At 30.8% G+C, this 72,089-nt stretch overlaps 6 protein-coding genes and 1 pseudogene across 8 annotated transcripts; 5 read left to right on the forward strand and 2 right to left on the reverse strand.

Moving 5' to 3' along the window:
- Positions 1-8,389: 8,389 nt before the first annotated feature.
- Positions 8,390-9,801, forward strand: LOC114410085 (NAC domain-containing protein 104-like). Of its 2 annotated transcripts, XM_028373859.1 has the most exons (4): positions 8,390-8,614; positions 8,951-9,222; positions 9,318-9,495; positions 9,635-9,801. In XM_028373859.1, the coding sequence occupies exons 1-3, from the start codon at positions 8,452-8,454 to the stop codon at positions 9,486-9,488; spliced, it is 606 nt and encodes a 201-aa protein (XP_028229660.1). In that variant the 5' UTR covers positions 8,390-8,451; the 3' UTR covers positions 9,489-9,495; positions 9,635-9,801. The 2 variants fall into 2 exon arrangements, with proteins under 2 accessions (XP_028229660.1, XP_028229659.1); XM_028373858.1 differs by lacking the exon at positions 9,635-9,801 and having other exon boundaries at positions 9,318-9,601.
- Positions 9,802-14,921: 5,120 nt separating this feature from the next.
- LOC114410086 (2-oxoisovalerate dehydrogenase subunit alpha 2, mitochondrial-like) lies at positions 14,922-19,853 on the forward strand. The gene is made up of 9 exons (XM_028373860.1): positions 14,922-15,228; positions 16,629-16,766; positions 16,886-17,068; positions 17,261-17,418; positions 17,547-17,646; positions 18,010-18,121; positions 18,217-18,356; positions 18,485-18,670; positions 19,611-19,853. Exons 1-9 carry the CDS (start codon positions 14,989-14,991, stop codon positions 19,776-19,778), a joined length of 1,425 nt encoding a protein of 474 aa, XP_028229661.1. The 5' UTR covers positions 14,922-14,988; the 3' UTR covers positions 19,779-19,853.
- Positions 19,854-23,673: 3,820 nt separating this feature from the next.
- Positions 23,674-27,600, forward strand: LOC114410087 (cation/H(+) antiporter 15-like). The gene is made up of 3 exons (XM_028373861.1): positions 23,674-24,323; positions 24,912-25,910; positions 26,094-27,600. Exons 1-3 carry the CDS (start codon positions 24,111-24,113, stop codon positions 27,363-27,365), a joined length of 2,484 nt encoding a protein of 827 aa, XP_028229662.1. The 5' UTR covers positions 23,674-24,110; the 3' UTR covers positions 27,366-27,600.
- A 7,486-nt stretch (positions 27,601-35,086) lies between these two features.
- On the forward strand, positions 35,087-37,078 carry LOC114410088 (U-box domain-containing protein 26-like). Its single transcript, XM_028373862.1, has one exon. The coding sequence runs from the start codon at positions 35,672-35,674 to the stop codon at positions 36,851-36,853; it is 1,182 nt and encodes a 393-aa protein (XP_028229663.1). The 5' UTR covers positions 35,087-35,671; the 3' UTR covers positions 36,854-37,078.
- A 5,427-nt stretch (positions 37,079-42,505) lies between these two features.
- LOC114410089 (ras-related protein RABC1-like) lies at positions 42,506-52,550 on the reverse strand. Its single transcript, XM_028373863.1, has 7 exons — positions 52,320-52,550; positions 52,006-52,147; positions 51,534-51,602; positions 51,344-51,409; positions 48,982-49,103; positions 43,454-43,582; positions 42,506-42,912 (listed from the first exon to the last, which is right to left on the reverse strand). The coding sequence occupies exons 2-7, from the start codon at positions 52,136-52,138 to the stop codon at positions 42,808-42,810; spliced, it is 624 nt and encodes a 207-aa protein (XP_028229664.1). The 5' UTR covers positions 52,139-52,147; positions 52,320-52,550; the 3' UTR covers positions 42,506-42,807.
- A 7,625-nt stretch (positions 52,551-60,175) lies between these two features.
- LOC114408222 lies at positions 60,176-61,437 on the forward strand (annotated as a pseudogene).
- Positions 61,438-64,939: 3,502 nt separating this feature from the next.
- Positions 64,940-66,542, reverse strand: LOC114410092 (probable gamma-secretase subunit PEN-2). Of its 2 annotated transcripts, none has more exons than XM_028373865.1 (3): positions 66,392-66,542; positions 65,995-66,281; positions 64,940-65,282 (listed from the first exon to the last, which is right to left on the reverse strand). In XM_028373865.1, exons 2-3 carry the CDS (start codon positions 66,251-66,253, stop codon positions 65,122-65,124), a joined length of 420 nt encoding a protein of 139 aa, XP_028229666.1. In that variant the 5' UTR covers positions 66,254-66,281; positions 66,392-66,542; the 3' UTR covers positions 64,940-65,121. The 2 variants fall into 2 exon arrangements, with proteins under 2 accessions (XP_028229666.1, XP_028229667.1); XM_028373866.1 differs by having other exon boundaries at positions 66,388-66,538.
- Between the last annotated feature and the right edge of the window lie 5,547 nt (positions 66,543-72,089).

Genomic DNA, 72,089 nt, shown 5'->3' on the forward strand with positions numbered 1-72,089 from the left:
ACAAAGACCATATTTGTGCAAATACACTTATCTCTCGTACCCAATCTTTTTGCAAGTTATCTTAGTGGAATTCTCTCCCTGTTTTGATCTCTACCGAATTCAATAGAAAAAGATATGGATTGTCAAACTATAGATCGATTCACATAGTTTGTTTCTGCATGGGTTTGGTTTAACCCCCATATATGCCTTAATTTGTTGTTGGTTCTTCTTTTATTAATGATATTCTCTGGCTTGCTTTGCTCTTAGGTTAGTAGCAGCCTTGGTGCCAACCTAGTTAGGACATATCTTGGTTGCTGCTAGTTAGCTTGGCTTGCTTCTTTTGTTTAAAATAATAATAATTCATCTTAATTCATCTTCTTTGATACTAACTGATCTTACAAGAAAGTTTGGAGTGTATTGCGATACTTATAATCAAGGATTAGGATGTGTTCTAATTCAAGATAAAAGAGTAGTTGCTTATCTTATGCATCTTGACTATTGAGACCTCATCATGAAACGAATTATCCAACTGATCATGATTTAAAATTAATTAATTTGTAAGTGTTTGCATTGAAAATATGGAGTCACTATCTATATATGTGGAGCAAGATTTGAGGTGCCTAGTGATCACAAGAGCTTCAAGAACTTGTTTGATCAAAAGGAGTTGAACATAGGATAGACAAGGTGGATGAAATTTCTTAAAGATTACCATTACATCTCTATTATTTCCAAACAAGAACTTGTTTGTTCAAAAAGAGTTGATCACAAGATTTTAATTTACAATATAGTAGCAGTTCCTACATTAATATTTTTATTTTCAGTATTAGCATTCAGTGTGCCATTAATAGTAGAAAAAAATAAATTACATCTCTATTATTTCCAAACAAGTACATATAATTAAACTCACATATTACTTTATTTTATTGTTGATGAAACATGATTCTTGGAATAAATGTCAGCAGGTGCATTGACTAGAATTGTTTAAGTCTCAGCCTCATTGTCTACAACAGATGGAAGTTGCTTAATTATATTTACTAGAAAAAAATAATAGAACTAAATAAAGAACTTAAAAGGAAAATTTTCTTTAAAAATAGCAACTACATAAAATATTTTATTTTGAAGTACTAAATTCAACATAGGTTAATATTTGGAGAACCAAAATCATATTTAATCCTAAATTTTATTTTAACTTCTCAAATATTTTTTAATTGAAACTCCACCATAGGCTCCTAATAGACAATGTATTGTATTTCTACTCTTATTATAAAGGCATGCGTAGTCCAAAGAAACATCCAACTAAAAAAAGGAGTAAGGAGAGAAAACAACATAAATAAAAACCGCTCTTACAAGTAGTGTGTCAATCTCAGTCTTCAAAGAACATATCTCTTTTTGCCGGCCAGTGTTGATTTTCTACCTGAAATTGCCAATGACCTAACCCTAAGCCATTCAACCCCTTTTATATCAAATCGAAAACATGGACAAAATAGACAAATTAAATTATGCTTTTTTAAAGGACACACGATAGATAAAATGGGTCATGACTTGGTCATCTTTTTCACAAGGGCCATGGCCGTATGCCTTCAAAAACTTTATTTTCTTGTCATTTTTCATCCAACCCCTGTTCATTCCTCCATTTTGCCATAAACATTGAAATCGAATGAAGATACGCTGAAAACGATCGATAAACTATAGGTTTTTACAGAAAATCTCTTCAATAAATACATAAAAACTGATTTTATCTGTTGAGTATAGTCTTTGCGTTTTTTCCCATTGTTTATGATATCATGAACTAAATTACTTAACTAGTTTTGAAATAAGTTGAAGACTTTAATAGAGGTCATGACATGAACTTAAGATTTTTTTATCTTATTAACTAATCATAAATTATAATATATTGGTATGGTTTTTAAGGTATTTATTATAAAAATTAATAACTTTATCATGATAATTTGTGGTAAAATGATAATATAAAAGACATTTAGTCTATACATCATTTTTTCAAACATAAAACTTGAATTCAATATATATCTTTCTTAAAAGGGTATCAAACATTTACCATCTAAATCAAATGGTCATTCTTTCACGAATTTAACTATATAGTTATTTATACCCATTTGAATTGGATTCCCTGATCTATGCAAGAGTTTATTTGACAAAAAAAAAGAAAAAACTGATTAAAGAACAAACATATTTTATTAATTAAATTATGAATTTTTTGTATACACTAACATTTTAGTCCATTCAAATTTACAAGTCGAATACTATTTTCTTATATACAATCATTTAATTATATAAATTAAATAATTTTTTTATTATATTTTTATTGAATCAAATTAATATAAAATATTATATAACATTTTATTTGATTTAAATTTGAAGATGACAGTATAAAAAATATTTTAAAAACAAAAGAATTAGGTAGAAATTAATTTTAAATAAGATTTAATTTGAATTAGAGGATAATAATAATAATTTAATTTTTATTATAAAATAATAGTAATTGTTATAATTTAAAATAAAATATGATTTGATTTAAATTTAAATTTTTAGTTAACAATATACTCATAATAAAAATAATTATAAAATCTTAAAAATAGAATCTCACTTTCATAAGATGTATGTGAAGATAATTAACTATAATAAAACACAATTTTATCTTCGAAAAATTATTATAGTTTAAAATTAATTAAAAGCCTATGCTTAAATATTTTTTTCCTGAATTTTTTTTAATTTCTCATTTGATTTCTAGTATTTTTTTCTTATTTTTTATTCCAATATTTTTCTATTTCGTATTTTATCTCCTATAGGCAATATTCGTAGTGAATAATGGTCCAAAAGTTTAATAGTTGACTAATAATAATTAAAAAAATATCATTTTAGTTTTTAATATAATAATTAAGTATTATTTAAACAAAGATATTATAATATTATTAATTTAAAATATTAAAAAACATAAATGTTATTTTCTTATAATATATATAACTGTTTTATTTTCATCCTTTTAAATTCTTTTTGTTATTTGTGTTTCTATTAATTTCTTTTTGTTTTATTTTAGTTTTTAACATGAAGAAGTCACACTTGATTGATGAAATGACGATAAAAAAGTAGATAATAAATTTAAATTTTCTTAAATAATAGATATCATAATGAAAAAGTTTTCCCTATAACACCAAGGAGTCATTTGATTGATGACATGACAATAAAAAAAGTAGATAATAAACTTGAAGTTTCTTAAATGATAGATATCTTAACAAAAAAAAGTTTTTCCCTATGTATTGAAAAGATATAGGTTATGTTTAGCAAAACATTTCAGTTAGTTTCTGATTTTTTATTAGCTAAAAAGTTTTTTCTTGTTCGATAAATAAATTTTTTTAATAGTTTCTAACGTTTTTTGAACTGATACTTAAGGTAATGTTTTCTAAAACATTAATTTTTTAATTTTTTATATTTTCTTTCATTTTTATTTTCAATACATTTATTAAATTTTCTTATTACCTTTTTTTAATAAATCATGATTTTATTATTTTTATCTCACTTTATATTTTTTAGTTATTTCAACTATTAATTTTATTGAACACTTATAATTTGATAAGCTAATTTTTTAACTTTCAGTTACTAGTTTTTTAGCTTCCAGCTCTTTAGTAGTTTTGTCAAATATAGTCATAGTAGCTTATAAGACATATATAGTAGTTTGGTCATATTCTTTCTCTCCTTCATTTGCTTCCTTAATTTCTCTACTTTGGTATCAAGTCCATTCTCCAATAAAAGATTTTAGTTTTGTTAGCAGAAAGAAAGAAGCAGGCAGAAATAACATAAAGAAATAAAAATAACATGTTGTACTTCTCAAATATCATAATTAACAAGGAATAAAGGTGAGACTTAGCTACCAAAGTCACTCAGCTGCTAAAGTTGAGAAGGGCACCGCTAGTCGCATACAATATCCAAAAAGGAACCATTAATACTCACAAAATGCACAAGCAAGCCCAATAATATTTCAGATGGACGACAATTACCATCCCCAACTACAAAGCACACTCATTCAAATGTTTTCCCTAAAACCCTTCAATGGTTTACAATTAACCTAACTCAAGAGGAAAGGCAATCATCAAACTAATCAGAAAAAAAACAACAATAATAATAGAAAATGATTGCTATATAAATTTATAAATAGACCATCTAATAAAGAAAACATTTTAACAAAGGGGAAAAATTATAATGACAATAGACACAGAAAGATTTCAAGAACTGACCTTGATAAACCTGTATTTAGGCTCATACTTTTTAGCATTCTCAACTGAATCATAGATCAAACCAAACCCAATGGACTTGCCACCACCAAAATGAGGTTGAAACTTGAAGACAAATACAATCTTGGTGTCTTTCATGTCATACATTCTTCCCAACTTCTCCTTCATTTAGCCTTCATGCAAAACACAACAAATTAAACAGGTAACACAATTTTCAACCAATAACAATTTTAAAACAACATCCATTTGCTTAAGTAAAAAACAATAGTAGCTTCACAAATTCAGCAATCACAAAAAATCATAAAAGAAATTGGAAACATTATCCCTCCCTGTATGAAGGACATCAACGGCCTGCATCACACAAATAAAAGGTTAGCGCGTCGATAAAACCCCAACAATATTTGTTGATAGGGATCAAGTGGTTCACGTTCATAATGACACAAATTAGCTAGCCATGCGATTAAATTAAATATTTTGATGAAAACAACAACAAAATTGGGTCTCAAATGAGTGGCATTGCTTTCAGAATCGAAACGATAGAGGGAACTCTACAAAATCAAAGGACGAAACAAGAAAAACAAATAAATTGCTTTTTGGAGAGAAGCCTGTTTGTCATAAACTTCTTGGTTCTGATGGTGACTACCTTGTCCGCCATGTTGTTTAGCGCTGACTATAAAAGCACCATGACGACAACTACAACAGAGGTAAAGGGAACGGGAGAGCAAGAGAGGTAAGGGCAAGGCACAAGGGGGGTTCTAGGGTAAGGGCAAGGCACGTGAGATCTCCAATGAACTCAATACTGAGGTTGTTGACACATTTCTCAACACAGTGGTGGAGGAGTATGGTTCACAGATCGACGTGGACAGCAACACGAGGGTTTCTAACAACACTACGGTGATGAACAGACCACGATGACGATGAAACCACCACCATGACACAAGCAATAGAGCTAAAAGGATAACACAAGCAACAGAGGTAAAGGGACGACAGTGTTTGAGACTAGCTAAGGCGCTCGAGTGGACTCGACACTCATCACTTTCAATTTTTACATTGAATACGATGACGGTTATCCAAAACCGTCTTTAAAGATGACCTATCTATGACGGTTTTGATCAAAACTGTTGTCGTATTGAAAGTGCTTAGGACGATTTTACATAAAAATGTCTTTAAGGCATCAAATAATTTAGAATATTGTCACCGTCCATTTGTTAATGATAGTTTTTATATAACGGTCGTTGTTCCAACATTGTAAAATACTTTATTTCTAGTAGTGATTCAAATCAAGCACCACTAAAACTCGTTAAATAAATGAGTTAAACCTAAGTCATATATAATTTGACTAGTTGGATCATGAATCAAATTAAAAATTAAAGTCCAATCAAATCAGTTTTTCTTGGATGAATTTTAACAACTCTATTAATTTTAAGTTTTATAAAACGGTGTACCTGGTGTCCTGTTTCCCATCAGATTTGTTGGGTTTTGACAACTACAGTAAAGGATAAAAATATAGATTTTAACAACATTTTATATAACTTATTTTTTTCACATTATTTATTAAATATATAATATTCCTCTCTTTTCTTTAATCTTTTCCTTAAATTGTAACTTTTGTCGCACAAAGTAAATGATGAGGAACATCATCCACAGTAAAATGACAACGTGAGCTTAAATATATCTCATGTTGCGTGGAAGAAAAAGCACGTATATATATCTGGCATGTCAAAAGCCAACACAGTGTTATAACTGTATAATGTTACTGTAGACGTGTTTTTGCCCCCACGTCGAAAGGTTCTTTCACACAATCAAACAAAACTCCACTAATATTCTCCACTTTCTATGGTTTTCAATTCCTGTCCATGCATGGTTTGAAGGGCCACGAGATGGGGATAAGGTTAAGTGCCAATGCCGCAATGATATAATAAAAAGCTAGCACACACAGTAAAACACTTGTCTTTGGATCAAACTTAGTGCCGGCTAGCTAAAAGTGACATGCCAACTACTTCAAGATCGACGAGGGAAGCACATAGACTTTAACTTTTTTGTGAAGCTAGCGTTAATGATGGCTTATGATACTAAGCCACCAAGTTATTTGTCGGCTATTATTGGTTTGTTGTTTACGTAAATACAACCAAGTCCCCACTAACGCTGGTTAATTGTGTTTATTTTTTTAATATTTGTCATATTGATGAGTACTATAGAATAGCTTTATTATATTGCTATTACTAAAATAAGACAGTTTTGTAAGAGATGAAGTTCGTCGAAGTCTCGAAGACTGACCCTTGAGTACACAACACTGGCTTAGTGTGCAGCTGGCACATTTAACGCAAACCATGAAATGCTTCTTTCTAGTCATAATTAAGTATAGGAAAATAGGAAAGAATGACATATAATTGAACATTGTATTGATTGAATCATTGGATTAATATAGTGGTGTAAAATTCTGTTGCATTTATATATGTATTTAGTGGAATATCACATGTTAATTTTTTTTTCAGTGTGTAAAATTTTGGTTGGGAATACATGAAAAAAAAAAGTATTGTATTGATTGTCTTAATATTAACTTGAATCCTAACCTATTAATTTGAAGATGAACAATGTCACGAATTTAAGAAATAATTACTTGATGTCAATCATTCACTAAATAATATATAATTAAGTGTTATCAAACTTTTTCTTATGAAAATGGATGGAAACTATATAAAATAAGGTGGTGGGAAACTGTGTAACTTCTAATTCTCTTTGGGTACACATGAGCACATCGATATCCTCGTATAATGGCATTTATAGAACCTCAATTATGTTTACCGTCCAACTCTTCAAACGCTGCATATGATTAAAATCACAAATGGATTATTCGCATGCCTATGGAATTAATGATTTTTAGGGTGTCAATTTGTACGTCAGCTATCAGTAGCAGCCTTATATATAGTTTTAACTTTCATGTGAGGCTAACAATAATGAAAGGTACATGTGAACATATATGGCGCAAGGATGAGCAATTAACGCTTTCATTTTGACGCGTGTTGCAAAAGAGAACCTTTTTTCTCTTGTCAAAGTGGCTCGTCGTATCCACACACTAGTAAAATTATTTTGACCAGATCCGAGACAGATGTCACTGACAGAGATATATTTCTATATGATTACTTTTTTACGTGGGTTTTTCTTACAGATGACAATTTTTTATATGTAAGATGACAATTGAATTTAGGTTTATACGAATAGATATTGATTAAAGACAAAATGACAGAAATTGATTACGAGGAAGACTGTTAGAAGTTTTAGTTTTATTTCTACGAACAAAAGATCCATATAAATTATTGGTTATTTTCTTTAAAGAATTAGTTTTTAGCTAAACTTATTAATATTGCTGTGTGATACTGTAATCCATATAAACGATGTCACCTAATAAAATAAGGCTAGCTGTTGTATGCATATCAATGTAAATAAACTACTGTGACAAATAAGTACAAATATTGGAATGTTATAGTATTAATTACTCAGACCCCCTCATTCTTAGTTTTTCATACAATAAAGTTATACAGAGAGAAATTAGGCAACACTCTTTATACGCAACACTTTTATAATATGGAGAGACTTTAAAAAATATATAATAAAAAGAATAATGTTGTAAATTAAGAATAACATTGCTCATAAAAAAACTCTAACTAATTAAGAAGATGAACAAAATCCCTTATGTGATGTTGGTGCGAAATATTACATCATATCGGCATATCCCTTAAGTGAATCTGCATGCAACTGCAATAATTAAATGGTGGGAAACCGTATTGTGCCATCATTGTCATCAATGTCGTGGATTATGCCAGTAAGGTTAAGAAAAGAATCGATAATTAAATAAACGTGGAAAAGTTTAATGAACCATGCACATAAAGCTTAAGGTAGGTCGTCTCAGGTGCCTTTAATCCTTATCCTTCCTAATTAACTAACTATGTACTAATAATACAATAATTTAATATTGTTAACTTAAATGATCAATATTGTGGCTAGCTTCTTTTGTTAGCTTCCTTGGCCGGCTTTCCCCTTCTTTGGCCCTACTTTCTTATGATGGTATTACACGTACCGCCGCCGTTCTTACAGCAACTCACTCCTTTTTTGAATAATAATCAATCCACCAAATTCTCTCTCTTTCTTTCTATTATATATAGTGACAAGTTATAACTAAATTGTAGTGCCAAAGTCCGTAACTAATTCAATAACATAGAAGAATATGGAAGATGGAAGCGTCAACCTTCCTCCTGGGTTTTTCTTCTCTCCTACTGATGAAGAACTTGTTCTTCACTTTCTCTATTGCAAGGCTTCTCTCATTCCATGCCATCCTAACATCATCCCCGATCTCCATCCGTCTCAGCTTGCTCCTTGGGAATTAAATGGTATGCTTAATCAATTAAGTTTCTTCTCTCAATTATTACAATCATTGTTTAATTTTTTAAAAATTAATATACATTGATCATACATTATATGTCTTTGTTTAGTGACATAACTATACAAGAGAAAATAGATAATGCATATAAAATAATTTTATTTAGTGACATAACTATACATTGATCATTAATTATAATAAATAATTATCTTTTATAATAACTATGTTAATAGTCACACCGAATTATTTTGTAATTGGTTAGAGTAAAATTAATGACTTTACATTATGAAGTGCATAATCATTAACCTTACTATAAAATGAGGGGGTATATATTTAATATTTACAGGTAAGGCGTTGTTAAGTGGAAATCAGTACTATTTCTTTACCAAAGTGAATGAAAACAGAGCCAGAGAAAATGGGTATTGGAAGGACACAGGTGTCACGGAACCTATATTGTCAACCTTTGATAAGAAAGTGGGAATGAAGAAGTACTTGGGGTTCCACATAGGTGAAGCTCCACAAGGTACTGAAACCAGTTGGGTAATGCAAGAATATTATATATGTTCCTCTGGGTTTGACACTGCCTCATATCGAAGTGCTAGGAGAAGAAGAAAACATGTGAGTGACTTTATTTAATTAATTTGTAAAGCCAATTATATATGGTTGGCAGAGAATATTGATGAGTTCTATTTAATTGATATTGTCTCTGACAGGATCAAAGTTGGAGCAAGTGGGTTTTGTGCAAAGTCTATGAGAAGATCAGGTCTCAACAAGGTGTAAACTGCTATAGCGATGATGATGACAGTGGATCAGAGCTTTCTTGGCTAGACGAAGTTTATCTGTCGTTGGATGATGATCTGGAAGAAATTGGCATGCCTATTTAGATTGAATGTATACTACCCAATGCTAATATATATATATATATATATATATATATATATATATGGACTTGTATATTAATTACTATGTCTCAATTAAATACGTGCATTGTTTGAAACGAACGTGTTCAATGTGTCTCTTTTACATGCAGATTGATGGCAAAAATTAATGCCAGCGTGAGTGGGACTAATCTTGAATATCTTGAAGGTCTGAATCTTGTAGAGCTAGAAGGAGATACTTGCTCGATCCTCTTAAGTAATACTTTTATGTTGAGTATTATGATAAAAAAAAATAATTGAGATAAAAAATTTATCTAAATATGCATGAAGATTTTTAATGAAAATTAATCATTATTAAAATAAATAAATATTCCATATAAATAGTATGATAAAAAAAAAATTGGACAAATCTTTGATAGCTTAAGATATGTTTTGTGCATAAAATTAAAAATTTGGTTTAGAATTAATTGTAGTTTTAGTTCCTATTCGGCTATTCCGTAAAAATTAAAAACTGTTTAGAATTATAATTCTCTTGTTTGGGTTGTGCAAAGAAGTAAAACACTTAAGTATTTAAGTTTCAATTTTTTTATACCTTTAATCATCGGTAGAAATATGTTGAGTTTGAGTAAAACAATTGATTCGTGGTGGTAAAAAGTGATGAGATAAAGTGGGCAATGATGGAGTGACAACAAAAGCAGTGAATGAGGTAGTAGTATTTGAGGGGTGATGTGAGCGTGATCAATGATATAGTAGTACTATTGATAGTAACAATAATAATGATATATATTAATGATAGTAATAATAATAACAACAACTCATATATATATATATATATATATGATGTTAATATTATTTGATAATGGAAACATTAATAATTATAGTATCTTGAATATAGGATAATACTCATGGGACACTTGTGATATTTATCTTTAATTTTAAATTATTCTTTTTATTTTTTTTTATCTTAATTAATAGTAGCATCTTGAGTATGCATTTCTCTTAAATACTCAAAGGATACTTATGGCATGTAAAAGAAATGCTACATAAAATATATTTAATAATAACTAAATAAATTTAATTAAATATGAATTTATTTAACACAAAAAATTCACGATCCAAGTAACTTGTTACTTATTATAGTTTTTTTTTAAGCTTGACCTAACTTTTTTTAAGGTCTGATTTCACCAGATAACTTAAAGAATATTTTATATTAAAGCTTAACCCTTTTAACTATTGATTAATTAGGATTTTTTGGGCCCGTCATTAACACTCTATTCCAGAACTTGGGTCCATCATCGCATCTAGTCTAGCCTTATAAAAATGTAGTCTTGATCCCAAGGTTCCATTTTTAAATCTTTGTAGTTTATAGAATTATTAAAGGCTTAAGCTTTATGGCTACAAATCACAAGATGGAACATCTAACTTGCCTGAAGCACTTGGGTTGGGGTAGGAATAGAAATGAACCCGATTAGGTACTATTGGATCCTCACGTACCCGTCCTACTGATATCACAGAGGGCACAGCAGTGCCATTGGCGAGCTGAAGTGAAAATATCAAAATAATGACCAGTGACAACATTGCTTCTTCTTCCTCTTCTTCTGTTTTTTTTTTCCTGAAGTGGGCAACATTGTCTTAATGCTGGGTTGATGTGGTCGTGGCATCCATAAATAAATTATAAACAGGGCTGTAAAAAATAATTGATTCAACTAAACCATAATCCAAATGAAATTATATTTAAAAGTTTTAAACAATGAAAATTAATTTTAAAAAATAAATAGTATAAACTAATTTTTAAGTCAAACTAATTTCCTCCTCAATAAATGGTTTGTTTACCTGTTTTTAAAATCAAATTTAGTAAAAAAATAATTTTAAACTTATTTATTTCTACTCAAATTAATTTTAATATTTTTTTGCAAAGTTTTATTTGTTAAATTATTTTTAAATTAATTTCAAACCATTTTTAAAATAAAATTTGAATTTAAAATTCTTAAAATGGATTTAGGCTTCACAACCAACTTTAGACCAAATTGAAATGTCATAAAGTAAAGCATCCACTAAGAATGTATTTGGAGGAGAAGATAGAAATAAAATCGAGGAGGAATTATGTATTTATTTAGTGAGATTTGTTTTTTTTATACTCTAATTTATTCTATTTCTATCTTTTTTATTTTTATCTTCTAAACTAGACACACCAAAAGAGAACTAACAAAATCATTTTATTTATTTTATAATTTGATACAAAATTCACTTTGTCATTTTATTAATCTAACTTAAAATTTCATAGTACCATTAAATGCGAGTCATATTTATTATGTATCACTACTTACAATTCAATAGATTTCCTCAAATTTCAACTAACAAGAAAAATATGTTAAAAGAAGTGTATTGGATTATGCTTTTGAAGGATTTTTAAAGATTTTTTTTATATAAAAAGTGGAGGTATTCAATAAAGACTTTTAAATACATACATCTCATGGTATTCAATTAGGATTATTATAATTTTTTTAAGGAGTACAACAAAATCCAATGGTATTTAGTTAAGATTTTTTACATCTTAAAAAAATTCTCTTATATTAAAAATATAAAGATTTTGATGAATTCTTTTTTAGTATAGATTTTGATGGATTTCATGTGACTTTTTAATAGAAAATATATATCAAATGATCCTAAAAAAAACTCGAGATTTTCTTGGATTCTTTTTTCTTTTTCTCTTATTACTTATAATTCTTTCTCTCTTTGTTGAAGATAATGTAGACATTCATCTATAAAAACATTTCATAACTTTTCATAACTTTTAATACCTTGATAATCTTCAACAATTGCATGTTAATACACCACTATCATGTATAGACAGGTTCTCATTTCTCTTGTTTCTCCCTAACAACTTTTTACTATTAAAATACAAATACAATCATTTGTTATGTATTATGAACACTCAAACATTTTGACCCATGGGGACTCTATCTTTTTTTATTTGTGGTTGTTTATGGCATTCCTTGTGGCTTTATTCAAGTTTTCATTATTAATACAAATACAATCATTCTTAGCTATATACTCAAATAGGAATTTACTTGACAATAGAAAGACTTGCAAACTTAGATACATTTTTCTAACATATATACAACCTGTTTGAAGATTTTGTTGAAGAGGAACAACATCATTTTTAACAATGATAGGTCAAGTTATTTGGAACTCATCTAATATATTAAAATTTGTTCATTAAAGTAACTATTGTACAAAGCCGAGACTCAACTAGGAACCTTCTATTCCTTATGGTACATCTATCATGTGCCTTCCCTCATAACTTATGGTGTTGTTTTTATTTTGATAACCAATACTATATTTTACTTTGCCTTTCAAAACAAAAAACAATAATTTGTTATGAAAAAAAAATCTTGCAATAACAAAAACCTAATTTGCTAACCTTAATTGTCAATTGAATAAAATTTATTGCGTTAAAAAATTGAATCAAATATGATAAAAAAAAAGGATTACGTGACTCACTTATTTATTTTTCATGAAAAAATTGAAGACTGTGAAAGTTCCTTAGATTTTTATGAGTGGAAGAAGATTTTGTATATTATCAATTATTTTTTTATAGACTCTTTTAATTTGGAATGTTTTTAAAAATTCATGGAGTCCATTAAAATATTGTAAATCTATAAAGTCATTCCAAATCTTATGAATTCATGTTTTATAAATCCATTAAAATCTAAATTACAAAATTCAAATTATAAAAGTATTTTAAAAAATTCTTAAAAGCCATTACATTTTGACAAAATCTTTTAAAATTCACAGGATTTTTTATATTAAAAAAGTCTTTTAAAATCTTAATCAAGTACAACCCTTTAAAAATATTACTCCCTCTATTCTAGATTATATACCATTCTAGAGAAGAAAAGAATCTAACATAAATGTTGTTTTACAAAACCAACTCTGCATTAAATATTTTTTCCAAGATTACTCTTAATCTTAATCAGTACTTCATAGAAATAATGTACAAGAAGAATAAACGAGTGATTAATTAAAAAAATAGGAGATATATTAGGAAGTTACCTAATATTTTTTGACAAATACTAATCAGGTCCTTAGGAACATTAGTTAAAAAATAAAAAATTATGTTATTTGTAATCTTTATATAGCTTCTTATGATTTACACAATAAATATTTTTATCTTTTAATTTCTTAATAAATGTCCTAGAAACACTAATTAACTAGACCCAATCATTTTTGAAAATTTATAAATTAATTACATTTTTTAATACCTACCTCAAAATCTTAAATATCATATAGTATAAAAGGAAGAAAACTCCTCTGAAAAAAAATGGAACCGAGAGAATATATTAAAGGATGTGTAAGTAACTTGTTATAATAATAGTAATAATAAAATGCGTAGGTTTTTAATTACGTGACACATCTGACTTGTCTTAAGAAAAGGAGTTGGTACAAAATAGAATTGCCCAATTGGGATGGATAATACTGGATCAGAGTCAGCACCCACGCAACGTTTTCTACCCTGATTACGCAGCGGTCAGCGCCATTGCTAGAACTGATTACATTATTATATTATCTATAATCTATAATCTATAAATAATTAACTATTATACATATTTTTATTCTTAAATTATCCTTTAATATATATAATTAATTTTATTTTTTCATAAACCTTCAAAGTATAATTATTATCATTAATTACTTTTTATTTTTTCATTTTAAAAAATGCTGACATACTTTATAGACAAAGTATCTTTCTTTCAACTATATATTATTGTAATGACAACATTGTCATCAAGCCGGACTGACATGGCAGTGACATCCATGAATATTAAATTAAAATAAAATAAGAAACGATGGATTAAATTAAATCATAATCTAAACTCATCAATGAAATTAGCCTTAAATTTAAATATTGTAAATGAAAAAGTATATACTTTGTATCAATAATAATATGGTGAAAAAAAATATAATCTAAGTCAAATTATTTTCAAATATTTGAAATAATCATTATCAATTTAGAAAAGGCAAATAATATAAACTATTTTCTTCTTAATAAATAGTTTATGATTTGACTTTTGAAATCAATGTTTTATTTTAAAATTAAGTTTCAACTAAAAATAACTTTATTTGAAAAAAAAACTAAAAATAACTTTAAAACTATTTTTTTACAAAAAAAAATTCATTTAAAAATTGAAAAATAGGCTATGGATTACAAGTCATATTAAAAATAATTTTTAATTAATTAATAATATGATTTTTTTATACAAACAGTCCATAACTATTATTAAACTCTAAACTAAAAATCCTTTCTAGATTCGGATTAAAAAAAGGATTTTAGTCCAATTTTAGACAAAGTTAACGTTATCCATAATGGATCCACGAAAGGCATTACGGCAATTACCAAAATGAATTGAATTAATAATTGTTTATAAATTGTAAAAGATTCACTTTGTTTCTCAGTTGCTTTGTCTCGTAACGGGTCTTGTTTCTGCGTTTGGCGTTGCACACGATGAGGAAATTCACCACCATATTCTCCCACATCAAATCAACAAAGATGAACTTCTCCGTTTCGCTTCTTCATCGGAGCTCTCCATTTTGCCCCAATCAACCACCACACCCTAATTTCAAGAACCTCACATGGCAGAATCGCGATTCACTACTATTATTTCCCCTTCTCTGTTCGCGCCACTTTGCCTCCACTACCGCGCAGAATCCTTCCACATTGAATGCTCTTCAGGATCATTATCAGGTACGTACTTTTGCATCTCGTGCTTTTCAGTATCTTCAACTATTCTGTTCTGTGATTTTGATGCCACTCCTCTACCATTGGATTTCTCTTTCTCCAATACTTTTTTTTTTATTGGGAAATAAGAAAAACTAAACTATAGAAATTAAAAAGAAAACTGATAAAATCATAAAAATAAGGGTCTGGTTAACTTAACTAACACGTTAGGACATTGATTAAAAAATCAAACATTTATTATAAATATCTCTTATACGAGAGTATATAAAAGTTACGGCTAACTTAATTTAACACAATTTAACCTTGGTTAATGTTTTAAGAGCATCCACAATTTCTTGTTTGCTACAGTAATTGCATTTCTATAGACTGTGATTTCGGAATTTCTGTTCTAGATTTTGCCTATTGGATGTATTGTTGGGTAATATATTTCTAGTTCTTGTTTATTCCAGAACGCCTAATGTTGTCGAATCAAAATTAGGGTACGCAGACCCTAGAAGGTTGACACTGACCCTGAAAACGGAAAAGTACGGTTGCCTCTATGAATAAATGGGGATTAGACGCCTTGATTATCCTTAAAAGAAACTATTTATTCGTGACGAAAAACCTGAATGGGATGCTCAAAGAATTTTTATTGGTAATGTAAAATTGGAATGGTATACCCCCAAAATAGAACTGCAATATGAATTCTTTATTTGTAGTGTAAATTCAAGATGGTGTATTTGAACCTTAAATGATTCTGAATCAACTTCTAGATGAATTTTTTGTTCAACGATTTTAAATTGAGATGGGATGCCTTGATGGCCCTAATGGTAGGTAAAACCTGGACAGTAAACTTGAGCCTCCATGGCTCTAAATGGAAATTTTCTTTATTCATAATGTAAAATTAAGATGGCATGCCCCTCAATGGAACTGCAGTATGAACTCTTTATTTATAGCATAAAGATGTGATGGTATGCTAGAGCCTTCATGACCCCAAAATGTAACTGCAATTTGAATTCAAGCCAAATTCAAGCTGAGTTTGTGCCCTGATGACCCTAAATGCAACTGTAGTATGACTTATTCTTTCTTAATCTAAAAATGTGTTGATGGTATGGTTTGAGCCTTCGTGATTTTAAATGCAATTGCACCATGAATTCTTCATTCATAATGTTAAATTCTGACTCTGAGTTTTATGGAGGGAATATTTAAGAAAAATGAAGAGTTAGAATAATTTTAATTTGGGTATTAAACAATGTGAGTAAATTTATTCATATGATGTTTTAAGATAGTTATGATCTACGCAAAGTACCATTATATCATTAAGGTAATTTTTAATTTTCCTCCTATAATTAGAATGCAGTACATTCTTGAATATAGGGAACATCTAGCTATATGTATGAACATTTGCATCTAATTGGATATAACAGGCCATTGATTTTCCTGGAGGAGCAGTACAATTCATCCCTGAAATGAGGTTTATATCCGAATCACCTAAAGAGAGAATACCTTGCTACCGTGTCCTTGATGATAATGGGCAACCAATTTTGGGCCATAATTTTGTGCAGGTTTCCACATCCTTGACCTACATTTCATTATTTTTGACATGTCCAGAGGGAAAGTACATTTTTTTATAACCTGAGGGAAAAATCATTGAAATGAAACTAATGGATATCGATAATGTTAGGTCAGCAAGGAAGTTGCTGTTAAGATGTATACTGACATGGTCACTCTCCGATCTATGGACACTATCTTCTATGAAGCACAAAGGCAAGGTAGAATATCATTTTATGTGACAGCAATTGGGGAGGAGGCTATCAATGTTGCTTCAGCTGCAGCTCTTGCCATGGACGATGTTGTTTTCCCTCAGGTTTCAAACATGACACAAAGAAAATAGTATTTTTATACTTTTAGTTTTATACCTAAACCTATGAAAGAATTTCCCCTAGTATAAATTCTATTTATCAGAGATTTATCCTCATAGTTTATCATATTTTTTTCCTAATTAGATGGCTTGATTCAGGTTGGAAAATGATTTAACAGCAAATCTGGTTGCATGCAGTATAGGGAAGCGGGAGTCTTGTTATGGCGTGGTTTCACTTTGCAAGAATTTGCAAACCAGTTATTTTCCAATATATATGATTATGGGAAAGGAAGGCAGATGCCAGCTCATTATGGGTCCAAAAAGCACAATTACTTTACAGTAGCATCAACTATTGCGTAAGTATTGAAGGCTTTTATATAAAAGTTATGGCATGATGTTTCTCTATATATTTTTCTATCTATCTATGCTGCTTTGCCCCATGATTATAAAAGTTACAAAATGGCAAATTTACCTTGGTCTATAGTACACAAATTTCCCATGCTGTTGGAGCCGCTTATTCCTTAAAGATGGATAAAAAGGATGCATGTGCCGTCACTTACTTCGGTGATGGTGGCTCAAGTGAGGTAAATTATAGTTACCATAACAGAAGATTCATTTCTTCCTTTACTGAAAAAGAATTTTTATTGGGATTTAGATAAAACATGGATATAGAACTTAGACTCTGTTCTAGAACTTTTTTAATGGATTTTAGGCAATATAGTATCACTTTAGGCTAAAAATTTTCACATTCAATGCCTTTTTCCAGTTTTTTGGAATTTGGAGTGGTGCCAATATTTTTTTTTATCTTATTTATCCCAGTGATCTCATCCTTGTAAACGGATGCAGTACAATGTTTTTGTTTTCATCAGCAATCATTATCAAGGATCTTTGATAGCTTAAGAAAATTGTTTTTGCATGTTATATTCTAATGCATTGTGCAATGACAGGGTGATTTCCACGCTGCCTTAAATTTTGCAGCAGTTTTGGAGGCCCCAGTTATTTTTATATGCCGGAACAATGGATGGGCTATCAGCACACCCATTTCAGATCAGTTTCGAAGTAATTTTCCTTTCTTTTTGTCCATTTCTTCTGTTTAGTCTTGTCTTGCTATATCTAAAGGCATATTGTGTACTGGGTTGCCTGTTTTTGCATAGGTGATGGTGTTGTTGTGAAAGGGCAGGCATATGGAGTTCGTAGCATTCGTGTAGATGGCAATGATGCCCTGGCTATCTATAGTGCTATTCAAGCTGCTCGTCAAATGGCAATTACTGAAGAGAGACCAATTCTAATAGAAGTAAAGTGATAAGTGATAACTTTCTAAGGAAAATATTTGGGTGTGTTTAAAAGAAAAGTGGTAGTGTGTAGTCCAATATTAAGGCATTTTAATGGCAGACTAATGCTTTATCTGATATTTTTTTTCAGGCTCTTACATATAGAGTTGGACACCACACCACATCAGATGACTCTACCAAGTATCGTCCAGCGAATGAGATTGAATGGTGGAGAGTGGCACGTGATCCTGTGGTTAGATTTAGAAAGTGGATAGAAAAGCATGGCTGGTGGAATGATATGGCTGAGTCAGAGCTTATAAACAATTTGAGACAGCAGGTGAGATATACATCTCTAAATCCCTAATACTGGATTCCATACTAATATATCATGTAGCCTAACAAATTCCCATGCCAAAGTTAAGCAACTTTCTATTCTGACTGCTAGTGCCAGTTAGAAAGCTAGGGAAAGGAAGAGAATATCCTCATGGAAAGTGAACGAAAAGGGATGGAGTGATGAGCTTACCTCCTTTGCAACCATTATCAAGTTTACTGATATGCAATTTTAGTGTTGAGCTATTAGTAGATGGAATTCTTAAATAACTTCTCACGATATTGTTACTAAATTGTCCTTAAGTTTAACACTAATCAATTCTCAATTATTCCATAGTTTATTATTAGCCTCAATATGGAGCATGATCCGTAGCTTGGTTGGGTAGAGTTTTGTATTTTTTTTTATGTAAGAACTTGGTTGGTTATTTAAGACAGATTTACGTGATACCCCAGGTCTGTGGTATTTAAGAACTTGGTTTTTTGAAAACTGTGGGTGCATCTTGCAGTTTTATGATCATAATCATGAATACTGACTATATTCATTGGATTTAATATAATGGACTCTTCGAACAGTTATTCCTTGAATAATTACACGTGCCAAAGGTATGGGGCAACATTTGATAAACTTAGTTCTTTGGAACTTCAAAATAATTTGTACCTAGGATCTCACACTTTTATTGTCAAAATCATGAATACTGGTTCCTGGAAGTATTCTATGAATTTGATGTAGACAACTCTGAAAAAGTTCTTCCTTGATTGGTGACATTTGCCAGAACTATGGGATATCTGATGACTTGGTTTATTGTGACTTAAAATTTACTTAGGATCTTGTATTCTTGTAGTTTTATGATCATAATTGTAGTCGTATTACTGCTTTGAATTTGATTTAGGCTGCTCTTAAAAACATTATTTAATTGTTGTTCTAACTCGGAATTTTCCTACTACAGCTTCTACATACAATTCAAGAAGCAGAGGGTGTAGAAAAACCTCCACTTGCAGATAGTTTTAGTGATGTTTATGATGTCGCTCCTTCTAATCTCCGTGAACAGGAGCAATGGCTGAAGGAGATTGTAAGAAAACAACCACAAGAGTATCCAACAAATATTTCTGTGTAGACTTCAATATGCTAATACACATTACATTGCTTCTAATAAAAAATTCTCTTCAAACTTGTATTCTTTGTATATGAATATTGCATCTGCGTGTTCTGTCCTGATTTTTCACTTCAATAGGGTATTTGCAGTTTTGGGTGCTTTTGCAATTCCCTACCCACATAATTTGTTAATCAGTAGGGTTGAAAGGCATTTCACCCTGAGATTATCAATTTTTTCTACCTGTAAATTAAAATGAAAATTGCACGCATGCGGCTGAGGATTATGCTCCTGAGGAGGATTAAGCCCCCCTTTTGGAAATAATACGGTTTAGGACAAGGTTATTATCTGTGTTGGCTAAGGTAAGCATTTTTTTTTCTTTTTTATTTGTGCATAATACTACTTTATTGTTAGTTTTTGTTTATCTTTTGCAAAAAAAGGGTAAAAGTTTATTATTAGAGTTAATAAGTCAGAATTGCGTTGTCATGGGAAAGTCTATTGGAACACCAAAATATTTTTACCATTGCACACTAACTTTGATGCTCTAAGTTGTTAATTATTACAAATATGATTTTATTAAATTAGTTCATTTTAATTCATTTTCATTGTAAATTTTGGTTAAATTCCTATTGTTTCATTGGATTTTAATTAGTTCTCTATAAAATTTTTTAATGAAGTTCTTATTTTAAAGCTTTAATACTTAACAATATTAAATTTCTTTTTTTTAAGAGGAGTTATTAAATTTCTGTTAAAAGTTGTTACTATGGTATTTTGTATGTGGTAATCTCGTGTTTATTTGGGTACATCAATTCCCTCTCACGGTACTCAAGGATTTTTTGGGAGACAAATGCTATAAGTTATTCTTAAAAATCTTCAAAGATGAAGAAAGAAAAGAAAAATGTGTTGTCTTGTCACATAAAAAATGCTGTTTGTTTCAAATTATTTCTATTTTAAGATAATGCTTACCTACTAAAAAATATATTGTTAATTACGTTAAATATTATGATAATAGTTTTTTTATACTAAAACATCCATATTAAAAGAGTTTGATGCTAATTGTGAATTAATTAGAATTTACATGAAATAGTCAATAAATAAGAGTATCATTAGAAAATAACAAATATATTTTTGGATATTCTAAAGTGATATATATTTTGAGACAGAATGATTATCATGTTAACAATTTAATGCTAGCTTTTTAAAGACTGAATTAAAAATATTTAAATTATAAAAAAGCTTAATTAAATTTCTAATGAAATGCCAACAACATTATATTATTTCAAAGGCAATCGAGTTCGATTCCTTATTCTCATATTCGAGTCGTATGTGTAAAAAAAGTGTGCTTGGCATAGGAGATTTTACTAAAAATTATCAACTTAATTTTTTAATATTAAATTAGTCATTAATAAAATCAATAGACATTTTGTAATTATAACATGATAAAAAAATCTAATAAAATCATGTGAGTTTATAGACTAATTTGACCTAAATTTTTTACTCCATTACTTATTACGAGAATTTGATTAATGATAAAAACTATTAGATGAATTTTTTTCTTAAAAAAACATGAATAAATTTTTACTAGTAATGACTTAAAATTTAAATCGTTTAAATGATACGAAAACTCGTCGTTTTTATTTTATTGTACAAGATATTTTCATGTTATTTTTATTTTTTATTTTTATTATTTGGCACTAAGTTTCTTTCTAAGTGTTCCTGGAGTTTGAATAATTAAGGAGCAAAAATTTATTTTTAAGCCTAACTTGATTTTAGGTATTTTCTTAAAAACTTTTTATAATTTTTAAATGAAAAAATAGAACGAAGAAAGAGTTATTTGACACTAAAATTCTTTCTAACTTCTAAATGTTTATGGAGTTTGAATAATTAAGGAACCCTGACTTGATTTCAAATGTTTTCTTAAAAATATTTCATAATTTTTTTAATAATAAATAACATTAAAAAAGAGCGTAAGAAATATTATTGATAATGTATAACTGTCAATGCAAATTATTACTAACATTTCCTATACTCTTTAATTAATATAAAAGAATTATTTATTACTTATATATATTAACTTGATATTATTTCTCATCAATGGGACATGTACTTTTCTTAAGGCATTTTAACTGCAGACCACTGTTGCATTTTTATTTTTTACGCTCTTACATGTATGATGAGACTGGATGTAGCTTTTGTGTTGTTGCTTTTTACGTTGTTCTCGTATTGTTTTTTGAAAATTACACAATTTTAAAATTAAATTACAAAATTAAATATTAACAAAATTAAATATTAACACAACTACATCAACAATACAGAAACAATTGAGAAAAGAATAAAAGTCAATTTTGTGAGACACAAAGTTTGAGATTGAATTTGAGAGTGACACAGATTTAGAAAGTGGATACAAAGTAATCTTATGGCTAGCTGGTTCAAGTTTGTTTAAATTTATTTGTTAAAATAAATATTTATTTTAATAAAATAAATAGTTTTTTTAGTGTGTTTTATCTAAGTTATTTTTTAAAATAATTTATTTATTTTAAGAAATAAATTTTATCTATTTCTTAAAAAAAACATGATTAATTAAAAAATACTTATATAAAAAACACTTATTTTAATTTTTTTTTAAAGTTTAAACAAATTCACGTAGAGATTCCGAGCTTATGAACAATTTGAGCCAGTGGGTGAGACTAAGATATACATCTCTAAAAATCCATAGGTTGATATATACCATATTCCACACTAATATATCTACGCCAAATTTGAGAAATTTATAGGGAGAGAATGACATCCCGTTAAGACAGGAAAAATTTTTGAGTTCAAAAAGTCCACAAAAGTATTTATATTTATTTCATACTAAGAAAATGAGAGAATATTCAAACCTATAATATGTCAAATTTAAAATCCTATTTTACTTCACTCCATCAATCCTCAGGATTAATTATCCTTAAGTTTAGCACGTGTTATACTGTGGTCTAATATTAACTTCAAATAATTCAATATAAAGAATGCATGATCCTTAGCATGGGATTGGAGACTTTTGTATTTTATTTTTTTGCCACAAGTATTCTGCTAACCAAAATTAAAATGTTAAAACTGCAATAGTAAAATAAGGTAATCTGCATCACAAAAGTGAAAACTAAGTCAATTCTTATTTTGCTATTTCCAAATTCAATTTTGATAGTTTTCTGTTCTTCCATTGTCTGAGGAAACAATGGAGTGTAAATCACACCTTGTTTGTTAGATGAATCTCTTTCTTAAGCAAGAGTTTTATTATATAAAAAAGTAACAAAGTTTAATTATTGATGAAAAAATAATAGATTAAAATATATTATACATTATAATAATATAATTTTAACCATTCATTTTCGTCAACTTTCATAATTTATCACAGAAATTCATAAAGAGTTCCATAACAGGCACCAACGAACAGCTGCAGCGCAGTCTGTATATAGTTGTTACACTAAAAATTAAACTCAAATTTATATATTTAAATATAAGTTTAATGGTCATCCAATGTCAATCCCAAGTGATTTTACCATAGAGACCAACCATCAACATATAGTTTATTTTTTCTTTAAATATATTTATTTATTATATATTTTAAATATAATTTATTTATAAAAAATAATTATTTATTATAAATTTTAATTATATAAAATAAATATTTATTCCGTACTAACGTTAAAATTCTAGTTATACAAATATATATATTTTATCACATGTTGTTAACTGATATTTGTTTTTCAACAATGATTACTTTTTTTTCTTTTTTTTTATCAAAGTGCGACATGTATGAGAGGCAAAACCAATTAATCCAGAATGCACAAATTCATCCACAGACTTTCACTTCTCTATTCACATAATATCAAATCATGAGCTTTCTTAAAATAGAGATCCTTCTCTTCAGGCTTCAACACAACATAGGCCTTAGAATTCAACTAGAGTTCCCATTGGAGTGGACAACCACCAAAATCAAAGGAACCCCACTTCTTTTCTCTCTGCCTTCCTCTCATATCCTAATTTTCATCAAACAACAATACATAATTACCCTCCTTATATTATTTTCTCACTTTTTCTAGTCTATCTGCATATCCCTTTCTCACTTCAAGTTAATTCATCTGCCAATAACAAAACTCAAACCACGTTCTTTTCCATTAAGCATTTGTTTTTTCAGTTTCAATGCAGCATTTGCATGCAAGCCTCATTAACTAACGACATTGGAACATAGTATATGCTTTTTGTGCCTTGGCAAAAGCCAGTAATGGATAATTGACACGTGAAAGAGCCCTCTATTAGGATTTGTACGTAAGAGGAAGTGAATATTGCTGTAACAAGAAAGGAGGTACAAAGGAAAAAATGGCAGATGTTGCAACGAATAAAACGGATGATTATATAGTATGTTATGCACCTTCCATGATAACAACAAATGGGGTGTGGCAAGGAGACAACCCTTTGGAATATTCTCTACCTCTTTTCATCTTGCAATTGACTTTGGTTGTGGTTGCCACCCGCATATTCGTCTTCATTCTCAAGCCTTTTCGCCAGCCACGTGTAATTGCTGAAATCTTGGTTAGTTTATTTCTATACCATCATCACAAATTTCATTAGATGTTAAAAAAAAGATTAAGGGTGTGTTTGAAAGGATTGAAGCAGTGGAGGAAGACCCCAATGTTTACATGTAGGGGAAATAATCTATTTAGCGGGATAGTTAACTAGTGTTTGATTTCTTTCATGTGTAAAATTTCTTTGGGCTAATGACAGTCAGACGTCGTAAGTGGAATTAGTCTCTGATCTAGTGGATTGAAAAATAACCATGATCTTTGACTAAGGAAAAAAAATAGACATTCACACCAAGCTTATGTTTTACCGCATGCAACACCACTTAAGATTATCCACATTCTTGTACTAAAAACACAAGAAAGGAATGAGAAAACATCTCCTAGCTGTTTTTGTTTTTTGTTTTTAAAAATATTTGCTTTTAAAACAATCTAAAAAATTTAATAGATTTTCGATAAGAAATTGATTGGTGAAAAGAATGAAATTATTTTAGAAAACAATTCTTGAAACAAAAAGTGACAAGGAAATAAAGCAAGATTAAAATGCAATCACCTTGATTGGTTCTTTGCTGATAGATATTGTTATTTTGCACAAGTGCAGGGTGGAGTAATGTTGGGCCCTTCGGTGCTTGGGCAAAACGAAGCATTTGCCAATGCAGTGTTTCCTCTAAGAAGTGTGATGGTGATTGAAACAATGGCAAACATTGGTCTCCTTTATTTTCTCTTCTTGGTAGGGGTGGAGATGGACCTAACAGTGATGCGTAGTGTTGGTAGAAAAGCTGTGGCTTCAGCAATAGCTGGCATGATTCTACCTTTTATCGTTGGAATTGCCTTCTCCTACCTTTTGGCAAAAAAAACTGACTCTGACATAAACCAAGGCACTTATATACTATTCCTTGGTGTTGCTCTCTCTGTCACTGCATTTCCTGTTCTTGCTAGGATCCTTGCAGAGCTTAAACTTGTCAACACAGAATTGGGGAGGCTTGCTCTTTCAGCTGCACTCATCAATGATGTGTGTGCTTGGGTTATGTTAGCTTTAGCCATTGCTTTAGCTGAGACTGAAATCACTACTTTGGCTTCTCTCTGGGTTCTAATATCAAGTGTAGTATTCGTGGCCATTTGTGCCTATGGTGTTAGACCAGCAGCTAAATGCCTAGTTAAGAAAACCCCAGAAGGTGAATCCTTCAGTGAGTTTTACATATCTCTTATTCTAGCTGGGGTCATGGTCTCAGGCTTCATCACTGATGCCATTGGGACTCATGCTGTTTTTGGAGCTTTTGTGTTTGGTTTGTCTATCCCAAATGGACCACTCAGTTTCACTCTTGTGGAGAAGCTTGAAGACTTTGTTTCAGGACTTTTGCTTCCTCTCTTTTTTGCCATTAGTGGGCTTAAAACTAACCTAGGGCTCATCCATGGCTCATACACCTGGGTAATTCTTATTATAGTCATTTTTTTGGCCTGCCTTGGTAAAGTTGTTGGAACCATTTTGGTTGCATTGTTTTATGAAATGCCAATACATGAAGGAGCTGCCCTTGGTTTACTCATGAACACAAAAGGCCTCGTTGAAATGGTCGTGCTTAATGTTGGGAAGGACCAGAAGGTACTAATACTATAATCAATAATGTTATATTATATCCTTCTATTATCTTCAATACATAAAGCATTCAATACTTTGTTTAACAAATATGAAGAAAATTATATGAGGAGAATTATGCTAGTAGCTCAATCAATTCCTCTCTAGATGAGTGGTTTATACATGTTGATCATTTACAACCGTGTGCAGGTTTTTGATGAGGAATCATTCGCAATTATGGTGGTTATAACAGTGATAATGACTGGAATTATTGTACCTGCCATATCAGTCATTTACAAGCCATCAAGAAATAGCATATGTTACAAAAGAAGAACAATTGAGATATCAAAATTAGATGCCGAGTTCAGAGTCCTATTTTGTGTCCACACCCCTCGAAACGTTCCAACGATGATCAACCTCCTTGAAGCCTCTAATCCAACAAAGAACTCTCCAATATGTGTCTATGTGCTCCATTTGGTGGAACTCAGTGGCCGAACATCAGCCATGCTCATTGTTCACAACACTGCAAAACAAGATGCCCCTGCCCTTAATCGAACAGAAGCTCAATCTGACCACATAATCAAAGCCTTTGAAAACTATGAGCAGCATGCTTCATTCGTCTCAGTCCAGCCCTTAACAGCAATTTCCCCTTACTCCACCATGCATGAAGACATTTGCAATTTGGCCTTGGACAAACGCGTGTCCCTCATAATCGTTCCTTTCCACAAACAACAAACGGTTGACGGTGGAATGGAAGCAACAAACATGGCATACAGATCCATCAACCAGAATGTGCTAGCAAATGCACCTTGCTCGGTCGGAATTCTAGTGGATAAAGGCTTAAGTGGCTCTAACCGTCTGGCGGGAAATCAAGTATCTCATCATGTAGCAGTGTTGTTCTTTGGAGGACCAGATGATAGAGAGGCATTGTGCTATGGATGGAGAATGGTGGAACATCACGGGATTAGCCTTACCGTAATGCGTTTTGTCCAAAGTGATCAAGTACAAGTAGAGCCATTGAGGCAACAACATGGTGGTATTGATTTGGATGAACCAAGGGTGCTGACAGTGCAAACAGATAGGGATATTCAGAAGCAGCATGATGAGAAGCTTATACATGAGTTTAGGATGAGGTGTGGGGATGATGATGCGGTTGATTATGTTGAGAAGGTGGTCAGCAATGGTGAGGACACAGTGGCAGCAATAAGAACAATGGATGACATTCATGACCTTTTCATAGTTGGGAGAGGTCAAGGGGTGATATCACCACTCACTGCAGGACTCACTGATTGGAGTGAGTGTCCTGAGATAGGGGCAATTGGGGATATGCTAGCATCTTCAGATTTTGCAGCCACTGCTTCAGTGTTGGTGCTGCAACAATATGTTGGGGATGGTTCACAATATGAAGGATTAGAAACACCATATGGTGAAGAATCCACACCACTACCACCAGGACATAAAATGTTCGGTTCAGAACACTAGACAATTTTAATTATACCTGCTTCCTGCTTGTTGTGTCATAACAGAGTACAGAAGATTTCTTTTCTTTTCTTTTCTTTTTGTCTATGTACCGTTGCTTTTGTATTATTATGTCTTGTGGCCGAGTAGTTGTTTTTTGTTTGTACCTTTTTCAACTCTTACAAGAAATGTACATACAGTTTTATTAGCACAATTTGTTTTGTTGATATTTGATAACTGCTTCATAGAATTTACTCAATTGAGACTTTTTTCTTATATTTTGGAAGACAAATATATATATGTGTGTAATCAATTCAGTCAATCTATAATAGGTGAAATTGGGTGACTTTTGACCCAGTGGTTCTGCTAAATTGTTACTCGAGCTTATTTTGCTTGTAATGTAACATTGTATTTTCATTCAAAACCAGTCTTTGTATTTATGCTGAAAAATTAGAATGTGAATGTATACTTTCATTCCACCTTAGAAGTTGTGTGTTTTGTTTTCCTCTCTTTTCTTCTTGCTCTATGATATTTATCATTGTTAAATATTTTGATCATTTGAAATTCGATATACATAAGATTCGTGAAAGAATAAAATAGTCTAAAAGTATAGAAACGAAATGTAATTATCACTATTATAATAATTATATATTATAATCTAATAACTAAAGTAATAAAGTTATGTTTTATATAAACTTATTAATGATATAATAATTTATTTATTTTTTATAATCAAAGTAATATGGACTTTGGCGCCCTTCTCAATGGGATATATCCCAAGTATTAGGATTCAAGTATTTTCATAAACTTCGACTTTCGGATTAATTATGAGATTAATTCTCAAAGTTTAGTTCCACTTTAAACTCTTGATTTTTTTTAAAATTATATTTCATAAGGATCGAACCAATAATATAATAATTAATAAAAGTTTTTTAATTATAATATATTCCACTCTCACTCAATATACATAAATTTATTAAGCCTCTTTGGATAATTCCTTTTTAAGATTTTTAGAAGAAAAAAATAAAAAAAAAATTATAAGCTAAAATTAGTCATTTATGTATAAAATAAAAATTATTTTTTTTAGAGAAGTTAATACCACAAAAGTTCTACAAATTAACTTATACATAAATTTCTATAAAAAAAACTTATACATTAATTTTAGTTTATAGAAAAAATATTTTATTTTATTTTCTCTTGCAAATGTGTTTAGGGTTTTTCCTTACAAGATTATCTAATCTAAACGATAGTTATCATAGTCAAACCGAGGAGGACTTTTGCTCTCAAATGTTGTAAGGAAAAACCCATTAAGAACAAACTTCGTCGTCCATGGATGCAGCAGCATGATTTCTTGGCCATCCCTAAACACGTGGTATATAATTACAATTCAAAAACCACCATCAAAGTGGACCCTTCACGGGGGCTGCAATTGGCAAAATTAATGATGGCCTAAAGCGTGAGAACCACTGGGAAAATCTTGGAAACAATAATCATTGAGTTTCTTGAAAACTGAAAGATATCATATCGAAATGTTCATAATGTGATTGTTGAATTGTTTAAAATGGCATTTTTTATAAATAAATTCCCCATTTCGCATAAAAAGTGGACACAATGTCAATTTTGGCTTACGAAATGTTGGACCGCTAGTGTGTGTCTATATATATATATCCTAACTTACATAGAAATTTCGTCGTTTTTCCTGTTGTATTGAAGAATTCAAGTTATTTACGAATGTTGTCATTGTCACGGTATTCAGTTGTTTAATTTGACCCTCCAAAGTATTAAACATGTGTTCTATCCTATCCTTCTTCTTTGTGCATGCAATTCTAGAAGTCTTGAAGACTACAACTCTTAAAAGCTGAAAATTGATATTTAGGGTTTTTCTTATAAACATCCACTTACCATTCTTTCTTATAATTCAAGTCCCGTCACTTGATCGAACAAATACAAACGAATTCATTTTTAAAAAGGATCTAATTATACTACATTTCGTTTAGTGGATCAAAAATTTAGTATAATGCAAAAAATTAAGTTGTGCTATAACTTCTTAATATATGAAAAATATTTCTATAACAATATTTGTGAAATAATTATTGAGAGACTGTATTTTCTTGATCAAATAATGCAATATAAAAGAGTCAAAAAGTTAGGAAGACATTTTTATCAAAAATCCAAAAGAGTAATCACAACAATATATGGCATTACATGATCTTGACAATTTGATATGCGTTCACAACAAAATGGAATGAATTAGGTTTAAAAGTAGAATGGGATAAGAAGAAAAGAGATAAAGGTAAAGAGAGAAATCAATATATATGGTATGTGATGTGATAACAAAAATGAGATGGAAATAAAGTATAAAAATAAAATAAATATATTTGTTTTTCAAAAATTTAAGTTTAAGGCATGTATGAGTCTTCTTAATAGTCCTCATTAGTGTCTCTCTTAAATCAATCAGATCTTTTAATTTTCTTACTCAAAATTTAAACAATTTTTGTGTTCTTACTCTTCCAAAACCTAACCTAATTAAATCAAAATTGCAATTCAAAAATAACTAAGTCATATAAAATCTAACTAAGTAATTAATATTAGGATCTAGTTTAGTTAATTAAATAATGTGTGTGAATTATTATAAATCATCTACATTTATCTTCAATAGAAAAAAATGTGTTAATGAAATTTGTGTTTAAGGATCGAGTATTAATTCAAGCACATTGAAACACGTATATATTGTATACATATGTTTTGATTAACCATCCTCTTATTTTTTTTTTATTTTTTTATTTTGCTGATTGGGACGGGGCAAAGTCCCCAACCCACGATTAATTGATTAAAAGTAAAAACCATTGTCAATTTTGTTAGCTAGTTATGATTATTGCAGTGTTGGTATTGTTTATAATGTTACGTTACCAAGAGAGTTTGAGCGTACTTGTAAGGTAATTGAGGTTTCAAGAAAAGATGAAATTCGAATAAGTTATTTAAGAATGCCATTTTATGATCAACTGAATTAATCTCACATGCAACTATAAAGTGTAAAGACATTCCAAGAAATAAAAAAAATAGTTTCATTATAGAATTTTTAGTTTATTCTTATCTAGATATATAGGTGTGTATTTTAAAATAAGAAGAGAATTATGATAAGTTAAGACCAAAATTTATTTATTATGTTATTAAAAGAATAGTAATTTCAACTGTTTTATTGGGGTTAACTTTTAATAAAGAATTTATTTATTACTTTAAAAAATAATACTATAATTAATTATACGTTCAAAGACCAAGACAGACAAAATAGGGTTCAAAGGCTAAAATTTCTTTAAAGTATTCTTTACTCTAAAGTTTTATTGGTGGCAATCTTTTTGTCAATTTGTTGTTCGGTCTCTTTCTCTGTTTCAATTTCCTTCGTTGGCGAGCTTACCTGTTTTCAAGGGAACATTTATTTTAACTTGGTTTTCTTGCCTACTCAATTGTCAGATATGCTGGGTACAAATTAAGGGTGAGAGAGAGAGGGGTTAAAAAAACAAAAATAATCATAACCAAACCATCCCAATTAGTCTCCCATAAAAAGATAAATAAATAAGTTAATTTATATTTTTTAAATAATTTTAATAAGTTAAAATCAACTTATAATCACATCACATTAATTACATTTCTAGAAATTCTCTATTCTAATGATTTCACAAGTTAAGTTGTATAAATTAATTTTAATTTATAAAAAAGTTTAAATGATCTTATTAGCTTAATTTATTTTATTTTCGTTCATCCTATTTGAAATGAAATCATTCATGAGAATCTTTAGCCTTCTATTGTTTCTACTCATACACAACTCGCAAACAGTTTAAAAAATTCATTGAGAGAAACTGCTTTCCGTTTTCGATCCATTTGTTAAGTTAGAGCATCTTCAAGTTATTAATATAAGCAACCTAATTTTTTTCACCTCAAACTTAACCAACTCAATTCATTTTCTCTCCAATAAATATTTCTACTAACAAGTTATTTAACTTGTAAATATTGCATGTATTTTTTCCTCCTATATTTAATATAAAGTTAAACTCATGAGTAATAATAATTTATATATATATAAGCAAATCTTTTCATTTTTAAACAACTGAAAATCACATGTAACATATTAAAATAATATTTTTTTAAAACAACCCATCAATCAACTTCCATTATAAATGCTCTTGGGCATTTCATGAAATCTCTATGCACCAATGTTAGGAGGTAGCGAGGAAAATACTGATTATATCTTAATTTACCGAATTGTACCTTTATTCTCAAGATCACTAACCATATTGATAGTGATTTTCTATGATTTACTATAGTCATTAGCTTTCTTAGTTACTATAATTAGGATAATGCTTTAGGTTCTTCTAATTAATATAATTAGGACAATGATTTAGGTTTTCCTTATTATTGTAATTAGGACAATGATTTAGACTTTTCTAATTATGACAACTAGGATAATGATTTAGGCATTCTTAGTTATCTTACTCAAAGGATCAATTAGGATTTATTACTTTCTTTTTAAGTCTACTTGTATATAATATAGCTACATACATAAGTCATGTTTGAAATTCTTTTCATAAACACTATAAGAGAAGAAAAAAATAAAATAAATTTTTCTCGTAAGTTAAAATTAATTTTATTTTTTTATAAGTATTTAAGAAAAAAATCATCCAAATAGAACAATAGTCATGCGAATATCATCGTGCAAAACAAATTATTTCTTCCCTCTGAACATTTTGTGGTCATGCATGGCTTTCGTAAAAAATTAACCCCATAGCAGTAAATATAGCAATATTAATTTAATAACTTTCATTTAATCAATAAATATAATAGAGATCTAGAAAGAGGGCGTGTGAAGTGCTGAGGATGAAGAATACATGCATGGGCTGCGACAAATGCTGTATAACATTGACAAAATGGTAACGATGATGAAGGAAAAGTTTGGTCAGTCAAAAAATCGAAACAAGGACACAGCCTAGTCAGTGCAAATTCTTAGGAAGATGTACGGACCATGTCTAACCGTTTTAAGATCACCCTTTCAACATCTTAGACAAATATATTTAAAGACTGATAATTTAATATGATTTATCAAATCTTATTCTTTTTTACCAATTACAAAATTTTTATTCAAAGTTATATAATTAAGTGTTTTTAAACTTTTACTATCAATATATAAAACCATAAAAGAACATTTAATTTATCATTTAACATAATTAATATCAAAGAAATTTTAATTTTGAAAATTTACTTTCAACAATAACAATAATTAATTACTAGCATTATCAAATAACATTTCAAAAAATAATATATATTTGAAGAGGAATATTTTTTAGTGAAATATAAATTTCTTTTCTCTATATTTATATTTTGTGTAATATCTCTATTTTTAAAATTAAATCTAGATCTTCAATATTATAATATTTGGTAGAACTTGAGATATTTTCGAAGAAAAATACAACAATATAATCCATATTGGTTTCAAGTTTTTAATTGTTCAATTAATACAATTTTAAAATTATGGTCTTACTCATAAAAATAATAATACGTAATGAGTTTAATATCTATATATTTATTATTAAATATCATCCAATCACATATCAACGTTTGAATTACATATAATCATTTTAAAAATCAGCATAATTACCAAAAATAATAATACATAATGAGTTTAATGTCTATATATCTATCATTTAATCACAAATCAGTTTGAATTATTATAAAATAATTATTTTAAAAGTTAATAAATTTTTCAACACAAATAATTATGTAAAAAAAATTTACACTGTCAATATATAATATTTTTTTCTCATATATAATATATCATATAATAATTTAAATTAATAGTTAATATAAATATTTTTTAAAAAAGTATAAAAAAATTTAAGCCTAAAATAATTTGAAGACGAGGGCTTAAGCCACTGCCTAATTAAATGGCTTGCAGTTCCCGCGGTCCTGTGCATGTACATGCTTATTCTCCAGCCGAGTGCATATATTCAAATTTATTAGGAACCTTCTGGTCTACAAAGTTGAAAATTCAGATATTCCATTAAATTATTGTAACACTGGGTTTGAATTGAGTTAATAGAAAGTGCTCATGATAGAATAAAATAATAACTATATTCCTTATGAGGTTAATATAAAATTAATTAATATAAAATTAAATAAATTTAACTTTTATTACTATATTGACCAGCATTATGTATATTTTATTTTCCAATAATTTCAATTAAAGATGATAAAAATTGTTTGAAGTGATTTTTTTAAAATAAGAAGTAACTATATGAAGTGTATTTGGATTAATTTATTATATATGTAGATGATTTGTAAAGATAGTTATTAAGGGGGTTGGAAATAAAAGTTATAATCTACTATTAGATGTACCTTGACTTTTTTTAAAAAAAAAACTAAATGTTATATCAGATTTTTTATGATAACGAACAAATATATATAATTATTTTGCAAAACTATAATTTAATTTTCACATAATCCTTTTGATGATTATTTTATTAAAAGTGAAAACTTTTCAATCTCCACTGAGAAGAAAAAAAAAAAGGAAATCATTTCCTCAGAAGCTACCTCTTTAACCTTATTCATCTTTTTGAATTTTTCTAATAACGTATAATGAGTAGTAAAGGGGGACAGCAACTTGGGGTGAGTTGAAATGATTTGAGTTCATAATTTGACAACGTGCAATAAGCCTCGTTGAAGTTGAAGATCTATTTGGGTCCATCAACATGCCACTTACTACTATTTATCCCCAAATTGACGGTTGAACCAATTTATTTTTTTTTTATTACTGCGCTGTGAAATCCAGGCAAGGGAGAGAACGCAAAGATGGAATATTCCTTTCATGCGATTTGAGTTATGAACTTATAATAAATATCATACGTTGTCTAGTCATCCAGTGGTTTCCCATATTATTGCTCCTCTCATGAGCCTTATGACTAACATTAAATACAGTTCCTTCCACTATGAAACACAGTACCAAGCAAATTTTTTTAAAAATCTAAATGAAAAAAATAGGTGGCAAGCACACAGCACACTCTCTGATATCCAACATATTTTTTTTGTGTCCATATAATTATAAAAAGAGTATTTTTTTTATTGTTTATTGGAATTAATCTCATTCAGAAAATTTGAAGGTACTTAAAGGTGAACCATTCCAACCAAGTTTTCATTATATATAAAAGTCAGGTTTAAAAGAAAGGAAAAAAGAGATAATAAAAGAAGAGAGTGTGAACTGAGAACAGGAAAAAAAGTAAAATCCTATTCATTGTAGATTAGAGTTTAAACTCCTAACAATTTTCTTATCCATTACAAGTTACATAACTTACATATTCTTGTTTTTTTTTTTTAATTTCTCACTGTAAGTTCCTTAATTATTTGAAATACATTAGATAGACACTAGTTGTTACTTAAAAAACACATTATACCAAAAAATCTTATAAAAAAGTTCTAAAGATTAAAAAAATAAAAATAGCATGTACAATTTCAAAAAAACTACATCAAGTGCCACTGTAATATGCTAAAAAAACACATTAAAAAAAGAAAATAAATGCCACAAATTTCTTGGTTCCTCAGGTAATAGGTGATTCAAACTTGAAAGACATAAACAATAATTTTCCCTTTTGGTGGGTCAGTTTGACTGGATTGGTAGGGGCAAGGTGGGGACCATTCCCACAATTATTCTATATTATTAGTTGTGATAAGGTCTGTTTCTTGGACCTCTGTATGTGGGTGTTCTTTCCTGTTTTTTCCAACTAAGATTGCACTTTTGCTCTTTCTCTTTCTCCCACTGTCTTGTCTGTCAGGCAGAAACTGCAGGCTTAAATAAACTTCCTCTCACACTCCACTCTTCTCTTCTTTTCTGTTCTGTGTCCATTTTGGAATTGTAAGTCCCCAACTTTTCTTTTACCCCATCACTTGCAACTCATAATGGTCCATTTCTCAGTCCTCTCCCACTCACTCACTCAGGCACCACACCACACCACTTTCTAGTTTCCACCTTCTTGTCATTAACTTCTGCTGTCTCAAGGCTTTAGTAGCCAAAGAAGAAAAAAAAGTATCCTACTTTCTGACACCATCTTTATGGCATTAGTGTTTTAGTTAGTGCCTAAAAAAAAATGCTTGTCTTGTATTGGCCACTCCTAAAGCCTCAAACTTTAAGCTGCCCCCAACATCATATCTCCAGAAGCATCCCACTACTTTGATTTTCTGTCACTTTGTTGAATTGAAAGTGTTCCATTTTAGTAATTAGTAACCACTGTTTGCTTTTTTCTTTGGTCTTTGGAAATAATCTTCCCTTCAATTTTCAGTTTCTTTCCATGAACGAAGCCCAAATTGAAATTACCATTCCTCACTTGTTCAGATGCCCCATCAGCTTGGACTTGTTCGAAGATCCAGTGACTTTGTGCACAGGCCAAACCTATGACAGATCAAGCATAGAGAAATGGTTTTCCACAGGAAATCTCACATGCCCCGTGACAATGCAGAAGCTTCATGATCCATCCATTGTTCCCAACCACACTCTTCGCCACTTGATCGACCAGTGGCTCCAATTGGGTCCCCAATTTGGTAACTCTGCCACTATTGATTATTTAGCTGCACTTAAGCACACCCTTGAATCACCCCAATTGGAAAACAAGCTCCAAGCACTCGAGAAAATTAGAGTCCTCTCTGATGAGTATTGCTCCTTCAGAAAATCTTACTTCCACCAACTGAGTTTCTTGCCACTGCTTTTGGAACTAGTTTTTGGTTCTCGGCTCTCAAAAAGTCACAACAGGGAGTTCACTGAGCTAGCACTTTCTTGCATTCTAAAGCTGTTGCCTCTTGTGAGTTTGGAGCCTCTAAATATGATCAAAGATGAGTCTAAGCTAGCAACTTTTTTGCTACTATTTGAAAAGGGAACTAGCTCGGTTAAGACTAGTCTTTGCCATATCATAGATTCAATAGCATCACCACAAACAGAAGAGGTATGTCACATGCTTGGACACTCTCACAAACTAGTGCATGAGATCGTTGTACTTGTTCGCCAAAATTGTGAGGTTTCCAAGGTTGCAATTAAGGCCATGTTAGCATTATGTTCCTTGCAATCTAACAGAGAGAATTTGGTGAGGGAAGGAGCAATTGATGGGGTCATAACATACATTTCAGGTTGTGAAACAAGGCAGAAGAACGCTGCTCCATTGGCGATGGCAATAATAAAGAAGCTTTTGGTGCTAGAGAGTGCTAAAGAGGCGTTGGTGAATCACCCTAATGGAGTTGAAACTCTGGTGAAGATGGTTTTCAGGGTGTGCAATCAAGAGTGTAGTGAGAGTGCTGTTGGGATACTTGCAATTATTTGTTGTGATTTTGGGCGTGCAAGAGAGGAAGCAATTGAAGCTGGAGTTTTGACTCAGTTGCTGTTTCTTCTGCAGAGTCAGTGTGGCACCAAAACTAAAACAAAGGCAAGAATGCTGCTCAAGTTGCTAAGATCCAAGTGGATTGAGGAACCAAAACAGGTGTAGATTGTGAAATGTGAAAAATAAATGTTCATAATAATTAGTATTTTGATGACTCTTTGGGGGGGGGTCTTGTTGTCTATGTGCAGTATTTGTACCCATATACTTTGTAATCTTCGAATATCATATTTTAAAACTAAGTTGTATTCACAAGTGAAAATATCTAGTTGGTATGTTTGATTGCAACCTACCAACCTTACATTTAATGGAGATGATGGAAAGAGTTCTACCTCTGAAGTGCTAATTAACAGCTTATTGGCCTTATAAATGTTATCTTGTTAGCATGAACCTATATAGAGAGATTTGAAGAAATTTTCTCATCATGGACAATCTTTAACTTTTTCTTGATTGAGAAAATAATCTGAAGGAGATGTTCAAAAAGATGTTACACCTAACAACAAAGTCTAGGATAAAAGAGCGAGAGTGAACATCGAGTACATGATCAGTGCAAATTCCTGAAGTGGATGCAATTGTGTACCATGCGATGTTTGGCAGTAAGGTAGAATTGATTCTGGAAACTCCACTGTGGTGAAAGTAAATTTACTAAAGTATTGAATACGTTTTTTTCTTACTTATTTATTTACAACTGCAAGTGTTTTTTCTTCGGGCAATTTTATTGGAATCAAGAATATTTATTATATGATAAGATTAGTTACAATGTAAATTTTGTGGGAGGTGTTTGTCGTTAATTTAGCCGAATGGACATGTCATACAACTTTGAGTTTCTTTGTTTTCTCAATTTCATAATTAAAACTAATTTTACGAATACAAACTATTCTTATAACATAATTTTTTGTTTAAATATTTCTAAATAAAATTTTATTATTTAAAATATTTATTTATAGTAAAAAAAACAAGTAATCCCTTAAAGCAGGAAAACATCCAAGTCAGGATAAAATTGCAGATATCATCCGTCAATTCACTACTAATTTTAAATATAATTGCAAACTATATGACATTAACATACAAGATACTAGAGCACAACGTATAAAGAATAATTTCTATCAAGATAAATAACAAATGCATGCACCGCCCTGAGTTATTCAGACATCAAACATGATAGTGATAGTCTTACACAAAAATAAAATAGTAAATACATATGCGACTATAAGGTTAAACATATACGATAAATTCAAACTAGTTGTAAGACAAACTAATTAGACTACTAATCAAGGAAAATATCATGATAATCAAGTTAAAAATTGCATTTGATTTGACAAGAATAGAGTCACTTTCTTGACGATATAGGTGCAAAGAATGATTTTATATACACTGAAGAAAAAGGAAAGAGGGGGAGGGGGTGAGATTAATTTGATCAATAATGCATCGTCACAAGAGCCCACTATCCCAATTCTTTGACAAAATTGAATATAATTAAGGACCAGCTTAATTAACCACGCAAGCAAGTAATTGCATTATCTGTGTCGGTAATAAAATGACGTTTAATTAACTAATTAATCAAGTAAATTTATATATGCGAAAGGCAAATGAGGCATTCAATTCAAATCAAGTGAATTGAAAGTAGTGGGGTATAGTAAGATTATGTGGTAGCAATATCTCTTTCACCCATGATGGTCCATTTCTATTTTCTACGGTCTCTTAACCCTATTGGAGACACTTTATCTGAGAAGCAAAATGGAGTCACATCCCCATGATACGAGGCACGTAGTAGAGGGTCATGATGCACCTTTTGATTTTTAGGTTGAACGAATTGGGGGCACCAACTAAAATGATTTCAAAGGACAAATTCCTTTTCCACCTTTTATTTCGCCCTTTGGCTTGTGATCTTTTGGCTTTTTCTTTCTTATTTTTTCCCCCATCAAAATTCGATTCCACGTTCCACCCTTATAGTGATTTAACCCAACATAAGAACCACTTTTCCAAGCAGGCAGGTAAGATATATATGTATATGCAAATTGACCAAAAAAAGAGAAAGAAAAGATATGTGCATATATGACTGTGTGGGGGGTGACCGGTGAGTGGTGATTGCCCACCTTGTGAAGGGTCTTAGTGCATCTTTTTGGAACCAAATAATAAAATTAAAATTAATGTTGTGGCTATTGACAAACAAGTTTGTAAATTGTCATGACTTCTCTTCTCTTTACGTGAATATAATTGCAAAACAATGCATATGGGTAACAGCATCAATGTTTGTATAGCTGCCAATTGATGGGACTTGGGTTCCATGGAATCTCCCTCTCTCCCCATGTCCTGTCCTTATAAATGGTACAGAAAAAGCTAAGCCCAAAGACTTAGGAGATATTGATTGTACTTACTCCCAACTTTATCAGATTTCTATACAATTCCTTGGGGAATTGGATCTTCTACAGTTCAACATTGGACTGCATAACATACAGCTTTCCATCCAATGCTAAGTAGTTTTTTTAAGCAAATTTTATGTTTTATTTTAAGAGTTTAGTATTTAACAGTGTAAACAAATTTATACTGAAAACTGATAACGATAAATATAATTTTTATAAAAAAAAATAATTTATTATACATGTATTATTTTCTCTTATTTTAATATAAAATAAAATGTTTTCAAGGGTTTAGATTTGTACAGTTAAAAAATTGACTGTAGGAGCAAGATCCATTGATTTTTGTTTACTACACTGTGCTTCGAGACACTGGATAACCTGTGAGGGAATCGGTTTGGGGAAAGAATTAGTGGTTGGCACAATTCAATTAAAATATTCAAAACACAAATAAAAACTATTAAATATGTAAATGGTGTGATACACGAGTTATTTTGTATTTATTAGTTTTGTTTAAATGTTTTTTTTTATTTAGCAGAATAATTTGTATCCTATACTTTCATTTTTTAATAATTTTAAAATATTATATTATATCCTATCAATACTACTTTAGGTTTTTTACCAACATGTAAATTTCAATTCTGATCTTTTATAATAAAAAAAATCATTATTCTATTTATTTTTTATATAAGTAGATATAATATTTATTTTTGCTGTTTTTCTTGAATAAATTTTGGCCTCTCAATACAATTTCACTATATGCCGTTGCTATTACCTTTTTTTTATGTCTAACTAGTATATGGAGTAATTGCAATTTTAGGTTGAAGAATTAAATCTCAAGAATCCAAATATTGAACTATTTGTGTCAATAATTTTCTTTTTAATATTATTAAGTCTAATTTTTCATACATTCTTGACATGATTTTTGATAAAAAAAAATTATTTTATTAAATTCTTAATCAATATTTATAGAATAACAAGCAATATCTGAGAGTTATACTCCCTCTAAACTCATATATAAATAAAAATAACTAATTTTACATTAATTAAAAAAATTAATTGACATCATTTAATTTTTATAATCTCAAATAAAAAATAAAGTTATTTTTAAAATACTCTTCATTAAAACTTACTATCATGAATAAAAATAAATCATTAAAAATAAAATTACAATTAAATAAAAAATATTTTAAAAAAACATAAAATAAAATAAAATTAATTCAACTTACTTATATATTTTAGTCCAACATATAATATAATTTTTTGTTATTATACGAGTGCATAGGTACTTAATTAGCAGTAGTAGTAATATTTGGAGCTGTCAAATTTCAAAAATGAGTAAATGCATTGTTATAGTTGGCACGGGGTTTTAAATTGGCGCAGTGATTGCCGGTCCGCAACAGCTACAACACAATACTAATGAATCAATGATTTTTAGTAATTGTAACCACATTATAAAATTCTGCACTCCAAGGATAGTGTCTAACCAAAGTAGTAGGAGTATAAGGGTTCTTAAATATCATTGTAACTTTATCATTCAATACTAGATTAATTAATGGGACGTTATTATTTTTATTAAATCCTTGACTCATTTGAAGAAAAAAAATTATCGTCTAATATATATTTTTATTATTTAACTTGAATAGAATTGCTTTTTTTTTTAAAAAAAAAAAAAAAACTTATTGTATTCTGTACCAAAATGTAAGTCTGTAAAATAGGGAGATCAAACGAGATTGTGTTTCTGCTTCAACATATTCTTTTCAATAATGCAAGGATGTGAAGATATCTTTATTAGACGTTGAAATTCCATCTTTGTTATTATTTCTTTTCAGTCACCAAATAACCACAGACGGGACCAGGGCCAGTGGTCTTCCTATCTTTGCTCAGATTGAGAAATGAGAATGAGTAGTTTTTGTGAGAAACAAATAGTCAGAAAAAAGGAGGAGTAATTAGGATGAATATTGAAACAAAAACATAAAACATTAGGGTGACACTGGCTTATGAGTTATGAGGTAGGTAAGCGAAAATTCGAGCAGTGGCTTTCAAAATAATTTTTATAGCCCTCATGGGAACAAGACAATTCTTGTACAGTTGTACCAACACTGGCATGCATTTTGCACGGCACTAGTATTTATTCCAGAATTCTTTCAGGAATATTAACCATTTACAGGTTGTTTGGTTGGATAAAAATTGAGATCAAAGAAAATCAGGAGAGATGTGGCAAAAGGATATATTTTTACATTTTTTTTATTAAAAAATTTAGGTGAGTTGAAGGTCAAAATCTCATTAAAATTTGAGCATACAGAGTTTATTGAATATTTATAGAGATATTTACACATAGTCCATCAATAAACTCCTTGCATTATTTGGTAGTAGAGAAAAGAGAAAAGGAAAAATCTAATATGGCTAGAATTCATCAATTTTTCTTTTTCTTTGGCGAGAAGAAAACAGAGATAACATTTTGTACAATTATAATTTTTGCTGTGTTATTTCTTCTCTATTTTACAAGATTTACATGTATTAAGGATAATAGGGAAAAACTTATTTTATTTCTCTTCACTTTTTTATTCAATAAAATAATTGAAGACAAAATTCAATCTTTCTTTCTTTTCTACTTCTTTTTACTTCATTCAATCCAAAGATTCTAAAAAAATTTCAAATTTTTAGCTTATTTTTTCTTTTGTGATACTTTTTTAAAATTTCTGGCTAAACTAAAATAATCACATATTAGTTTATCCACACACTTAGTAGTTTATGCCATTCTTCTTTACATCCTATTTCTATCTTCTGTATTGAACTTCTTTATTTAACCAAAGTGAAAAAAATGAAGTGAAAGGAGATAAAAAAAATGGAATCAAACTCTTCAAAAATTAATTTGAGTTGAACTATAAAATTGAAACCATTTTTACAAAACAAATGGTAACCAGTGTCTTTAAGACATTGATTAAGGAACTAAAAAAAAAATATTTTTATCGGAATATACAAAACTATACTACTCATGACTTTTGCTCTCTTATGAATTTCACATTAAATATTTTTTTCTTTTTAATTCCTTACCTAATGCTGTAAGAACAATTAGTAAGACCCCTTTTAAAAAAACCAAACCACTTCATGAAAATGGTTAGGTTTAAAATGAGCTGTTTTCATAAAATCATTCTGTTCAATTTGGTTCTTTGAAGAAACCAAACTATGCATGAGTGTGAGAAAGAAAACCAAACCAAATCTATCCACCAAAACTAAACCTCTTTATTAAAATAAATCAGTTCAAATCAAATTATTTTTATAAAGTGATTTGGTTCGATAAAAAAAAACGAACCATATGCACAGTCCTAATTTGAATCCTATTATTTGATAGTCTTCCGTAGCAGTAGTAGTCTCAGATTGCTCATTAAACCGATCAAAAGTTAGAGCGGCACTATTGTCTAGAAGTTATATACAACTTGAACTGGTTTCAATAACATAGTATCCATGATTCTTGCACGTCTATATACGAAATTAAATGTGAATGATAAACAACAAAATCCAAAGAAAAAAGAAAAGCAGATAACGATCGTCGTCATATTACATATAACATTCTAGGAAAATCAGGTTTTGTACAAAGGCTTCAGCAGTTGCTGTAAATAATCAATAAGCTAGTGTTAGAACTCTGATTCTGAAAATGGATTCAACGCCCTTGTTTCGAGTGAAATAGCTAGTCTCTTAATATCAGCAACAACTACTCGTGGCATTAGACTGGGATGGCTTGTCCTTAAAAATGTTCTTTTTATTGCCCTTGGATCCCTCGGCTAAGAGGCTAGGTGTATCCAGAATCTGGGTGTGCACACAAACAAAATAAAAAATTATAGTCGTTTTCTATGATATTAATATATTGATTATCACGAATCATAGAATGTACTCCGTTTCCAAGTGTCCCATGTACCAATTTTTCTTTAAGCTTCAACTTGTGCTTCAGAATTAGGAGATATAATTACTGTTTCCCTAGTGTCAAATTGCTACTTTCACATGCTTGCGCAGTATAGATTTCTAATTAAACATTTCTGCCCTTCACATTTACATGTAGGAGGCAAATCAAGTGAAAATATTGGCTTATTATGAAAGTTAAAGGAGTAAATCATGATCAGTAGATCTTACTTGAATTATTATAAAAGATAAAGGACTCAAAAGGAAAGTAACATCATTTAATGTTTGAATTTTGGCCACTTATGCAGGATACAATGATTTGGTCCCTTTACTCTTAGTAAGACAATGTTCTTGCTTGAGTAGTATGGTTACCTCGTAAGAAATGCATGCAGTATACCAATTATGGACCAAAGTTTTGTTAGGAAATGGGCATATATGTCACTCAGCATACCTTCAGAACAAGCTCTTCAAAGCATTGTTGTACGTTAACTCGTGTTTTAGCACTGCATTCAATAAATAGGCAACCACATTCCCTGGCAAAGTCTACTCCCTCTTTCTTTGTCACAACTCTATCACCCTCCTGAAAAGCAAATATTATCCACCTTCATGTCATGTCCTCTAATGGAGTGCGAGAAATAAATTTAGCGATGATGATAATAGGTTATCAAGCACAAAGCATAAATCCAATAGTTGAAATATTCTTCTACTAAGGGACCGAAATGAAAATTACATTTGCCAATAGTAACCTCCTAAAATTGGTGGTTAAAAAAAAAATATTTAATTACTCATTTAATTTCTATAATTATAAAAACTCTCTTTTGGGTACCTTCTATAGTTCTCTTATATCTCTACTTTGCAGATGAGGTAAATATTTTATTTAAATTTCTTTGTATCTTCTAAAGCATCTATATTATTATTTGGTTGAATTTTTATATTCTACTTGAAAATTTATTCATTTATACCACTACTAGTTGAATAACCCGTGATTTGCACAACTTATATTGTTAGAATTAAGACTTGTTATTTTGGTATTAAAATATGTTGTTGTTATGTATATCATATAAGTTAGTATTAGTCAACATGTAGTAGGTGAAATTGAATGAAAGACCTTGTTTTAAGGGAGTGGTTAAGCTAAGTCAGTATGAGGTGTGCTGTGTTGCTTGTAACTTTGTATTTTCACCAACTACAAGTCACTTATGTATGCTGGAAAAACCAAAACGAAAATACAATTCTACAATTCTATCTTCCACCATTTTCTGCTGCTGGTTGTGATCTTTCTTTTATGCTTTCTTCTCCCACTTCACTCATGTTCAGTTTTTTGTTTTTCACTTTAACATGGTATCAGAGCTTCAATGATCTTTAAGGGTCTGTGAGAGAGAGAAAGATAATCTGAAAAACAGTTTGAGTGTGTGAAGAGAAAACCAGCAAGAAAACCTCACTCAAAAAACCTTCAACCAATGGCTTCCAGCAGTGGTTCCTTACCTCCACCTCCAGTGTTTGCAGGAGAGCATTATGATTTGTGGGCTGCCAAGATGAGAACTTATTTGAGAGCTCAAAGTCGGTGGGAAACAGTGGAAAATGGAAGCAATCCAGCTCCTTTACCCAACAACCCAATAATAAATCAAATAAGATTTCACACTGAAGAAGTGGCTAAGGAGGGCAGAGCACTTGCCATCATACCAGCAGCACTACATAATGATGTTTTTATCAAGATTTTGAATCTTGAAACTGCAAAAGAGGCCAGGGACAAACTCAAGGTAGAGTTCCAAGGCAGTGAAAGAACAAAGAGAATGAAGGTGTTAAATCTAAGAAGAGAGTTTGAAGCAATCAAAATGAAAGAAGCTGAAACAGTGAAGGAGTTTGCCGATAGGCTATCTAAAGTGGTAACAAATATTAGATTGCTAGGTGAAGAACTTAGTGATCAGAAGGTTGTGGAGAAAATCTTGGTGTGTCTTCCGGAGAGGTTTGAGTCAAAAATCTCCTCTCTTGAAGAAAACAAGGATTTCTCTCAAATAACAGTTGTAGAGCTTGTGAATGCTTTGCAAGCCACTGAACATAGAAGGTCCTTGCGGATGCAAGAAAATGTTGAAGGCGCTTTTGTGGCTAACAGAAAAGGCAAAGCTCATGGCAGCATCAACTCTAGGAAAAAGTCATTTGGTGGGAAGAAAAGTAAAGGGAAAACGCAACAAAGGAGGAGGTTGGAAAGACAAGTATCCACCTTGTCCTCACTGTAAGAAGAAGAATCATACAGAAAATTTCTGTTGGTTCAACCAGGAGTCAAATGTAGAGCTTGTAACCAGCTTGGTCATGTGGAGAAAGTGTACAAAAACAAATCTAAGCAACAAGGACAATAGGCCCAAGTTGCTGAACATGAAGAAAAAAACGAGGAGCATTTATTTCTTGCTTCTTGCTATTCAACAAGCAGCTGCAAAGAGGTATGACTCATAGATAGTGGATGCACAAATCACATGACTCATAATGCAAGTATTTTCAAGGAGTTGAATCAGTCCTACTTCTCCAAAGTCACCATTGGCAATGGAGAAACTGTTGATGTCAAAGACAAAGGAATTGTTGCTGTAGAGACTCCCTCAGGTACTAAATATATTTCAGATGTTATATGTGCCTGAGATAAATCAAAGCCTTTTGAGTGTTGGACAAATGCTTGAAGAGAACTATACCTTGCATTTTGAAGACATGAGATGCGCCATATTTGATCCCTTAGGGAGTGAGCTAATGTCTGTCAAAATGAGAGATAAAAGTTTTCCAATAGAGTGGAAACAAACAGCTATGCATGTTTTTCCTAGTACTGTAAATGATTATGTTTTGTGGAACAAAAGACTTGGTCATTTAGCTATTCCACTTTGAAGCAAATTAGCTCAAATGGTTTAATTCAAAATTTACCTTCCATTGGAAATGATGTTGATGTGTGTGATGTAAGCCAATTTGGAAAGCAAAGTAGATTGTCATTCCTTGCAGTAGCAAGCTGGAGAGTTACTGAAAAATTGCAACTTATACATACTGATGTGTGTGGTCCAATGAGTAACTTCTCTAAATGGAAACAAGTATTTTCTGCTATTTATAAATGATTTTATAAGGATGAGTTGGGTGTTTTTTCTAAAGCAAAAGTCAGAAGTGGTTGCTTCATTTTAGAATTTCAAGACTATGATTGAAAATGAGGTTAGATGTCAAATTAAAAAGCTCAGATCTCACAATGGGATTGAGTATACAGCAGGAGAATTTAAAAAACTTTGTGAACAAGAAGGAATTCAGCATCAATTCACTGTTCCTTACTCTCCTCAACAAAATGGAGTGAGTGAAAGGAAAAACAGGACAGCGATGGAAATGGCTTGGTGTTTGCTTTTTGAGAAAGGTCTTCCTAAGAGTTTTTGGGCTGAGGCTGTAAATACCTCAGTTTACTTGCTGAATTTGTTGCCTACCAAAGCCTTGAATGGCTAAACACCATTTGAAGCGTGGTTTGAAAGGAAGCCTTCGATGGAGCAGTTGAGAATATTTGGTTGTGTTCTACACTCATGTTCCAGCTGTAAAAAGAGATAAGTTGGATCACAAGTCAGAAGTTGACATCTTTTTGGGGTATAGTAATAACTCCAAAGGATACCGAGTGTACAATTTGGAGACAAAAAGAATTCTGGTTAGCAGAGATGTGAAGTTTGATGAAGTTTCCAAATGGAATTGGGAGAAATGTCAAGCTGAAGACAATTTGCAAGAACTGAATTTTGATGATGAAGAAGAAAACTATGACAGCGATACTGATTTTCCAGTAAAAGGTACAAGATCCTTGCAAGATGTTTATACAAAATGTAATGTTGCTGCATTAGAGCCAAAAAGGTATGATGAAGCTGCTGAATTTGAGAATTGGAGAGCTACCATGCAAGAGCAGATGAAGATGATAGAGAAAAATCAGACTCAGACTTGCGACTTGTTGATAGACCAATTAATAAAAATGTGATTGGTGTAAAATGGGTTTACAGAACTAAGCTCAATCCTGACGGTTCTGTAAACAAACTTAAGGCTAGATTGGTGGTAAAAGGCTATTTGCAGTAGCCAGGTGTTGATTTTTCAGATACTTTTGCACCAGTTGCAGGGCATGATACAATCAGATTATTGATTTCTATGGCAGCAAAACATGGTTGGAAAATCTATCATTTTGATGTAAAATCAGCTTTCTTGAATGGCTTGCTTGATGAGGACATATATGTTGATCAACCTAAAGGTTTTCAAGTTCCGGGAAGTGAAGATAAAGTCTACAAACTTCAAAAAGCTCTCTATGGCCTAAAACAGTCTCCAAGAGCTTGGTATAGCAGGATTGATAGTTATCTTTTGAAAAAGGGCTTTAGAAGAAGTGAAAATGAAGCCACCTTGTATGTGAAGAAGTGGAAAAATGAAATGCAGCTCATTGTTTCCTTGTATGTTGATGATTTGTTGGTTTTAGGAAATGAATCTGATTCCCTAAGACATGGAAAAAGAATTTGAAATGACTGACTTGGGTGAAATGAAGTATTTTCTTAGGATGGAGATTTCTCAGTCTAATGATGGGATCTTCATTTCACAAAAGAAATATGCTTTGGAGATATTGAAGAAGTTTCGCATGGAGCAATGCAAGCCTGTTGTCACTCCAATTGTTGTGAATGAAAAGTTATCAATAAATGATGGTATTGATTTAGCAAATGATTCTGTTTATAGAAGTATAATTGGTAGTTTGTTGTATCTGTCAGCAACAAGACCAAACATTATGTTTCCTGCAAGCTTGTTTTCTAGATTCATGCATTCACCTATTCAAGTTCATTTCCGTTCTGCAAAGAGATTTTTGACGTATATAAGAGGTACAACTGATTATGGTTTGTATTTCTTAAAAACTGAAAGTGGAGAACTTCAAGGATATGCAGATAGTGACTGGGCAGGAAGTGTAGATGATCCTAAGAGCACCTCTGGTTATGCTTTCTCATTTGGTAGTGCTGTTTTTTCATGGAATTCAAGTAAGCAAGATGCTGTGGCCCAATCCTCAGCTGAAGCTAAGTATATTTCAGCTGCAGCTACAGCAAATCAAGCTATTTGGCTAAGGAAGATTCGGTTAGATGTGGGTCAAATTCAAGATGGAGCTACTGTCATTTGGGTGGACAATAAGTCAGTCATTTGTATTGCCAACAATCCTGTCCAGCATGGAAGAACTAAGTATATCAAGGTGAAGTTTCATGACATTAGAGAAGCTGTGAAGTCAAGAGAAATCAGCTTGGAGCATTGCAGCTCTGAAGAACAGATTGCTGACATAATGACAAAAGCACTTTCCAAGGGAAAGTTTGAAATGCTACTAAGATCAAGACTTGGAGTTCACAAGAAAACTCTCAAGGAGGAGTGTTAGAATTGAGACTTTTCTTGTTATTTTGGTATTAAAATATGTTGCTGTTATGTTTCTGATATAAGTTAGTATTAGTCAACATGTAGTAGGTGAAATTGAATGAAAGACCTTGTTTTAAGGGAGTGGTTAAGCTAAGTCAGTATGAGGTGTGTTGTGTTGCTTGTAACTTTGTATTTTCACCAACTACAAGTCACTTATGTATGCTGGAAAAACCAGAACGAAAATACATTTCTATCTTCCATCATTTTCTGCTGGTTGTTGTGATCTTTCTTTTATGTTTTCTTCTCCCATTTCACTCATGTTCAGTTTTTAGTTTCTTACTTTAACATATATTTATAGGAAAGGGTAATTTCAAATTATGTTAAAGTATAGTATATAAATATATTTTAATATTTATAGAGTATAGAATATTCTTATATGACACTAATATAATATTTATTCATTTTTCTATTTTGGCAGCAATTGCAGCCACTGATGGCGCTATCTGAAAATGCACCGCTATTCGAAACTTTGTAGTGGTCAATGGTCCTCCACACAGCTATAACGTGACCATAGTGCCCTATTGATACGTAATTACAAACTTAACAAGAGTCAAGAGAAGATACCTTATCCACTTTGTTTCCAACAAGCATCTTGATGCATTCCGGATTTGTTGAATAAAGGTCTATTTCCTTTGCCCATATTTCAGAGAGATTCGTAAACGTTTCCCGCCGAGTTACATCATAAGCTGCATAAGTTTGAAAAACAAAATGCAGTTACTCAGAAACAAAAATTTCAATAATGCATCTTTGGGGTGGGGGCACTCCATTTCCTAATTTCCAAATCAATGCATCATTTCCATACCAATCTAATGCATCTGATACAGATATGAGATATGCCAACCATTTCTTGGTGAATTCGATCAACAACCTATAACGAAAAAATCATTTTGGCTATTGAATTGCCACAGCTAAATTCACTTAATAAGCCAAAGCATGATATATGTATGAAAGCATTTTCTTAAGCAGACAAAGTGTACACAATAAGAATCAATTTTATCCTACAAAATCATTGTGATACCAGAAAAAGTAGAACAATTATTTAGTCCTTCCGTCCCTAATTATTAAACTCTTTTAATTAATTCACACCTCTTAAGAAAAACAGTTAATTTAGTTCATCACATTAAATCTGCCAATTATAGGTACCATCATTTCAAAATTATTCTTTTCTTATCTCTCTTTCCACTTAATTGTTTCTCATTAATGTTTGGATACAGAATAATTAAATAAGGATATGTAAGGGGAAAAATAATTAATGCATCTAAAAATTAGAAAAAAATCTTATAAAAAGAAATAAACAAATTTATGAAAAAAGATCTTATAATTAGAGACCAAGGGAGTATTACTTTACCTTCATCATGAAAAATTAATTGGTTATTTCTCACAATAAAACTAATTGAAACACTCTAAACCAGGCTTAAATATTTTCTCTTCATTTCTTATTATAACCTCAGGGACAAGATTTGAATCCAATTTTTTGCTAAAAAGTTCACTAAAAAGTCTGAAACTGCTGCCAAAGAGGACTTGCTTCAAGCCAAGCAAATAAGCCAGACAAATTTAGTTTGGATAGTGAAATTAAGATGACTGGGTACTGGGGTAGCAAGGGACTGCATAGGTCAACATTGAAGTTTAGACACTTGGTGTGATTCTTGAAAAAGTTACCGTTTATTCAAAAAGTGGTTATCTTGCCCCCCATTCAAATAGCTTTATGACTCAAAACTTGTTAAGGCCTGCAAGAAATTAAGTCTTTTTAATTCTTTATACAAAGTGCTTCTAAGCTGCTGAAGCTTCTTCAAGAAAAGATTATTCTTGGTCTTATATGATTCTATGAAGATAACCTAAAACTAAAAATGGTTTCTGACATGGTTCTGTAAAGATGAACTTTTTGAAAATGGACAAGCAATGACTATTGAACACGAAAGTAAATCTCTGCTTTACTTTTTTATTTGTTTTTTGCTTATTTTTTTCTCAATTTAGAAATAACTCAATGGACAAAATAATTTATAAAAATAAAAAATTAGCCAATGACCTAGATTCAATTTAAATAAATGGTCATGATTCTTTACTGTCAGTGACTTATAACCCACGTTAACAAAAGGGTCTATTGACATAATACTTGTAGTTTAAGGATTGACCACAAAAAAAAGTCAAAGTTGAAGATATTTATTATAAAAGGTGTATCATTTAAGATATTTGTGTACACTTTTTATCCTTTTGTTTTAAGTATTTGCTTACCAATACCTTTATCATTTATTCAATCAATGCATAGTTAAGCTCTTTCAAGCAACATGAATGGGTTTCAACTCTCACAATGATATTGAAGTGGTATCCCAAGATTCAGTATAGGTCCAGAAGATGACTTGAAGGTGTATGAAGTGTATTAATCTATAAGTAACCAAATAGCTGACATGCTTAATACATGCTTGAGAGCATCAAGAAAAGATTATTTCAAGATTGCTGCTTCACTAGTCCTTAAACATTAGAACATTAGTGTCCCTCGTTTCAACAATGCTTGTTATAGCTACCATTAAATGGACCTATATGCTGATCATCACCACTTTGAAAATACTACCTTTATGGAATCCATTTGGTGTGATTATGTGAGGCAAAAGAAGGCCTTAACTAAGGATTAAAAGACATAACTTTCACAGAAGAAACTTTTGGCTTGAACTCCTCTCACCAAAGAACTAACTCACTCAAAACATCATTATATAGCAAATCACATACTGTACCAAATTGCCTAAGTCATAGTATAAAGGCACGGGTTAACATTAAAAAAAAAGAAAAGGTAAACAACTTATCTGTGCCATCCTACAAAATATTATACTACATTCCATTCTAGGTTCCCATGCAAATTCAAAGCATTTCACCCAATTAATAAATATTACAGGGAGGATGGTGAATGAAGAAGCAGATAATTGAAACTCACCCATAATGATCCCTTGAGCACCTCGGTAGTAAGAACTTATCAATGTTCTGAATCTCTCTTGACCAGCTGCATAATTAAATCACCATATCCATACTTAGTACTACTACTAAGCAAGGATTTCAAAAAACATACATTTTATAAACTATAAAGTGGAACATCAATCAATAAATAAACAAACATAGGTACACACCTGTATCCCAAATGGCAAGCTTCAGCTTTTTACCTTCCATTGTCAAATACTTGACTTTAAAATCAACACCTACATTGAGGCATCAAACAAGACATAAAAGCATGAAACTCCATATCACAATAAATTATAAGGTGGCGAGACCACCATGTGTCATGGTCCCAACTAACCTCTACATGACATACTCAAGTTTTTAATTTATGAGAAAAATTAATAATACTTGATTGCATGTGATGGAAAAATTAGTAGAGACCATGATGGTCCTAGCACACCTCGTTTTTACAAATAATCAAAGAACATTATGCATAACAAGAACAATAGTGACATTCCACAGAGAATAGCAAACTGTAACACTAACAATACTATGGCCTATGGCATGACTATGACAATGACAATGAGATGCATAAACCTTGATTCAATGACAAAGGCACGTGAGTTATGGAAATTTTTAAAGAAAAAATGAATAAAAACGAACCAATTGTGGGAGAAAGATCTTCAAAGGAATCAGATGTGAAACAGAGGAGGAGACTACTCTTGCCAACACCTGAGTCCCCAATCATCAACAACTTAAACAAATATTCGAATTCCTGGGTTGAACTCGAATCCATCGCAATAAACTGATTCAATAATGAAATAACAATTCAAAACAAATAATTAAACGCCATTGTTCGTTTCAAATAGTATGAACATTGAGCAAGTATCGATTCTGAAACTCATCTCGTTGATTGATTAGAAAAATGTGCATTGGCATTAAGATAGTGTGATTAAAAAAGAGAGAAATTTGCATACCTAAGAAATAAGAGAATCAAATTCTAGAGAAACTGGTAGCAGAGGAAATTCAGGATGAAATATTAACAAGGAAAATAAAACGGAACTGTGTCCGAATTACCAGGTCACAGTTTCACTTTTTTCTTTTATTTTTTTTCCCTCTTCAGGATCTGAATCTTTTCTAATGATTATTGTAAAATTTTAATTTTATCACCCGACCCTTGTTGCATCAACAAACTTAACAAACATTAAAATTATTTTTTTGAGGAATAAAAATTAAAATGATAATCGATAAAAGAACAAACATTCAAATAAGTTGGAAGATGTAACAAATTACAAAATAGGATGTAAAATGGACACCCAAACTGTCTTTTAACGTACCAAAAAGTGAATTGGGTTTAGTTTTAAGATTCGGTTGAAAGTCAAATTCCATCCAACCTGTGATTAGTTACAAGTTGAGTTGAACTTAATTATTGAACTACCAATTTTTTTTTTATCAAAAAGAAAGAAAGTTATAAAATATACTAATAAATTCACTTATCAAATGAAATAAATAAATAATCTAAACATAATGATTTGTTACTAAATTGTTTCTGCACAAATTCTTTTCAAAAATTATCATTATATGTTGAACAAATGTAGAGTAAAACAACAAAACATGAAATCTACAATATTTTATATAACATTATGTCCAATAAAGTAATATTTTTAAAAAAATTGCTGAGAAAGTAACATGAAATCTACAATATTTTATATAACATTATGTCCAATAAAGTAATATTTTTAAAAAAATTGCTGAGAAAGTAATATTTAACTAACACACATATAAATAAAGAAAATTTTAATATAAGCAATAAAGATTTTATGTAAAAAAATATAATAAATAAAATTTAAAAATTATTCAAGTTGAGATTTAGAAATTTAGAATCTTAACATACAAAGAAATTTTCATATATTTATTTTTAACATAAAATAAAAATAAAAATAAAAATATTTAATAATTTGAAACATTTTAAAAAAGCAGGTATTAACAAAAATTAAGTCAAGTATCACACAAAAATATATAATAAGAGATGTCATTTCATTACATTTAAAATAACAATTAAATTTGTAATATAAAGATTAACAGGAGTAAATTCCATCAATTATTGATATGGTAATAGCAAAATTTTAATATCGAGTATGTGTTTTCACTTTGTCAAGCAAAAAATCACGCTAACCATTTAAAATGATGATTTTCATGAAATGGATTGGAATAAAATCGCCCTTTTCAATCTGTCTGTTGAGTGTTGAACTTTTAAAATAAATAAGTTAGTATTTTTTTATTTTTGATCCTTATAGATTCATTTTTTTAATTTTAGTCGGTGTTGATATTTTTCAATTTTAATTTCGGTAAACTTTTTTTGTTTATTTTTAGTTTTTTTATGTTTGTGTCTTTCCAATTTAAGTTTATTTAAGATTCTAACTTTTTTTTTCATTTATGTCCTTATAAGATCACCCTTAGAAGGACTAAAGTTGAAAAAAATATAAATTTAGATAAACTAAAAATGAATAAAATATCATATAGGATCAAAATTAGAAAAAAATAATTATAAGAATTAAAAATGAATAAAAATTTTAAAAAATACAATCTTGAGAACAAAAACATATTAAATCCATGAAATGACTTATATGTTTGTCCAAGTGAATTTGGGATTAACTAATGAGCCCTATGCCCTTATGAATTTGAATGTCTAAGCCCAACTCCGTAGCACGTGACCCGGTAAAAACTGATATGTGGATTCTTTCGCATGTCCAACTATAATCCTAGAGGATAGTTTGCCGTTCAAAAAAAAAAAACTATAGGATAGGAAGTAATTGAATGCATGTTTGGAAATGATTATATATTGTCATTAAAAAAATTATTTTAAAAATTAAAAAAAACTGCATGATTGTTTTTTTAAAATAAAATAAGCGAAACACACATTTTAATTTATGATATATAGGTTAGTAAAGAAAAGTAAGGAAAAAAAATAGACAATTTTTCCCCATTTAATCCAAAAGTACAATGATCAAGGTTTTTTTTAAAAAAAAAAACATATTTTTCTTTAACTTTGTGTTGATGGATATAAGCATATCGCTCAATTAGATTCAATGGTTTTGTGTTTTAGCTTATTGACTTTTGTTTGAAGTTATTGGATTGAAATATTTTAGTTTTCAAATTTCCTCTAATGTAAAAGTAAAAATACTTCCTCTATTTCAGAACAAAATTTATTATAAAATATATGTTCATTTTACAAACCAATCTTATATGAATTTTTTTTTTAAGGATACCCTTAATAAATACTTAGTGGGACATAAAAAGAATAAATTAATTATTAATTAAAGAAATAAATGATATATTAAAAAGTTGTCTAATATTTTCTTTAAAATTTAACAAATTAATTACATTCCTTAATCCTTAATACTTGTACAAAAACCTTAAACGTCATATATTCCAGAACGAAGTAACTAATTTTATATTAATTAAAAATTTAGTTAATATCATTTAATTTTCTTAATCTCAAATAAAAATAAAATTATTTCTAAAATATTGTTAATTGAAACTTGTTATCATAATTAAAAATGAGTGTTTAAAAATAAAATGAAAAATGTTTTAAGAATGATAACATTAAATATGATAAAATTAGTTAGATTTATTTATACTTAAGTTTAACATATAACACAACTTTTTTTCTTATATATATGAGTCTAAAGAAAATAACTCTCAATAACATAAATCATTAAAGGTTTAGTTAATAAGTGTCCTTAGAGCATTGATTAAGAAATTAAAAAGAAGAAAAAAAAATATGTATTATATAAATTATAAGAAAACATAAAAAAAATAATGGATGATACAATTTTCTATCTTTCAATAAAAAAAATATTTTAATTTTTTTAATCTATACTCTTAGAAGAACATTGATAAAAAAATTATTTGCCATAATTAAATCCATATACTTAAATCTAATTTAATTATTGACTTTTGTCTTGAGTAACAAACTAACCCGATAAAAAATTAAAATAAAATAAGTGCATACCTAGGCATAGGTGAGTGTAAAGTTGCACCCCTGTCAAGGAAAAGGTCTGTAACCTAAAATATTGCTACGTGTCACAGGCGAATTTAAATGTCCCAAAAGAACTTTACGTGTTACATGATCCCGTGATGAGCGCGCGGTTCCATCTCCACGGGACGGAAACCCAATAGGCCAGTACCTTTAACAAATGTGTCTTACTAGTACTAATTAAATATCTTTCCACTTTTTTTTTTTAAAAAAATAATTTTTATTTCATTTATTTTGTTCTTGGATTCTCTTTTGAATTGTGTTTTGATTTGAATTTACGAATTTATGCATGTTTAAATTAATTTATTTGAGTTTAACTTGTGTGGAAAATATCTTTTTAATAAATTTTAGGTAAATTTAATAAATTTGATATTCATGTTTTTTAATAATATCAAATCCTTAATTATTATGTAATAGTGATATTGGAAGGAGGGACTCACCAAAAGTTAATTAACCACCTTCTTTGGCAAAGATTAATTAATAATAAAATTAATGAATATTTTGCATTATGTTAAAAAAATTTAATTTATTTTGTTTTCATATAAGAATTGATAATAACCGGCTGGGTTGACGGAGGAATATGCGGGTGCAGCTTTGGTTTCGCACGTGGTTTCGATTTGTGTTTTTTATTTATTTGTGGAAATTAAAAGAACAAATTTACATCCTTTCAAATGTCATCTTTATTTCTTGTCGGAAGATTGTAGTTTTTGTTCAGAAAAGAGGTGAGAAATTGCTTTTTTGACTACTACCGACCAAATCATGCCTGTTTAATAATTTTGTATTTTTGTTTATTCTATAAATGCCTTAAGTAATCCTGTCTAGGTTAGCTTTGTTATTCTTAGTCGGTCTCAAGCCCGGATAAAAGGAGAGGGTTGTGTTAGGCTTTCGACAGCCAACGTAAAACTTTGTCGAATCTCTACGACATGGATCAATTACGTAATAATGTGAATGCTAGGTCGTTGCCCGGAAGCAACGCGCTGTATGGCTCGAGTACAGTGTCAAAAGAGCAAGGGTCGCTGCATCGCCACCCGGATGTAGTGATAAGTAAGCAAGGGTTCCCACATTTTTTAGAACGGGTGTGGGTAAAGAAGCTAGTTCATGACAGAAGGATTTGCTTTGGTACATGAAATATAGGCACACTTACTGGAAAATCTATGGAAATAGTGGATGTTATGGTGAGGAGGAATATCAATTTTATGTGCCTACAAGAAACTAAGTGGACAGGTGAAAAAGCGAAAGAATTAGACAACTCGGGATTTAAGCTGTGGTATACGGGAAAAATCAGATCAAGAAATGGGGTAGGGATTATTGTGGACAAGGAGTGGAAGAAGGATGTCGTGGATGTAAGAAGAGTAGGAGATCGTATCATCGCCTTAAAATTGGTAGTGGGACAGGACACCTTTAATGTTATTAGTGGGTACGCACCTCAGGTTGGGTTAGCAGAACACTTTAAGGTAAAATTTTGAGAGGATCTAGAAGGGGTACTTCAGGATATACCCCAAGAAGAGAAAGTTTTCCTAGGAGGGGATCTCAATGGACATGTAGGTAGCGTGGCTAGAGGTTTTGAGGGGGTGCATGGGGGTTTTGGCCTAGAGGAGATGAATGGGGAGGGTAAATCCATCTTGGAGTTTTCGGAGGCTTTGGATCTTTCTATAGCCAATACATGGTTTAAGAAAAGAGAGGAACATCTTATCACTTACAAAAGTGGAGGGACATGTTCTCAGATAGATTTCTTCCTTATCAGGAAGTCTGATAGGAAGTATTGCTTGAACTGTAAAGTTATCCCGGGAGAGAGCTTGACTACCCAACATAGAGTTTTGGTTATGGATGTAAGAATTAGAGATAGGGCAAAGAGAAGAAGTCCTATGGTAGCACCAAGGATCAAATGGTGGCACTTGAAGGGTGAGAAACAAGGAATCTTCCAACAAAAGATATGGGAGGGATGGTTTGGACAATCACAAGGAAGTGCAAATGATATGTGGAACAAGATGTCCCAAGAGATTATTAAAGTGGCTAAAGAGACGTTGGGTGAATCTAGAGGTTTTGGACCTAGGGGTAAAGAATCGTGGTGGTGGAATGAAAGTGTTCAGAGCAAAGTTAGAGTAAAAAAGGAGTGTTTCAAGGAGTGGTCTAGGTGTAGAAATTCTGAAACTTGGGATAAGTATAAGATAGCTAGAAATGAAACCAAAAAGGCGGTGAGTGAGGCAAGAGCCCAAGCTTTTGACGGACTATACCAAGCTCTAGGCACCAGGGACGGAGAAAGATCTATATATAGGCTTGCTAAGGGTAGAGAGAGGAAGACTAGAGATTTGGATCAAGTAAAATGTGTTAAGGATGAAGAAGGCAAAGTCTTAGTGCATGAAAAAGATATCAAGGAAAGGTGGAAGGCGTATTTCCACAACTTATTTAATGATGGATATGGATATGACTCTAGCAGTCTAGACACAAGAGAAGAGGACCGGAACTATAAGTACTATCGTCGGATTCAGAAACAGGAAGTAAAGGAAGCGTTGACAAGAATGAGTAACGGTAAGGCGGTGGGGCCAGACAACATACCTATTGAAGTGTGGAAAACTCTTGGAGATAGAGGTCTTGAGTGACTCACCAAACTCTTTAATGAAATTATGATGTCAAAACGCATGCCGGAGGAATGGAGGAGAAGCACGTTAGTGCCAATCTATAAGAACAAGGGGGATATACAAAATTGTGCAAATTATAGGGGAATCAAGCTCATGAGTCATACCATGAAATTATGGGAAAGAGTGATTGAACGGAGATTAAGAAAGGAGACTCAAGTTACTAAGAATCAATTTGGTTTCATGCCGGGAAGGTCAACCATGGAAGCGATTTATTTAATACGGCGGGTGATGGAGCAATATCGCATGGACCAACAAGACTTGCACTTGATTTTTATTGACTTGGAGAAAGCATATGATAGAGTGCCTAGAGAGATTTTGTGGAAAGCTCTAGAGAAGAAAGGGGTTAGGGTTGCATATATTCGAGCTATCCAAGATATGTATGATAGGGTATCGACTAGTGTTAGGACACAGGGTGGAGAGTCAGACGATTTTCCCATCACAATTGGTTTGCATCAAGGGTCAACCCTTAGCCCCTACCTTTTTACCTTAATTCCGGATGTCCTCACGGAGCAAATCCAAGAGATAGTGCCGAGATGCATGCTTTTTGCAGATAACATAGTCCTCCTTGAAGAGTCGAGGGAGGAGTTGAATGAGAGGTTGGAAACTTGGAGACGAGCTCTAGAAACACATGGCTTTCGCCTAAGCAGAAGCAAATCAGAGTATATGGAATGTAAGTTCAACAAACGAAGGAGGGTTTCTAACTCAGAGGTGAAAATAGGAGACCATATTATCCCTCAAGTCACACGGTTTAAATATCTTGGGTCTGTAATACAGGATGATGGAGAAATTGAAGAGGATGTGAATCATCGCATTCAAGCAGGATGGATGAAATGGAGAAAAGCATCGGGGGTGTTATGTGATGCAAAGGTACCGATCAAACTAAAGGGAAAGTTTTATCGGACTGCGGTAAGACCGGCGATTTTGTACGGAACAGAATGTTGGGCGGTCAAGAGCTAACATGAGAACAAAGTAGGTGTAGCGGAGATGAGGATGTTGCGGTGGATGTGTGGTAAGACTCGACAGGATAAAATTAGAAACGAAGCTATTAGAGAGAGGGTTGGAGTAGCGCCTATTATAGAGAAGATGGTGGAAAATAGACTTAGGTGGTTTGGGCATGTAGAGAGAAGACCGGTAGACTCTGTAGTGAGGAGAGTAGATCAGATGGAGAGAAGACAAACAATTCGAGGCAGAGGAAGACCCAAAAAGACTATAAGAGAGGTTATCAAAAAGGATCTCGAACTTAATGATTTGGATAGAAGTATGGTACTTGATAGAACATTATGGCGGAAGTTGATCCATGTAGCCGACCCCATCTAGTGGGATAAGGCGTTGTTGTTGTTGTATAAATGCCTTAAGTTTGATGATAATTATGGTTCTGACAATTTGTCCAAGTATGGTTTTGATTATTAATTTATATTTTGATCCACAGGACCCAAAAGAATGGCCAATAATTGAGGCATTGCCATCTTATGGAAGAGGGAGAGAGAGAGGCTATGAGGAAGACATATTAGCCTTATACATGGAAATGGCATTAGCAATGTTGTCATTATAGGTAACATCAAAGCTTTTTCCTTTCCTTCAATTCATTTAGTGCAACAACAAATTAATCGATGAAAGAGGAAGGTAACAAAAAAATTCCCTCCTGGGATTTGTATTATGCAAGAATCAAATTCAGTTATCTCCAACAAATTCAACTGTGTGTTACAAACTGAACTACATACATTAAATCCGGTGGGATCATGCTTCCGGTTGGATAAGGTTGCAAGTCTTATTTTTTCTAATTTTTTAATCTTTAGTTCTTACAGAAATGAGACTTTAGTATATAGCATGTTTAGCTTAGTTTTTTTTCTCTCTCAAAGCAATTATATTTTTAAAAAATTATCAGGAAATTTGGAAAATAGTTATTCTTTAAAATATTATTGAAACACTTAATTACTTGGATATACAACCACACGTTTTGAATATACAATTGTATTAAATACATATGTTTTAGAAAAATAATGAAATAGTGACTTTTTCTAATTTATCAAAAGTATCTTTCAGTTTGTCATAAATGTTTATTAATTGGATGCTTTTTCAATAATTATCTTCCTATATATTATTGAATCCAAGTTATAAAATAATACTAGATTAAATAAAATTAATTATCCTAATCTTTACACTTTTCTTTTACAATCAAATGAGATTTTAAAATAATACTAGAATATTTTCGTACAGCGTAATACAATAGAATAAAATAACCATACTATAACAAATAGTTATAGTGCTCTTTTATGGTTATTTTCAATGGCGTAGGAACCGTGTATACAATAAATAAAGGATTTGCTCTCCTCCAACCATCACAATTCACAGCCTTATTCGGTTCAAGACATCAACTGCCATAAATAGAAGCATGACCTAAAAATTGACAGGTTAATTTATTTGAATTCTTCCATTTTTAAACTGAATAAATAAAATAAATTCATGCTCAAAACCCATCACATTCTGCTGCTGTCATATATACTAGTGATGAAATACAACAAGTTCTACTGTTCTAGCCGATCCATTAGATCGCATAATGTTTCTTACAAGCAATGCATCACACTGGCTAAGCCAGCAGTGAACTAGCTCCAAGAATGTCATCATAACTTGTTTCATTGGCAAAGATGAATTCGTCACATCATCAACACCTTTAGCTTACACATGTTCACATATTATATAATGCTGAACAAAAAGACTAAACAATATTGACCAATTCAAGATGAAGATAATAAAATCCCATTCTTCCTTCTTCCTAATGTTTTTTATAGCCATTATTACCTGCAAACATGTTTCTTTAGCAGAATGTGATAATGTGAAGGACTATTGCCCTACAATTCCACCCCAAAAGCAAACCATATTCCTAAATGGCTTCCCCAGCTGCGAGAACCCAAATAACACAATTGCACAAGATTTCAAGAGCATGGAACTAAGCCAGTCTGGTTCAAGAGACAAGTTTGGTTCATTAGTTAAAATTGTTACTGCTTACAAGTTCACCTCCACAATCACCCTAGAGCCACCGAGATGATCTATGTCAGACAAGGTGAGGTGGTGGCTGCGTTTCTCAACACTCAGAACCAGCTCTTCCAAAAGAATCTCAGGGCTGGTGATGTGTTTGTGATCCCCAAAGGCTTGTTTCACTTCTTGTTGAATCGTGGTGCACAAGTTGCAACTGTGTTCTCTGCGTTTAACAGCCAAAATCCCGGGTTGGGATCACTCACTTCTATTCCTTCTGACACCTTGGAATCGGTTGAGAAGCTTAAGAGGAAGGTTATCTCACTTTCTGAAGTAGAACTTAATGGTGTTAGTGATTTGACTTCTGCAGTGTTGGATATCATTCACACTTAACCATTAATTCAGAGTATTATTATATCATGATTCTTGACTTTCTGTAATTTGTTGCACACTACTGCTATTTATATTATGTGTTTGTGCTCTTGAGACTAAGGAATGTTCACTATAGAATTAATAAATTTAAGTTTTATACAATGAAAACAATTATTTTAAAATATTTTAACATCTAAAATATGTTTAGTTACAAATCTTTTACATCTTTTTTAAATTTAAGAATTATCATTTGAGTTTGCTGGTAGAAAAATTAGTGAACATGTATATAAGTAGAATTTTATAAATTCAATAATATAGCATTTTTAAAGTGGAATATCGTCTAACATGATTAAAAGCTAGTTATTCACCAAATATTATATTCATATTTTAAATAAATTGTAACTTTGATTTTATCTTGTCATCTTTGTTGTTGTGAACTTTACATTTTTTGTCTATTGGTAAAATTGCTAACTATATTTAATTTTAAACGAAGGAAAGAGTAAAGTTATAAAATCACATATATTCTATCCCTTGGGCAAATATTTTTATATATAAAAAAAGTTTTTATTAAATTTGATTACTTTTTCTGTTAATTAAATCTTGAACAATTATATAACTCAGCATGAATCTCCTATTATTATAAATTTATCTTAAAACTACGAAGGAAATCCTCCTATATATAAATAATGGTATTACCCACATATTCCTATTTTGATTTTTTCCCCTTTTCATCTAGTCTCTTTTGTAGGTCATCACAACAATTGCTTATACAAATCAATACAAAATTAGACAATTTTTACCTAGCAATATTGGTCGAGGACATGAAGTATATGTATTATACCACTTGCGAAGTTCTCTTTGCCGTTTGAATATTATAAATAAAAAATAGTTTTTTGAAAAATATTAGCTCTATTGTTTAGTTCACAAAAATGAATTTTTTTAACCTAAAGACTTATACATGACAAATAAACTCATATCCACAAGTATCACTCAATACATGTTCGATACCCATACTTTTTCTCGCACCTGGCAATATAATTATTAAATTATCCTTAATTTGTATTATGTATATTAAACAATTAATTTTATTAAAATTTTATACTTAGTGATTATTGTCTATTTTTTTCTATTTTTTAATACTAAAACTAAAACTCTAAGGAAAACATAAGTATAAGGAATTACAATCTCTCTCTCAAGTCTCATGTTTAGACATAGGTGATATGAATATAATTTTTATAGGATTTTATATTCGATTATGACAAATTTATTGTCTAAGCTTGACTCCTTGAATAAATAATATATTCAGGTCTATTTTAAAAAATTAAAATTATTTTTATATTTTTTTGCATTTTTTAATTATTGGGCGATGACAAGTATGAGGTTGTTATAATCGATCCCGGCCTGGAATGTGAAAAAAATCTATATCCACCAAGGATGAGAATGGGTTTGGGGAATCACATACTCCTCCCCGCCTTGTCTCATCCCATTGTCATATCTAATAAGGTTTAAATTTTTTGTTAAAAAAACATTTGATCATCAACATTTTTTCACATGATTTTTTTATTTGGCTCTAATAATTTGTTAATGTCATCATTAATTTGATTTGCAAGCATATTTCCTAACATAGGAAAGGAACATAAAAAAATGAAGGGAAATAAATGGGTAAAGGATTTACAAAAAATAAATAAGAGAAGTTATTTATTAATTAATATTTGTTTGTTACAATCATGCATGAATATATTTTTTCACTGCATGGATATTATTTCTCCTCATAACCTTTTTCTTAAACATTCTTGTAACAAAATATTACTTGTCTAACACTCCTGCAAGCAAAAATGCATCACATAAGCCACAAGATCACCAGCATCTAACACACAAAGTCAATTATCTAGAAAAACATGTAAAATCATAATTAATTCAATTATAAAGATGATGAATACCAATGTTAATGTCAATGGACTTACTTAAGCCACGATCAATAATTCAATGGTAGACAGTTGCGATGGATATTTTATGACATCTTGCAAGACAATCATCAATACATTCTGCATAACCATGAGCACCATTTTGTAGTAAAGGTGCACATTCTACATCACATATGTGACCACAATTGGTTTTACCAGACTCATTGCTTTGCTCCATTTGTACAAACGAAGGATTTGTAATTAGCTTCTGTCAAACCAAGCGTAATCATGATCATAATTACAACTATAGTAGTTCTTATCTCATTCGTTGCCATAACTCGTGTCCAAGTCATACAATCTATCTATCTATTATGTATGAATGTTAAGTTCTTATTGTGATGCATCAAGGAAAATAAACAAATTTATAGGGCAATAAATAATGCATATAAAATACACTACCACATACGTTATTTTTAAGCAACATTCAATAAAATAACGTTTACTAAAACGTTACCAAAACCTTTGATAAATCTCATTTTGTAACCATTTTAAACTAAATGTTACTACTATTTTATCTATTTATATTACATTATCGCCCCCTTTAAAATATGTTGAACTGGTAATGCAACGGTACCAGTGATCACCATCACTTTCAAGTTGAATAAGGAAGGAGCAATTTTACTGTAAATAAAAAAAATAAAAAGGATCAGGTTTCTTTGGTTTAAAACCAATATGGATACGTCTACAACATGTGAGTTCTCTGGGCTGTTAATTTGTTAAATTGTCTTGGATATCTCTTCTTTTTTTTATCCACTAACTTTTATATTGAAATCCCACCACTTAAGCTACTTCATTAACACATCAAAGATAAAAATAATCGAAAAAACCGATCGCTCAAGGACTAACTAATAACAACCTCAGATTATTACTTGTTAATTTCAGTATTTGTTAAAAATGTGAAATTTAAATATTTGATTAAATGTTATTTATTTGTCAAAAATGTGACAATATTAAAGAAAGAAAAACATGAATAAAAGTGATGTATACTTAATGTGATAAAAGTTTTTTTTTTTTTTCCGTCCTAGTTCAAAGATCGCATCGCAGACATTCTCTAACTCACTACTAAATCAAAAATCAATCCTGTTCTAATACGTAACTAATGTTAATCCAAAAAAAATTTAGACGTAGAGAGAATCGAACAATGATTCTCCGGCTAAATAATAAAACATCTTTTTAAGTTTTTTTTTTTTTGTTTTTAATCTTCTAGTACTCATTATCTTCCTTACTATTGCATCTTCTCCCACTCCTACTTAAAAATTAGTTTAAAAAACAAACACAATCAAACACGGCTGCAGCATTCTATTCTATATTTCTATACAAAGTAGATAAAACTCGGTTGGTTGGTCATCAATTTGAATTTCCTTTTCATTTTGTTTAGTAATATTTGACAACCAACGTACTAATTATGTTTGCTTAGTGAGGTAAGGATTTTGTAAGACAACGTGACAGCCAAGGGATAAGGGGTAAATTTCCAATCCCTGTATGATGTCGTGTAAGATCACCATCTTCCCTTCCTCAACATACCAAAATGAGATGATGAAAATTGCATAAATAACATAATATAACACACACACACACACACATACAAATAAAGTAAAGACACCAAGAACTATATCCTCTTCCAAAACATTGCTTGTTATCTATCAACTGTGGCAGCAAGATAAAATTCACTACTAGTTCCATGATAGAATATAGTAAAATGTAAAGGTAATGCAGATGCATTCAAAAAACAGGGAAGAAGGTAAGTGTGGTAATAAAAGATCAAAATATTTGTATCAGAGGTGCCACACAACTAGCTCCAACCTGTTAAGCCTAACCTATCAGCAAGATTGTACATAACCAATTGATCCCAAACAGGGCCGAAGAGGCGTTCCCCTCCAATGGCAAATGTTAGACTCCAAGAACTGAGAAGTGTCGCACATACTGCAAACCCAATTGCAGATCCAACAACATCTGCACAAAGACATCGATCAAACTAAATCAGCAGACAAAACAAAGGAAGGCATCTCAAAACAAATTCATTATATTGTAACCAACAACAACAACAACAACAACAACAAAGCCTTATCTAACTATATGAAGTTGGTACATGAATCACAGGACATCATTAAGCTCGGTTACAGGCTAAAGCTTCAACAACATTATTATAATTTTAAACCACCAAATTACTTAAAACCAGTTAGCTTATTCGACAATTAGTTCAACTACAACAATAACAAAGTCTTATTTCACCACATGAGGATGGCTACATAAAACACTCGACGTCATTCGACTCAACTCTCAGTTAAAGACAGATGCTTCAGCAGCGTTGTTTTAACCACCAAACTACTCAAAAACCAGTTAGCATATTCAACAATCATTTCAACCATAGCTAACAAGAATGAGATGAAACTACACAGCTGTGTAGAAGCAATGTAAATGAAACTAACTGTTACGAAAAGCACAAAGGCACAAACAAACTCATCATCAACATGAGATATTAAAAAGAGCATAAGTTCGAATTCTCAATACAACAGCCCCTTATTTAATTTTATTTTGTGCGAACAGATAAAGCAGATAGTAACAAACCCTAGATATTAGAAAACAGAAAACAGATGAAGCAAATAATAATTGAAAAGGAGTGCATAATTTTGCAAGTAATTGAGATTAGGTTAGGTTATGATACAGGGGCGAATGCGAGGGAAGGAGTGGGAGTGGCGAAGGACGGGCCAGAAGTAGAAGCAATTGACGGCCCAAAGGAGAGGGAGAAGAGCGAAGCCGAAAGTGTAGAACCTGCGAGCGTAGCCCACTGACTCTTCCTCCGACAGGCCCAATGGGCCGTCGATCGTTGGCCACAGCGGCATCGATGACGCTACCGAATTATTCCGATGAGGGTTAGGGTTAGGGTTAGGGTTAGGATTGTTGCTCTGAGACTGTGCCTCCATCTATGTGATCTGCCTCCGCCGCGGATTTCTACGATAACCAAAATGAGATAAGTGGAAATAGAAACAAGTTGTCAAATCAATCTTATTGTGTTAACTAAATTTATTAATGTTTCTCAGTTTCAGTGTTAACCTACTTACTGTGCAAGTGGATCGTCGCGTTTCTTCGATTTTGCTTGATATGGCGTAGTAATTTCAAAGACCAGCGGGACTTAAATTCAGATTAATCCTCCATTGTCTTAAATCTTATCTGTTTCCGTGTTCGAATCGAAAACACAAAAAGTAGCAAACAAATAGCTAATTAATTGGTTAGTTAATTAATACCAGACACTTTAACATTCTTTGTTTATTAAATTATAATTTTAAATTCACATTAGTTTTTATTTTTTTATTTTTAAACCAAAATCTCCTAGGAGTTAAACTCATACTATTTTATTAAATATAAAACAATAAGACACCGAGCCATTTATTTTATTTAATTAAATTATAAACAATATTTTACATGTATCATTAGTTAAAAATTATTAATTTTTTTTTCAATTATAAATATACATATATATATTAAAATAAAATATTTAATATTTAATTTTAGATATTTTTATTTTTATTATAAAACCTTATTTTAATGTAAATTAATAAAATATTAGATATAATATTTCTTCTCGTTTATTATAATTTTTTAAAAATATATATAAACTAGTATACAGATTAGTAAATTTCAAATAATAATTAAATAATCTAAAGAAAAATTCTACTTTTTATAATTAAAATAATTTTTTTTATTATTTATATATATAAATAAATTTACATAATTCTTATAAATTACATAAAATAATTTATTTAAATAATTTACATATTAATTTATGAAATTTAATTATAAATTGATAAGATTAGAATTAAAATGTGTAAACTATTTAAAATAAAAATATATAAAACGATATAAAATAAATTAAAAATATAAATATAAAATAATATTTATAAAGTTAATTGGATAAAACAAATATCTTAGTCATATTATTTTATCTTTGTGTTAAAGGTCATAAGTTTAATTTCTATTAAGATTCCTTTTAGTTTTCATTTTATTTAATTTTTTGTCACATAATGTGTCATGTCAATCATCTATATAAGTGTTATGTCAAAATCAATACATCACATGAAAGTCAATATTTTACTTTAAATGATCAACTGATAAAAAAAATTAAAATTACAATTTAGCCTATTTTTTTCATAATTATTCATTTGATTCCTTAATCATTTAGAAATATTCAATTAGGTCCCTCTTTTTTTTTTTTTACAAATTGGCATTTATATAATAAGTTAATTATCTTTTTTTAGATGAATTGGATCTCAGATATTAACTAGGGCATGCTTCAAGGTTCAATTGTAGCATTCCTAATTGTCGCCTTCTAGGTGACTCACACGGTAATTCCCGCAATCACACTTCATTCAATTCCTTGTTGGTCAAAATACTCCATCGGTCAAAATTCCTCTATAGGTAGTCCTTTTCAATATTTCGACAATTTGTTTCTGCTTTCAGGATCAATATCTATCTCCGCAAATTAATATGAGACCTTTTAACGTGTTTTGTCCTTACTCACACACTTTCTAGCAAACTCTCCACAAGATCACCAATTTCATAACTACTTGAAGTCAAACATGCTTAATTATGAATTTTTTAAGTGATAGGCCACCAAAACGTATATGCATCTTATTGGTATAGGTAGTACCAATTAATTCATTTAAGTCATCATCAAATGTACAGTCTCATATCGGATTCCTCTCATTTTGATGTGATTTGCACACGGTGTTACATGTTCACCAGCTTTAGCCTAATTCGTTCTCGAACCACACCGTATTGAGAAAAACGGTATGCTCTGATACCATTTGTAACATCTTAATTGTTGACTTCTCAACAGCTCACACTCTACGGCACTTCACATGGTGACACTTCACTCAAGTTGGTCAAAATCCACCTCCAGAACCTTCGATAGGTAATTCTTTCTGAGACCTCAACCATCAACTCCGATTGCATCTAGGATCATTAATTGTCCCCATAAACTAACATGAGACTTCAGTGAGAGTTCTTAAGTTGAGCTAAAACATTTTACATTGATTTTAGAGTTTAACGTTTATGTACTAACAATGTAAAACAGTTCTATACAATCATTTAATCACAAATTGAATTACTTTTAAGATAATTATTTTAAAAGTTAATAAAGTTACCATACATATTAAGTTGTGATTGGATGAGTGAGTCCATAATCGTTTTTTTGTTGTTGTTGATTTTATCATAAAATAAAATTCTAATCCTTCAGTAAATTTTAATAATATAATATATTTCTATATTAAAATTGAGAATTAAAAGATTAAAAGTTGAGATATACTAGTAATACTTAACTTTAGATTCATACTTTAATGTACCAAAAACGTTGATTTGAGTTTTTAACTTCTTTATTTCAATTTCATCTTCTAAGTTATGAAAATCTAACAACGTTCTCTTTTAAGTTTTAACAGTCTGTTTGGAATAGCAACGTTTCTATCTAACATTGCACTAGTAACGTTATAACTGACTTATGTGGCATTCAATTAACATTGAATTCAATGTGGTTTGGAAATTCAAAAACAAATTAAAAATGAAAATGTGTTTGTTATGAGATTGAGTTCCCGTAGAAGGTGACTGTAATCTTCTTCCCTTCCGATGGCTTTCCCATCGTGTTCTGATTGTAGAGTTATTTGCTGCACAGTACAGTAGGTACAAATAGTAACCAAGAGATTCATCCAAAAAATAGGTAACCAAGAGACTGAAGAGAGAATATTCTTGGGGTGCCATAACTATAGGCTTCTTCTTGATAAAAGGTAGTTTAATGTCACTGTATTCTGTATTTGGCCTATTAGCAAGATAGATCATCTGCTCATAAACTATTGCATAGGCTTCTTTCCTATAGTATACTGGGATACAATTTTCTAGATTAAGATTCATATGGTTCATGCATGAAATGGAATGACGACATGAAATCTCAGTTGACATTCATGCCCTGCATGAACACTCTTTTGTGTTCAACTTTACCCCACACCTATCACCCCAAAAGTTGATATTTCTGACTTCTATTTTGAACCCATTATTCTATAAGAAAGTAATTTCTTCAAGCACTGTGACAAAACTGATAATAGGTTTCCCTTTTGGTCCAACGATCACACTGTTGAATGTTTCAGACATATTCAGTAGGGCATCACAATTGGAATTAAATGAAAATCTCGATCTACTCCAAAATCCAGGAGGTATTTTCAGTGAGAGCATGTAGGCTTCCCCATTGACCTTTCTCATTTCATTTGTCTTTCCCACTCTTGAGGGCATGCTGCCAAAGCAGTTTCCACATTTACACAATTACACCTTTAATTACTTGGCAGGAAATCTCTTTTTAAAATTGTTGCATAGCTTCCTAACAAAATCTCTGTTCAACCTAAGTTAATATAAGCTCTTGAAGTACAGGGTGTAAACCCTTGGCTGAACTACAAAAAATAAAACAGACTGAAATGAAACTGAAAAATTAAATTAAAGGACCAACCTAAACGGTTAATACAAGTTAAAGGACTAAATTAAAACTTAGAAAAAGTTAAAAGGACCTAAATAAAATGTAATGAAAATTTAAAGGACTGAGTTGAGATTACCTTTTGCTGGTCAAAGATAAATGTATATGATTAGCATGCAATTCTTCCTCCTAGATATCAACAGCTCCAAAACCAGTACCATAAGTCCTTGTTTTCCCCTTCAACCAATTGGAAGATTTTAATCAATAGGATCTCTTTCAATTGCAGCTAGTATTTGGCCTCCATGGCACCCCTTCAGGAAGCAACCATCAAGTCCTACAATTAGCTTGCACCTCATACAAATAAATTGTTTGAAATGCTGGTAACATCTGTTGGTTAGGATTCTCAAGATTAGCCTCATCTGTAACAAGAATCAAAACGCACATAATCAGCCAATATGTAAGATCCCATTTACATTGAAATCGTCTCACTTCATTATCCACTAATAGATGGTAAATTAGTTTAGAATTAACTACTATAATTTCATTGGTAAATAAAATTATAGTAACAAAATTTAAAAATTCTTGTAGCGTTTGGACAAGTTATTGTATTTGTTAGATTTGGTTTTCATGTTTCCGTTTTCATAGGTATTCTTACAGAGATTGCAAACATAAATATAAATTATCCTACACCACAGCACGCTTGTCCCGTTCCCAATTCAACTACTCCTTTCCCTGCATAGATGCCTCTTTCAGCGTTCTATCCAACCAATTCAGCCCCCTAAAAAATTTCAAGGAATATTCTTGTTGTTTGTTAGAGGATGGAGCAAAGAGACCTTCCATGAACGACGTTGTTTGGATGCTACCGAGGAAGTTAATGAAAAGAAACAGAACTGGGAAAATGTTTTTTACGCACTAAAGCTGTGAAGTCATAGCACTGGCTTTGAAATGAATGACATAACCACACCTCTGCATCAAAATCAGATGCATCTAGCATTACACCCCGAACTCCATTCTACAAATGAAACGTGTTAGAAATAATAATAATAATAATTAGAAAATGAAGGGTTGTGAATTACTGTTAGAAGATGAATGGGTGAGTTAATATGAATTTTGGGGAATTATTTTTCTAACCACTATGTATTTGAAGGGTATGACATTATGTCCATTTAATGTCTTAATTGAAGACTTATGTAATGTTGGAAAATAAAACAAAAAATGAAGGAAAATAAATACGAAGAAAATGCAGAGTCTTGAATTAAATAACAAAATAACAGTAGCAAAATAAATTTAATTGACAACACATGAATAATGGATTATAACATACCATAAGCACAAGGAAAAAATAAATTAGAGAAAGAAAGATATAGTCTGGGTTGAAGCGCGTAAACGCTATCCTTAGAGAGAAAACGCCCCTACTGCACGGGTAAGAAATTCTGATTGCGCTCCTCTCCCAAGATACAACAACCCGTTGGTTCCGATCGTGTGCAGCGAAAGAATCCCCGAACCTTATGAACACCAATGCTCTTGCTCTCACAAAAATTAAGTTTTGTATAGGAAAATAAAGAGATAAATTTTTGGCAGAAAGAAACCAGAGCTCTCCGTCTGTCATTTCTAGAAAAGAGGAAAGAGATATATAGAGGCATTTTGCAACAACAAAATATGACCGTTAGAAATATGACCGTTGGAAAACCAACCTACAGTTGTCACAACAAATGTAACAAACTAGTTTGACTCATTAAAACAAAATCTTAAGAAAATCTAAAATAAATATTTTATTTTATAAAATAGAATTAATATATTTATAAATTTTAAATTAAAACACAAATATTTATCAACATTCCCCCACATAATTTAAAATTTTAAAATATATTTTCTAAAAGATAATTTGTATAAAAACATAAGAGTAAGAGCATCTGATATTGTATTTCGATATAAGGAACCTTCCGGGTTTGAGCCTTATACCTAGTGTTTATGAACTTCCATCCGAGAAAAATGTAGTGACTTGATTGTCTTGAACTACATATTCTTTAACCGGACTTTAGTACCCAACCCCTACAATATTGGCGTTCAATTAGGTTCTAATCAGTGGTAGCACGTTACACGGCCTTACGCTTGTATCTTGTTTCGTGAGTGTCCTTTAGAGATTAGCCCATATCTTACAGTGGCGGCCCCACCACCACACTCACTAGGTGAATCCTCAAAGAGTGAGTTGTGACCCTCACCCCTACAATAATTGTCATCGGATTCATTAAGAGGTATTTTGTTGTTTTTTTTTATACCAAAAATACACATATATAAATACCTCAACC

The sequence above is a fragment of the Glycine soja genome, chromosome 4, assembly GCF_004193775.1.
Source record: "Glycine soja cultivar W05 chromosome 4, ASM419377v2, whole genome shotgun sequence".
In the NCBI taxonomy this organism is placed as follows: Eukaryota; Viridiplantae; Streptophyta; class Magnoliopsida; order Fabales; family Fabaceae; genus Glycine; species Glycine soja.

Excerpts from the sequence above, each read along its gene's own strand:
- LOC114410087 (XM_028373861.1), top strand. The coding sequence starts at position 24,111 with ATGGCAGATGTTGCAACGAATAAAACGGATGATTATATAGTATGTTAT. Across the intron at positions 24,324-24,911 it reads GTGTAATTGCTGAAATCTTG|GGTGGAGTAATGTTGGGCCC; the intron begins GTTAGTTTATTT and ends GCACAAGTGCAG. Across the intron at positions 25,911-26,093 it reads ATGTTGGGAAGGACCAGAAG|GTTTTTGATGAGGAATCATT; the intron begins GTACTAATACTA and ends AACCGTGTGCAG.
- LOC114410089 (XM_028373863.1), bottom strand. The coding sequence starts at position 52,138 with ATGGATTCGAGTTCAACCCAGGAATTCGAATATTTGTTTAAGTTGTTG. Across the intron at positions 51,603-52,005 it reads AGATCTTTCTCCCACAATTG|GTGTTGATTTTAAAGTCAAG; the intron begins GTTCGTTTTTAT and ends GCCTCAATGTAG. Across the intron at positions 51,410-51,533 it reads GCTTGCCATTTGGGATACAG|CTGGTCAAGAGAGATTCAGA; the intron begins GTGTGTACCTAT and ends TTAATTATGCAG.
- LOC114410088 (XM_028373862.1), top strand. The coding sequence starts at position 35,672 with ATGAACGAAGCCCAAATTGAAATTACCATTCCTCACTTGTTCAGATGC.
- LOC114410085 (XM_028373859.1), top strand. The coding sequence starts at position 8,452 with ATGGAAGATGGAAGCGTCAACCTTCCTCCTGGGTTTTTCTTCTCTCCT. Across the intron at positions 8,615-8,950 it reads TGCTCCTTGGGAATTAAATG|GTAAGGCGTTGTTAAGTGGA; the intron begins GTATGCTTAATC and ends TAATATTTACAG. Across the intron at positions 9,223-9,317 it reads CTAGGAGAAGAAGAAAACAT|GATCAAAGTTGGAGCAAGTG; the intron begins GTGAGTGACTTT and ends TGTCTCTGACAG.
- LOC114410086 (XM_028373860.1), top strand. The coding sequence starts at position 14,989 with ATGAGGAAATTCACCACCATATTCTCCCACATCAAATCAACAAAGATG. Across the intron at positions 17,647-18,009 it reads GTGATGGTGGCTCAAGTGAG|GGTGATTTCCACGCTGCCTT; the intron begins GTAAATTATAGT and ends GTGCAATGACAG. Across the intron at positions 18,671-19,610 it reads TAAACAATTTGAGACAGCAG|CTTCTACATACAATTCAAGA; the intron begins GTGAGATATACA and ends TTCCTACTACAG.
- LOC114410092 (XM_028373865.1), bottom strand. The coding sequence starts at position 66,253 with ATGGAGGCACAGTCTCAGAGCAACAATCCTAACCCTAACCCTAACCCT. Across the intron at positions 65,283-65,994 it reads CTTCCCTCGCATTCGCCCCT|ATGTTGTTGGATCTGCAATT; the intron begins GTATCATAACCT and ends GTCTTTGTGCAG.